The 72,089-nt window shown below is 42.1% G+C and overlaps 1 protein-coding gene across 2 annotated transcripts; it reads left to right on the plus strand.

Annotated features, from left to right (window-relative positions):
- Window positions 1–521: 521 nt before the first annotated feature.
- Window positions 522–40,915, plus strand: LOC134624198 (NACHT, LRR and PYD domains-containing protein 12-like). Of its 2 annotated transcripts, XM_063469185.1 has the most exons (9): window positions 522–951; window positions 1,050–2,853; window positions 5,059–5,232; window positions 17,601–17,774; window positions 19,922–20,098; window positions 30,281–30,454; window positions 33,782–33,955; window positions 40,191–40,237; window positions 40,386–40,915. In XM_063469185.1, the coding sequence occupies exons 1-9, from the start codon at window positions 684–686 to the stop codon at window positions 40,913–40,915; spliced, it is 3,522 nt and encodes a 1,173-aa protein (XP_063325255.1). In that variant the 5' UTR covers window positions 522–683. The 2 variants fall into 2 exon arrangements, with proteins under 2 accessions (XP_063325255.1, XP_063325256.1); XM_063469186.1 differs by lacking the exon at window positions 19,922–20,098 and having other exon boundaries at window positions 523–951.
- The last annotated feature ends 31,174 nt before the right edge of the window (window positions 40,916–72,089 follow it).

Genomic DNA, 72,089 nt, shown 5'->3' on the forward strand with positions numbered 1-72,089 from the left:
TAATAAATAATAATTACTAAAAGACTTTTGGAAATCACAATAATCTGTTTCCTAAAATACTGTTTAACAGTCTTTATTTCTGATCTTGTGTTTTGATCAGCAAAGAAACAAAATGAACTACATAATCTGAAAAGCAGAGATGAGATGAGCTTTCTACTACTTGGCCACGCTTAAAAATTCAGTCAATAAAAATTATGAACATAATATGACCCGCCAGCCAACCCACTGGGGAAAAATCCAAAGTGTTGCTGGTTATGTGGACCAACCTGTTTCAACAGTTGTAAATGAATGGAAAACCCCCAACATACAAGCAGCAAGCCGAGGGGATACTAAAATACCCACCCCAGCTACTGCCTCTTAGCAAGAGTAACTCCAGACTGAGACAGTCCAGTCCCTCTCCAGGAAACTGGTTCTTGTTAGCTGAGCCTGACTATATACCTGAAGGCCTGAAGGTACCTCTCAACCTAGCTCAGGCTCCTTTCCCACGAGAGAGGTGACATTCCATGTCCCACTTGCTAGTCTCAGTAGCCAGGGAACAGTCTGCCAGGATCTCCACTCGTGGCCACCGCCCAGCACACACTTCACCTGACCCCTATGGCACCATCTATTGGTAGGGGGCCTACAGGAGGAAAACTTCTGCACAATCTTGTCAAATTTGAATAGTTTTTAGCAACAGTCAGTTAATGATTTTGGTAATAAAGAAATGTGTTCACAGAGCGAGGAAGAGGAGTGCTGTTTGTGAGGAGGAGCAGCTGTCCTGCTGTGCTTTGTGTCAGGATGTCCTGAAGGATCCAGTCTCTACCAGCTGTGGACACTGGTTCTGCAGACAGTGCATCTCCTCATACTGGGACCAGTCTGCTTCATCAGGAGACTCGTCCTGTCCCCAGTGTGGAGAAAGATCCAGAAGCAGAGCTGGACTGCAGACAGCCAGTCAGAGCAGCTGTGTACAAAGTAAGACTGAACATCTGTCTGCTGATGGACTCATTTCTGAAAACTGGACTTCTTGTTGTTGTTCAGACATTGAAGAGTTTTCTTTCTCTTTCTTTCAGCAGATGTTGGTCTGCAGGAGGTTTTAGATGAACATAAGATCAGTCTGAGGAGGAGATGTGAACGTGTGACTGAAGGAAGTGATGAAACAGGAAGTAGAACCCTCCTCAACAGGATCTACACTGAGCTCTACATCACAGAGGGACAGAGTGAAGAGGTTCATACCCAACATGAGGTGAGGCAGCTGGAGACAGCTTCCAAGATGGACGCCCTCCATGACGCTCCAATCAGGTGCCAGGACATCTTTAAAGCCTTCCCTGACCAACAGAGACCCATCAGAGTGGTTCTGACCAACGGCGTGGCTGGTGTTGGAAAAACCTTCTCAGTGCAGAAGTTCACTCTGGACTGGGCAGAGGGCTTGGAGAACCAACATGTCAGTGTGGTGGTTCTGCTTTCATTCAGGGAGCTGAACCTGATCAGAGATGAGCAGTACAGTCTTCTGGAGCTGCTCCATGTTTTCCATCCAACATTACAGAAGGTCACAGCAGAGAAGCTGGCTGTCTCTCAGCTTTTGTTCATCTTTGACGGCCTGGATGAAAGCAGACTTTCATTGGATTTCACCAACAGGAAGCTGCTGTCTGACGTCACACAGAAGTCATCAGTCAGCCAGCTGCTGACAAACCTCATCCAGGGGAATCTGCTTCCCTCGGCTCTCGTCTGGATAACTTCCCGACCCCCAGCAGCCAATCAGATCCCTCCTACATGTGTCGACAGGCTAACAGAAGCACGAGGCTTCACTGACGCCCAGAAGGAGGAGTACTTCAGGAGGAGATTCAGTGATGAAGAGCTGTCCAGCAGAATCATCTCCCACATGAAGACATCCAGGAGCCTCCACATCATGTGTAGTATCCCAGTCTTCTGCTGGATCACTGCTACAGTTCTGGAGCACATGTTGACTACAGAGCAGAGAGGAGCGCTGCCCAAGACCCTGACTGACATGTACTCACACTTCCTGCTGGTTCAGACAAAGAGGAAGAAGAACAAGTACCATGAGGGACATGAGACGAGTCCACAGGAGCTGACGGAGGCTGACAGGGAAGTTCTTCTGAAGCTGGGGAGGCTGGCGTTTGAACATCTGGAGAAAGGAAACATCATGTTCTACCAAGAAGACCTGGAGCAGTGTGGTCTGGATGTGACAGAGGCCTCGGTGTACTCAGGAGTTTGTACAGAGATCTTCAAAAGAGAGTGTGTGATCTTCCAGAAACCAGTCTACTGCTTTGTTCATCTGAGCATTCAGGAGTTTCTGGCTGCAGTCTACATGTTCCACTGTCACACCAGCAGGAATACAAAGGTGCTGAAGAACTTCCTGGAAAATAAACCACTTGATCCTTACTATTACATTTCATTTTCAGATGATTTGTTGAGGAGAACCATAAACAAATCCCTCCAGAGTAAAAATGGCCACCTGGACCTGTTTGTTCGCTTCCTTCATGGCCTCTGTCTGGAGTCCAACCAGAGACTCTTAGTAGGTCTGCTGGGTCAGACAGAGATCAGTCCAGAAACCATCCAGAGAGTCATCAACAACCTGAAGGACATGAACAGTAATAAAATCTCTCCTGACAGAAGCGTCAACATCTTCCACTGTCTGATGGAGATGAACGACCTCTCAGTACATCAGGAGATCCAAGAGTTCCTGAAGTCCAAGAACAGATCAGAGGAACTCTCTGAGATCCAGTGCTCAGCTCTGGCCTTCATGCTGCAGATGTCAGAGGAGGTTCTGGATGAGTTGGACCTGCAGAAGTACAACACATCACAATGGGGACGACTGAGACTGATTCCAGCTGTGAGGAACTGCAGAAAGGCTCGGTGAGTCCAGATGTGATCATTAACATCATTGATCAGTGTAGGTTAGAAGTTTAGTTCTTCAGATATACACAGTACTAAACGACTCTCATTAGTTTGAGTTCCTCAGATAAAATGATATTTTCTGTCGATCAGGAAATGTGTGTGTGCACTCAGCATGATCCTGCATTGGTAGTCGTACGCTGTGTATTGTAGACTCACATCTACATGTAGTACCTGTGTTGTGTCATTAGGGGGCAGTATTTTAAATCTGCTGCTGCTGTTGTTGGTCATTCAGACGCTGCTGTTAGAGAGAAGACGGAAATAAGAATCTATGAAGAGCTTCTTTGTAGTGAAGTGAACTCTGATGTTACAAACAGAGACAAATATCCAGAGCAGTCACCATCTGAGCTTCTCCTCTGACTACAGACAGAACTACAGACACAGAGTTTGGTGGCATAAACATGGTGAGTGAGGATGAAGGTGCTGAGGAAGACTCTGGTTTAGTGTGATTACAGTGTGATGTCCTGATGAGTGACAGAGCTGTGGGTCAGAGTGAGGCTCAGAGGTGAACCAGTTGTGCTCTCTTACTGCCAACAGTGGGACAAACTGAGAGAGAAGACACATCTGGACTGAACATGTGTCAAATCTGTGAGCTAACGTTGTCCCTGTTTCCTGCTGATGGAATTCACTGCTGTTTTTCTGGCTGCTGTTTACATCCCCGAGCTAACGTCCTGGCAGCCAAACGTCATGATGTCATCAGTGCTTTATAGATGGTAGGAGGTTTAGGTTGTAAGCACAAAGTGTTTGTGTCCGTACACTGCAACCTTCCACACCATCCTTTATTGTACAGACTCAGCAGCAGCTCCATGGATCCCAAATCCAAGAGTGGAGAACAGGTTTGAAGTGTGTCACATCCATGCAGTCACAGCTGTTTCCACCATGTTTCCACTGATATTGATCCTGTTCAATGACACGTTTCATATCAGTGAATATGTTCTTTAGGACGTCCACTGACATGTTTAAGTGTCCTGCTGGAAATCACGCAAATCATCCATGAAATCCATGAAAAATCCTTTTAGTGTTTCTAACTTCACCCTCTGTCCTCTCTCTCTCTCCATCCTCCTCACTGCTTCTTCCACTGATAATCACACAAACATCGTATTCAGCTACAAAATAACACAATAATATCATCTGATGATCATTATTATAAGAGCAGGATCCATATTTGATATCAGAGTAACACACTGCTTGGTTATGTGCAGTCATCATCAGTGACTGTGGGTCAGACAGCAGCTCTCTGATTGGTTGCTGACCTTGGTCACCTGTCCACTCTCACCTGTTTGTGTTTGCTCTCTCTTTGCTGTCTCCATCCTCTCTCTCCTTTCTCTCCCTCTCTGTCTTTGTACCGTCACTCAGGTCCAATGGAAACAGTGACATTTACAAACCAATCAAAGACAAACTGATCCATGTCAGGTTAGAACAATATTCAGAGTGAATACAGGCTGCTGCTGGACACAGACAGGTAACATCATTGTGACTTGCTGTCACCTGGATCTGGACTCATAAACACTGAAGCCCTGAACAGGAATACAAATCATTTTCTGCCAATGAGAGATATACCAGCAGATAATGGCTCAGAAAGCTAAAATGAGCCAATCATTTCTGTGTTTAGTTCCCCTGAAATCAGATCTGATATCAGCAGCTCTGAGTTCATTCATCATTATTGTCCAGTGATGAGATTTCTGCTCCGTTTGGTAACAGTCAGCAGGTTTTTCCTGCGTGTGGACGTGAACAGTCGTACCTGACAGCAGGTAGCAAACAGAGATCATCTTTCCAGCTGGAACTCTTCACTGAGCTGAACTCATTCAAAATGTTCTGGATCAGATTCAACACAGGAAAAAGTCCAAATGTGTGTCTTCACTCTGACTCTGGATCAGATCTCAGGGACAGACTGTGGACATTATGGAAGCCTAAATGTGACACCATCTTCCTCCTTCATCTGCAGATTAAAGCCAAACAAAGATTCTCATTAAAAGTCTGCAGGTCTGAGAGAGACTCAATCGTTGTGTCAAACACAGTAAGAGGAGCTGAAGCACAGATGTGAAGAGCAGATGTTCATCAGATTATGACCTCACTCTGTTTTGTCTTCATATACATTCAGTCTGTGTTTATAACACAGATTTTCTGCTTTTATAATAACACATTTTATATTTGCTATTATCACAGACTGGCTGAGTGTGGACTCTCAGAGTCTCACTGTGAAGTTGTGGCCTCAGCTCTGAAGTCCAACCCCTCCCATCTGACAGAGCTGGACATGAGTGAGAACAAGCTGCAGGATTCAGCAGTGAAGCTTGTGTGTGCTGGACTGGAGAGTCCAAACTGTCGACTGGAGACTCTGAGGTGAGTTCACTGACTGCGGCTGTTGTTGTTTTTGATGTTTGAAACTTTCTTTAGTTCCTAAATGTTCAGGATGTGTCTGAAGAGAAATGTAAAGAAGTTTGAGTGCTTTCAGAAATGTTGTGTCTTTCCAAACGACAACAGTTCGAGCAGGGTTCATTTAAAGGCTGACAGAAGTGGAGTGGTGACGGGGAGATGTTTGACAGGACAGTGTTTCAGCCTCCACAGGTTCATGTTGTGCTCCATCAGCCAGTGAAGATGAAGTCAGTGCTGATGAGGCTGTAGAGTGTGTGAGGGATGTGAATGAGACTGTTGAAGATCTGATGATAGCAGATAAAAACAGACTTCAGAGACTTTGAGCTTGTGTGGAAAGACATGAATGTCAAAGCTAATGAAGGTGAAGTTAGGAGCTGTGATGATGTTCATGTATCAGAAGCTGATCTGGCTGCTACAGAGACGACCCACACAGCTGCTGTGGTGAGGTGTGTGTTAAAGCAGAGGAACACAAAGCAGCCTAACACAGGCCCAAACATGACAACACAGCAGGATTCAGGCTCTGTGAGAGGATTTCAAGCTGGCGAAGAGAAAAGACTCTGTTGGACTGACCACAGAAAGAAGGCAGCTGAGACCAGTCTCAGTGTTTCCATGGAGCCCGGTCTAACATTCATTTATACACTAACGTATAGAAGTGAATGGGAAAATGAATCCATTGTTTCAAATGTAGAAATAGTTCTCAGTTCATTTACAGAGTTTAATACAGTTCATAAGGTAATGAGAAATGTTCAAAACAGCAGCTGGTAGGAAGTCTGCTTCACAAAGTTGGTTCCAATTCCAATAGTTTGTGATGCACTTGAAAGCAGCATGAGCAGTTCACGGCCTAACCCCACAGATACTGTCAGTCTGGACTTTCCTTTTTACCTGTTAGCTGTCAGTGAGATTTCAGAGCAATCAGACTGTGGGTCTGTGTATGAAGTATAATTCACGTGCAGTTGTAGAATGAATGGATTAACCCTAACCTGAGAAACATGGTACGCCCCGGCTCTGCTAGGCGACAGGGGAGGTAATATGAATGAGCCCAGAGACAGGAGGGTCAGATAAAAAAGAAAAACAAAAGGTTTATTACCACAACTGAAAACCGTTACGGAAACAACTCACTAGGCAATGAGGTGATATAAACAAACAAAAAAACTTATCTATAGAGGTTGACAGACCACGTGACTTTCAAGCATTGCTTTGTGGGTACCCGTGGCAACAAAATCAAAACACTGCATCAAGCGCTAGTATTTCCAGCACCGGTAATCATTAATTCTGCGGTTTTAATCCCTACTTGCATTTTATTTGCCCCAAAAACAGTTCTGTACAAAACAACGAAGAACACGACAGCTCCGTACAAAGACAGACTTGACGAAAAGGCAAAAAAAAAGTACGAGGAAAAAATCAAAGGAGTGAAAGGGTCAGACCCATACGAGCATACAGAGTGGAGTAAGGACGTTAGCGTGCTGCCCAACTGTCATCACGCACATATTTATTATTATATGGTCCTAAGTGTGAGTGCATACACTCACAAAATGTTTAGTAACTTCAGATCCCTGCAACAAGCCCAGCTCCAGTTTACTTTGTTGATTTGGACTATTCCATTTCACCGCTGTTGTTTTTTTCCTTTATCTCCTGTACAGGCCAACACATCTGTTTGTTGTTTCAGGTTGTAGTGTTACACAACATTTTCAGATCCAGTAGAAATAAAATGAGTGTTTCCCAATTCATCCAATTTATTGTCTTTATTTATAACTGTCATTATTGTTTCATTCTATTATAGAATCTTACAAGAAAGAGGCAAAATTGTATTCCATCACGCTTTATTAGCTGCTTCGGTGAAAAACAAATCAACAATGCAAAAAAAAAAAACCCAACATTGCAAAACAACATACTGGAAAACAGTTATTCATCACTTGATTGCTTCAATACAACACTTGGGCACATATATGCGGGACTTTTCGTGGCTGCTTTGATATCTCTCTTAATCGATCAAATCTGGCTGTGGTAGCAGCTTTACACTCGGTATGACCCAGGTTGATAGAGGGCGCCCAGTCTGGAGCCATTCCAGCATTTTGTAGGCTGGTTTTCCTACAAAACACAACAAACATTAGCCCGCAAAGCCACAGTGAACAAAGCAGCATAGCGCAACACATTCAATTCAAATCAATATAAGACTTATTTGTAACCTACATCAACAATTATGTTATGATAAATTACGTATTAACTACTACAAAACACTTACCTTGGTGGAAATATTTGGAGCAGACTAACATGTGAGCTGGAGTGTTCTGGGACGTTACATTTGGTCTTCGAATGGCTGCAATCCAGGCCATCCGTCGGCTCTTTGTTTTTTGGGGGGTTTTTTTTGTTTGTTTTTTGTTTTTTGTTTTTTCTGCCTGTCCCGTTTGGATCTTTAGCCATCAGAATTGTTGTCTTAAGGCCAAGAGAGATGCCAAGCGGATTTACTTTACCAAGTGGATCATCATGGCCTCGCCATATTGGTCCATTTGATTGACCTTTATTATAATTATGTATTTATTTTATTTTATTTTCGGTTGTTACAGACGGGACAGACATGGAGAAATGGAGAAAGAATGAAAGAAAGAGAGGGAGAGAAAGAAAAATAGAGGGGAGAAGAGATGGAGAGAAAGGGGGGAAGAAAGAAAGAAAGAAAAACAAACAAAACACCTGGATCACCTGTATGGAGAAAAAACAAAACAGAAGAGAAAACAAACAAAAAAGAGCAACATAATATATACAACACCATTACAATAAACTAGCTAGCAGTAGATAACAGTAGATACTAAATATTAAATGTTATTGTGCAGTACACAAGATTGACAGCGCACCATGTGCTTTGAGGTAGCAGCCAAGAAAGTGTACACCTGTGAGCATGAACGCGCTTGTTTTTAAAAGGTTCCTGCATGTAATGATCTGTTAGAGGGTGTGGCTCCCCACACCCTCTAACAGATCGGCCGTCGGCTCTTTGTTACTTCGGAAACACGGCTTGAACAATTTCTCTTCAACGACGTAATCCGATAACAACCGATCTCTTTACCCGTCGGCTTCCCGTGGCTGTCATGCGACCGGCTATTGCAGTTAGTAATACAACAGCCTCTTGCCATTTTTTGTGTTTCCTTTTTATCGCTGTGTAACCACTCGTTCCCACAATCCTTTGCGGTTTTACCCCTGAATGACATCACATTTTCGATCTCTATTTAAATAACACAAGAACACTAGTAGACCGCTAATCATCTCACAGGCAGCAACTCAAAAACAAAGGTTCAAAAGGCAGCAGTACAAAGGCAGAGGCAGGTGGGACAGTCTACACCAGGGGTCTCAAACTCACGGGCCATTTGCGGCCCACGTCACCTCTACTTGCGGCCCGCATATTGATATGAAGAAATTCTATATCAGCACTTACTCCTTGTAAGGAGTAAGTGCTGATATAGAAGAAGAGTTGTGTTTTAATGAAGCTATTTAGTTAACCAATTATTGTATTGTATGCTGGCATTAAAAAATATTTCATTAGACTGATTTAATTAATTTGTTTGTTTGTTTTTCTTCCAGACTGAGTGGCTGTAACCTCTCAGAGAGAAGCTGTGATGCTCTGTCCTCAGTTCTCAACTCCCAGTCCTCTAGTCTGAAAGAGCTGGACCTGAGTAACAATGACCTACGGGATTCAGGAGTGAAGCTTCTGTCTGCTGCACTGCAGAGTCCACACTGTACACTGGAAACTCTCAGGTCAGGATCCAAACATCCCCACTGCTGATCATTGAATGATATTATTGTATAAACAACCAAGCTTTATAGAATTAGCAGGTGAACTTTTCTTTTTTTTAATTATTATATGAAAAATGATTTAATACGACGGCAGAGTGTTACGGGCATGGGCCTTTAAGACTGTAGCCTCATGGGCGGTGTAGTCCTTGCTGCAAGCAGAACGTGTGGGACCGCCCCTCCTGCTGTGTGTGTGTGAGCATGAGGGAGGGAGAAAAAGGGGAAAAGTACGAGGTGCTACTGAGCAGAAATGGGAGATGGAAGCATGTAAATATAATAATAACCACTGCAGCCCAAAAGAGTGCCTGACGAGCCCAGTAAGCTATTAAGACTCGACTGTATGCTGTGTTCGTGTTTTCCTCCGAAACAATAAAGTTCTGCTGGAGCAGCCTTTCAACGCCTCTTTCTGTCTCTCGCTCGCAAAGTTGACCCAGACAGTAAAGCTAGTTCCCGGCTACGAGCCCGACACAGAACCCAAAGTCTCATTACCACGGTTCGGAGCTGCGGACCTGGCCGAGGTAACAAGAGAGTGCAAACATGTTGAGGAATTAGCTGTGTTAGTTCAGTGACAGATTTATTTGGAAAGAAAACAGTTTTTAACTTGCAGTCAAAAACTAATGTGTACGCTTATGCCTACATTTTTATTTTGTTAAATACAAACAAAATTATAGCAAAAGTGCTGCCACGTGTCTGGCCAGAAAGAGCTGTTTATTTGGTAGTTCAATGAACGGCTTCAGATAGTAAGAGTGAGAAAAGAAATACGTTCTTGTTTGCAGTTTTGTCTTGTTACACAATATTTTTAATAAAACAAACAAAACACTACATTTTAGGAAATATCAGTGGGGGTTTTCGTGTTTGTACTACTTGGACACTAAAGTGGCCTCCAATGAGATGACGGTGCCAGAAGTGGCCCGCGGCTCATTTGAGTTTGAGACCCCTGCTCTAGAGAAAGAAAACTAGTCTCACCCTCTCTCCTAGTATGTAGGGTCAGCAAGAGCAATCACACAAAATGACAAAGGTCACAAGAAGATGCCAAGAAAAAATAAACTTAGCAACACGCACAATGCAAACAATTCCTTGTTTATCTTCTAAAAATGTTTGGGAACTGTAATAAAAAGAACCATGTGTCTTCTGCAGACATTACCAATAAGTTTGATGTGTCACATGGCCCTCTTCCTATTGGAAAAACAAAAGTTGTATCCAAGATGGCCGACTTCTAAATGGCCACCATGGTCACCACCCATCTTGAGGAGTGTGGCCCCTCACATATACTAATGTGCCACAAACAGGACTTTAATATCACCAACGATTCCCATGTTATTACGGTGCATCCATATAAATGGCCCACCCTGTACATTGTGACCTTTGTTTGTGTAAAGTACTAGAAACAAAAATGCATTTCTGGAGGGTTGCTCGCCTTTAAATATACAGATAATATCTTCTTGTAGATGTCAGCTTTTACCACAGCTCTGATCAATGAAAAAAATTATTTCTTTGCGTATTTATTTTAATGAAGCTTTGCATACGGTTTCCCCTGTCTCCAGTATTTGCATTAAGTTGTGATAAATGTAGATCAAGAGTATACAACCCCACAGTGATACCATATCAATTTCGAGTCAGTCTGATTTTGCCTTTCAAATTAATAGCACTTTCAAATTGACCACAATTGACTTACTCTTGGAACGATTTTGAAATGCTCTAAAAAGAAAAAATTATGGTTCCACAGGGTAATTCCACTTTAGATCAACAGTATACAACCCCACAGTGAAACCATATCAATGTCAAGTCAGGCTGATTTCGCTTTCCAAAATAAAAGCCTTTTCAAATTGCCCATATTTGACTTACTCTTGGAACTATTTAGATCAACAGTATACAACCCCAAAGTGATACTATATCAATATCAAGTCGGTCTGATTCTGCCTTCCAAAATGACTTACTCATTTAACAATTTCAAAATGCTCTTAAATTGAAATTTGATGTTTCCACAGGATGTTAGATCAATAGTATCCAATAGTATCCAACCCCACTTCTCCCTCCCTTCCCGCCTTCTCTGTCCTATACCGTGAAGACAAAAGGCCTCAAGTTCTGAAAACTCTTCCCCTTCATCATCTTCCAAATCATCTCTCTCATCTAAAATCACCAGTATTCTCTGAATAGAGAATCTTTTCACAATCTTGAATGATAATGATCCAAGTGGGTAAAGTTTATGTATTTGCTGTGTTCTCCCCAATTTGTAGTTGGGACAGAGTGTGGAAAACTCCCCAAATTACATCCAGTTTAGAAGAAAAACATTGAGTGAAGTGTTTGTTTCATCATTTTTCACAACTCATCAACCAGGTGTCACAAACTGCAGCAGAGCAGTACAAAGCATGTCGTACTGGATGGCTGCAACAAGCAGAGTTTTACCTACCTTTGGTATATCTTGACAGCATGAGCGTAATATTTACTGAACAGAGTCGTCTTCTGTAATCTTTTCAGATTCAGATTCAGAACACTGTATTTATTTTCAAGGGGCAATTAGGATACTGACCTTGCCAACCGTACATACAATACACAAACATCACATTGGGGAGACAGGTCAGGCTAGGTAGCTGGCCGGTCAGTAGCTGAGACGGTGTCCTTCGCCCTGCCAGGTGAAGTAAACAGTCTTCCAGCCGTCCCAGGTGGCCTTGCTTAGGATGGGAAGGAACAGTCTAAACACCGTCTGTTATCAGGGTGAGATTTGTTATGTTCAGCTCCAGCCTTGAGACCACAGCTGTCGCCGGTATGTTAGCCGCATGAAATGATGGTGGTTTTCTTTGGTGTGAACAACTGCATGTCAATTTCACAGCTGATCTAACAGTCCATCACTCGTCTCTCAATCTCCCGTTGGAGAGCCACGAGCTTCTCCGAGAGGTTATCAGTTTTGCGCTCAAAGAGCAAAGTCTGAGAACTCACGACCGCCATGAGCTTCTTCAAGATCTTATCCGTGCTGCGTTCAATGAGCCCATTTTGAGAAGTCACGACCCGTCCCATTGTTTCAGTCACAGCGGGCAGCCTGGTGGGGTTTTGAACAGCTGATTCCGCTTTCTTTAATCTTTGATAAGCCAGGGCCAAGCCAGCTCAGATCAGCAAGTGGCAATGGATCTGAGAAGATTTCCAATCATGTTTGTGCTAGATTTACAGTTTGTTTTCATGTCTTCTGACTCAGAAGGTGGAGCAGGTGGAGCTTACAAGGAGTAAGTGCTGATATAGAAGAAGAGTTGTGTTTTAATGAAGCTATTTAGTTAACCAATAATTGTATTGCATGCTGGCATTAAAAAATGTTTCATTTGACTGATTTAATTAATTTTTTTGTTTGTTTTTCTTCCAGACTGAGTGGCTGTAACCTCTCAGAGAGAAGCTGTGATGCTCTGTCCTCAGTTCTCAACTCCCAGTCCTCTAGTCTGACAGAGCTGGACCTGAGTAACAATGACCTGCAGGATTCAGGAGTGAAGCTTCTGTGTGCTGCACTGCAGACTCCACATTGTACACTGGAAACTCTCAGGTCAGGATCCAAACATCCCCACTGCTGATCATTGAATGATATTATTGTATAAACAACCAAGCTTTATAGAATTGGCAGGTGAACTGTTCTTTATCTTTGGATTGCTTAGGACATTCTTAATTACTGTCTGAAGATTTTTTACAGTCATTTTGTTTTAATGGTAAAACAGAATTATTGTTCAGTTCAATGAGCAGGTAGCTGTGAGATTCATAATAATGAGGTATATTTGTATTAAAGATGACTAAATTTGAACAGTAGCTGTGTGAGTTACTTTGTTTACTCATGTGTGTTGATGTTGTGAGTCATTTAAAGCTGAAGTAAACTTGTGATGAGTTTAATAGAGTTTCTGAAGTAAGTGTACTTGGAGATATTTATGTGTTTACTAAAGTCCAGGAGCAGGAGGCTGTGTGTAGCATAGAGGAACCCAGACCTCAGCTTTGTCTCCTGGTTTCTGTTGCTGCTGTTACAGTTTCCCCTCATCGTTCCCTTCAACAGTCTCCTCACTGTAACAAATCAAAGTGTTACTGTATAGATTCACGTCTGAATGTTGCCATGTGCTATTAAAACTAAAAGCGATGTTTCATAAACCCACGTGGTTCAGTCACACAGTAACTGATGGTAAGTAATGTTTGTGTTGAGCACATCGTACAGGTCAGCTGCTCCACACAGATCTCAGGTTTACATGCTGGAACAGTTTGTGATCATGAAGGATAAACTTCCTCTTTGTTTCATACAGATGTGACATGAACAATAACACGTTCATGAAATCCTTTTAGGAACACAAACACTATTGTAGCTGGAGAATATATTTGAATGTAGGATACTGTAGGGGATCATAAACAACAGTAATAACTAACCACCACCTCACCATTTGGGTGGTAGCTGCATGTTGATTGATGAAGTCATTTTCTTCTTCCTCCATTTCTACCTTATTAACATCAGATTAAAAGCTGCACAGAGACAGACACTGGACATGTTTAGCCTAGCTTAGTACAAGAACTGGACATTGGGGAAACGGCTCTCATCACTGGATCAACACATGAAAACAAATCTGAAGTAAAGTTTTGTTGAAGTGAACTGTGGTGGTGCCCAATGCTCCCTCTAAGCTGCATGCGTGCGCAATTGCGCACTGCTGGCACGATCTCTGCGCACAGAAAATCTGCGTTGTGCACAAAAAAAATCAAATCTCAATTGAAATTAAAATTAATACTTTAACAATTCTGTTTTGCAGTGTTAGTCAGTAAGTGACTGGCTGCTCCCGTATGGGATTAGAACGATGCCACCTTATCCCATAGTCCAGACAATGATGTGATTCACATTCATATATACGCAGCTAATCAACGTGGTTGACAGGCTATGACAGCGTCCTTATGTGCCGACACCGGTGTCTTAGCTAGCAAAGCGGCGTGGCTGATGTCGAGTGAAGCCACGTTAATGTCAACGTGTACAACCATTGGAGATGTGAGCAGGACGGAAAAAGTGTGGACTTTATACCGGTTTTTAAATTGTGTTGATAGGCCACGTAAAACCAGAGTTATGATAAAAATATCTGCAATGTTTGGTTTTCTTCCTGAATACTGTCGTTGTTTATATTTACTGTGGGAAGAAATGGTAAAAACGGCATTTTATAAGTAAAACGCTCGAAAGCCTGTGAGCAAAGATGAAACCAAAAACCCTTTCCTATTGGTGCAAAAATGTACCATGTCGACCAATCAAAAAATGATATGGCGATATGGCCTTTAGTTGTTTAGGAAGGGGGAAGTTTTAGGAGTGACGGCGGTGTTTTGAGATGTGAGAGATTTGTGACGTTCAGCGTGTTTGGAGTGTGTTAGTGTGTTGTCTTGTGTAGTTAGTGTGTAGTGTAGTCAATACTTTTGTTGTGTGTCATAACAATGAGGCAACTGCTGAGTGTTACAGGTGTTACAGCAGTGATACATCTCCTGCTGTCAGGCCTGCAGGTATCAGGCTGTTGTTTTCCTTTATCTCATAGTGGATAGAAATTAGTTTTTTTGAGTGGCACAAATAATTTATGTGGCATCAAATTTGATGCAGAACAGCTGATTGTTCTGTAAGTAGTTTGAAATGTTTATTTAAAAAAACGCCTTGGCTGCATTTTTAGGTAAACAGCTGCAAACGTTTGTTGTTTGCAAAACTCAGTAACTTTTTTGAAGAAGTAACTATATAATTAATTGCCCAACATTGGTCATTATTTACTGTATTTTGCAGACAGAGAGTTACAGGACTCTCTCCCAGACCACAGACTCATAATACAAGTCAGAGCTTTATAAAAAAAAAAAAAGAAAGTTGTGTTTTCAAAATTGGAGTTCAAGTTATTTTTACTTCCAATAGTGTTAACATACTACACAGGTCATGAACAAGATTGTTTTTAATTGTCATTGTAAGTGGGCTAAAGCAGTTAATTAAAAGTAGTCTAACATAAATGCTGTAATTTGATTATTTTAATAAACCATGTAATTTGGATGGATTAGATGCTGGCGTGACCACAGTGCACACGTCTGATGTCGCTCACAGTGGTCCAAGGGACGCTCAGGGAGTTTGTGTGTTCGCTCAGACACATGAAACATTAGAGGGAACATTGGCGGTGACTGACAGAGAAAAGGGGAATGATAAGACTTACTGTAAATATAATTATGGATGTATTGAAAAAGGAACAACTAAAATGTTCCAGCTGAAAAAAATGAAATCAGTTTCAGTTTATGAGCTCTGTTTGTTTTCTTTACAGTTCCAACCTTTTATATTGAAATGAGCTGCTCATTCCTGTTTAGATGACCTGCATAAAACAATACAGAGCACATTGGGCTGAATATGGAAAGAAATCATCACAGTCCAGCTTCACTGAAGCTTTAAAGTCTCTGATATGAGATGAGAAATGAAGCAGCCAGAGCTTTTTCATGAGTGGAAATCCACTGTGACTGTGAGCTGCTGCTACAGCCTCCAGATTAGCCAGCAGCTCATCCTGCTCAACATTTTCTCACCAACTTTAATGGAAGTGTGATGTTTTCAGCTGGAGTGGTCAGGGTGGCCTCCCTCTCCTCTTCTCCTCTTCCTCTTTCATTTGTAAAGCCACTTCTGCTGCTTTCATTCATTTGGAAGTCCTGTAGCTGAGTTTGGGAGAGACTAACAGCCTCGGCTGCAGAGGGGAGAAAGGCTGTAACACCACCACTTTATTCTGTTCTACCTGTCACATCATTTTATCAGGAAACATATGCTCATGTTTTTAGTATGTTTGGCTTGAAAAGCTAAAATATAAGAAGATCACATGGTGCTCTTTATTATTGTGTTGGTTTGTTTCCTGTCTCTTGGATGGAGCCCAGCTGTGCGTGGCCCCTGGGCCTGTGGTCAGAGTGTGTGCTGGATAATCCAGCCCAGGATGAGGCCAAACTGACATGGGATGAAATGTCTGTCACATAATTGAGCTTAGTGTAGTTTCATTTCTGCACAATTCAAAAGCAACCAAAACTTTGTTCTGTCTTTTCTATGTTATACTGTAGACTTTCTTTAATACTGTGTCCAAAAGGAGCAGCTTTTACTTTGAAGGGGAGCCGTCTCTGTTTCCTCTTCAGGTTGGATGGTGGAAGCAAATTTGTAGCTGTGTCCCAAAACGTCGGCTGCATCCTCCGGAGGCCGCATTTGAAGGCCGATCACGTCACAGCCAGGCGATGAAGACTGTCCGTATTCGTCGACTCCTTCAAATGCGGCCGACAAATGTGTCCTTCATTTCCCCGAATTTGAAGGATGGGTCGGGTGTGTCCTTCGTGGCCCACCATATCCCAGAATTCATAGCCAAATTTCAGCTGCCAACAATGGCGGCTGCTACTAAGTTTTAAAATTAGTCTTATTAATGTTTCTGGGTCACAAAATAAGCTTTTAACATATTTTCAGGTGAGAAAGTAGCTGTGTAAACTTCAAATATCTGCTTGGTTTATCGAGACATCGCATATTTGCAAAAGTGTGCCGACGTTTTCGGAGACGTCTGTTACCCACCCGCTCGATAGCAAGCCGGGGGGTTCAATGGTCACTCCAGCCGGCGCGAGCAGCGGACTCCCGGCTTCATGGTTTTCAGACCCCCGCTCTTTCGCTACTCAGGTTAAACATGATATATAAGTCACTCGGATAACTTAAAAATGTAACTGTTTGCCTTGTTTCGGTGTTTTATTTGTTCCGGAGTAAATCGGTTTGGCTGAGATCAAAGTTATTAGATTAAATAAAACTTTATTAATCCATCGGGTGGGTTCCTCCGGGATTTTCAAACAGCTGAATAAACGTTAAACAGAAAACAGATTAAAAAGAAGTGTGAGACGGTCGAGAATTTACTCCAGTGTCCTGTTATATTTTAGATAGCAAGGAGCAGACGGCCGAGTTTATTAAACTCCACCGACACCGCGGTGACGCAAATCTGAAGGCTAGACCGTCCCATTTCACAGCCTCGCACTTCCAACCTTTTCGGTCTTTGAAGGACCCGGCCCGCGAAGACCAGGTCCTCCTAAGGATGCAGCCGACGTTTTGGGACACAGCTAGTGTGTGATGTTCTTTCAGTGTTGCACTTTGTAGACGCTCCCTGAGCACTGGTCTCACAGCCAGCTGCACATAGAGACCAGTGTTGTTAGTCCAGGTCAGAAGATGACTTGTTGGAATGAAAATGAGTTTGTAGTTTGTCTGCTTTAATCATGTGACTGGAAAAAGGTGTTGGACTTCAAATATGTCCGTTTCTTTCACACTTCACCTTTAAAAGTGAAGCCTTGTGGTTCCTGGAAGGAAAAACACGACTTTTTCAAGTCTTTGTCCTGTTTTTATGATAAATGTACGACTTTAATGTGAAACATTCAGAGTTTTTTCTCTTGTTGTGTTTGTTTGAAGCTGCTTCCTGTTGGCTTCAGCTGTTTGGAGTTTCCATTTTCTAAACTTCTACATTCTGAACCTTCTTCAGCTCTGAACAGATGATGAAACACTGAATGATTTCAAGCTCACACTTTGTCTAATAAACTTACATCTTTCATTCTTTATACAGATTGATGGATTGTGGTTTGTCAGAGATCAGCTGTGATTATCTGGCAGCAGCACTGAAGTCCAACCCCTCCCATCTGAGAGAGCTGGACCTGAGTGAGAACAACCTGCAGGATTCAGGAGTGAAGCATCTGTGTGGTTTCCTGGAGAGTCCAGGATGTGGACTTGAAACTCTGAGGTCAGTCACATGTTTTAGTTGTGCTGAGATGAATATGATGTGAAAGTTGTGCTGACACTAAACTGCAGACATCAGGCTGATATTATACTGATCCACACTGAGGATCTTCATGGTGAAGTCTGTTTTCTTCTTCTCTGGTTTAGTCCATTGACTGCAGCAGAACAATGTTCACATTTCAAACAGTGAGACTCAACGTATGGCCCGCGGCCCACACGCGGCCTGCCCAGCTTTCCTGATTCAGAGAGAGGGGACCCTGATTAACTGTGTAGTGTTCTTCCTCACAGTTCTAAGTATCAGACACAACAATGAATAATCCACAGCTGACTGTCTTTAGCAGGTCAAAGGTCACGGCACACAGCAGACAGTGGGAAATATTCTAATTCTGATCATTTATCAGCACATATCCATATGTATAAAAACAAACACTGTGAGACTTGATCAGAGGTGTGATCATCACAGCAGAGGCCTTTGTGTCAAAGTCACTGAGGATCAAACAGAAACACATGAAGCAGATTTTCCTCTTCTGGCTTTTTATCGCAGATAACCTTCAAAATATTCTGCAGTCGATCAAAAACTGAAGCAAACCATGAATCAACATGTGAACATGAGCTGATGCTGCTGAAGTGAAGCAAAGTTACAGAGGTTTGATTACAGACACAGCTGAGAGTTTGTAATCTGTCATCGTTTTAAAAGCTTTCAATTTCTTCAGTATTGAACAGCAGAAATGAGGCTTTGTTTTCGGAGGCCGACAGCAGTGAACACAACAGCAGACTGGTGCGTAATAAGCAGTGAATAATGCAGAAAACAGATTTTTGAAGGTAAACTGTTCTTGAAGTACACTGAGAGAGAGAGAGCTGTGCAGGAAGTAAAGGTCAAAGTCAGAGAGAATTCATGACGATGTTCATCAAACGTAAAGCGTAGTTTGGATCTTCTTTTGCTGCTGGTTCACTCAGTTTTGGTTGGAGACAGATGAAACCTGCAGCTTCAGGATCTGTGAGCTGTCCACTTTCAGCCCCGACGGCGTGTCCGTGTACGTGCCGTCGAGTGAACGATCCACGCTCTGTGTTTCCATCTTTGTGTGTTTAGCTGCTCTCATTTACTGTTTTATCTGTTTGGTTGCTGTTGAAATACTTTTGGGAGCTTTAACCTGAGATTCTGGCAAAATACATTTATATTAAAAATCCATTCAGGATTGAATGAATCAACATCGCTTTATTCAAATTAAAACCATTTAAATAGGAAAATCCATTTTTTTTACAGCCGCCTCTAATGCTGGGTAATGTCAGCTGGTCCATGTGCAGCTGGCTGTGAGGCTCAGGGAGCGTCTACAAAGTGCAACACTGAAAGAACATCATAAATATTGAGGAATAACTGGACTCTCATACAGCGAGACTCAAATGCCTTTAAACATCAGCTTATCCTGCTGATCCAAGTCCAACACTGAGTTTGTAAAAACATGTTTGTCAATCATTTTGTTTGGTTTCTGAGGAAAATGATTCAATAACTTGCTGCTAATACACAACATTTCATCATATTTCCTCATAACCCTCTTTTGTCTGACCATTTGATCCCATTTGAATTTGCAATAAAGGATCCACAGAGTTTGGTGACAATAATGACAGTAGATGTTTGTGTGAAAGTGCTGGAAGCAAATGAGTGTGTGATGTTCTTTCAGTGTTGCACTTTGTAGACGCTCCCTGAGCACTGGTCTCACAGCCAGCTGCACATAGAGACCAGTGTTGTTAGTCCAGGTCAGAAGATGACTTGTTGGAATGAAAATGAGCTTGTAGTTTGTCTGCTTTAATCATGTGACTGGAAAAAGGTGTTGGACTTCAAATATGTCCGTTTCTTTCACACTTCACCTTTAAAAGTGAAGCCTTGTGGTTCCTGGAAGGAAAAACACGACTTTTTCAAGTCTTTGTCCTGTTTTTATGATAAATGTACGACTTTAATGTGAAACATTCAGAGTTTTTTCTCTTGTTGTGTTTGCTTGAAGCTGCTTCCTGTTGGCTTCAGCTGTTTGGAGTTTCCATTTTCTAAACTTCTACATTCTGAACCTTCTTCAGCTCTGAACAGATGATGAAACACTGAATGATTTCAAGAACATACTTTGTCTAATAAACTTACATCTTTCATTCTTTATACAGATTGAGGAGCTGTGGTTTGTCAGAGATCAGCTGTGATTATCTGGCAGCAGCACTGAAGTCCAACCCCTCCCATCTGAGAGAGCTGGACCTGAGCTCCAACTACAAGCTGCAGGATTCAGGAGTGAAGCATCTGTGTGGTTTTCTGGAGAGTCCAGGATGTGGACTTGAAACTCTGAGGTCAGTCAGCATGTTTTAGTTGTGCTGAGATGAATATGATGTGAAAGTTGTGCTGACACTAAACTGCAGACATCAGGCTGATATTATACTGATCCACACTGAGGATCTTCATGGTAAAGTCTGTTTTCTTCTTCTCTGGTTTAGTCCATTGACTGCAGCAGAACAATGTTCACATTTCAAACAGTGGGACTCAACATATGGCCCGCGGCCCACACGCGGCCTGCCCACCTTTCCTGATTCAGAGAGAGGGGACCCTGAATAACTGTGTAGTGTTCTTCCTCACAGTTCTAAGTATAAGACACAACAATGAATAATCCACAGCTGACTGTCTTTAGCAGGTCAAAGGTCACGGCACACAGCAGACAGTGGGAAATATTCTAATTCTGATCATTTATCAGCACATATCCACATGTATAAAAACAAACACTGTGAGACTTGATCAGAGGTGTGATCATCACAGCAGAGGCCTTTGTGTCAAAGTCACTGAGGATCAAACAGAAACACATGAAGCAGATTTTCCTCTTCTGGCTTTTTATCGCAGATAACCTTCAAAATATTCTGCAGTCGATCAAAAACTGAAGCAAACCATGAATCAACATGTGAACATGAGCTGATGCTGCTGAAGTGAAGCAAAGTTACAGAGGTTTGATTACAGACACAGCTGAGAGTTTGTAATCTGTCATCATTTTAAAAGGTTTCAATTTCTTCAGTATTGAACAGCAGAAATGAGGCTTTGTTTTCGGAGGCCGACAGCAGTGAACACAACAGCAGACTGGTGCGTAATAAGCAGTGAATAATGCAGAAAACAGATTTTTGAAGGTAAACTGTTCTTGAAGTACACTGAGAGAGAGAGAGCTGTGCAGGAAGTAAAGGTCAAAGTCAGAGAGAATTCATGACGATGTTCATCAAACGTAAAGCGTAGTTTGGATCTTCTTCTGCTGCTGGTTCACTCAGTTTTGGTTGGAGACAGATGAAACCTGCAGCTTCAGGATCTGTGAGCTGTCCACTTTCAGCCCCGACGGCGTGTCCGTGTCCGTGCCGTCGAGTGAACGATCCACGCTCTGTGTTTCCATCTTTGTGTGTTTAGCTGCTCTCATTTATTTTTCATTGAGACCTTTGGGTGGCGCTGTCACTTGGTGTTTCGCTCGCTTTGTGGTAGAGTATCACTTCCTGTTCCTGCTCAAACACAGTGGTGTTTCTGAGTAGCTTTTCTGCTTAGCAATTTAATTGAAATCTTTTGATACATCCCTTTTTTATAGTATAATCTTAACGTGCTTCATCTGAATCACCCTTTCTGTGTACTCACTACCTAATTTATAGCCAAAGTATTCACTCACTGTCTCTTTACTGTTTCGCTAGCTTAGCTTAGCTCGTAGCCGACTCGTTAGCACCATGGCTACTTCACCTGTCCCTGTTGCACTTTCCTGCTCATTGTGTCAGATGTTTAGTTACTCCTCGGCCTCCTTTAGCAGTAATGATACCTGTAACAAATGTAGCATATTTGCAGCTCTGGAGGCCAGGATTACTGAATTGGAGACTCGGCTTCGCACCCTTCATTCACCCGTAGCTAGCCAGGCCCCTGTAGCTGGTGCAGCCGAAGATAGCGTAGGCCCCGCTAGCTGTTCCCCGGCAGACCCCAAGCAGCTGGGGAACGAGGGCGGTTGGGTGACGGTGAGGAGGAAGCATAGTCTTAAACAGAAGCCCCAGGTACACCACCAACCTGTTCATGTGTCTAACCGTTTTTCCCCACTCGGCGACACACCCGCCGGGGGTCAAACTCTGGTAATTGGCGATTCTGTTCTCAGACATGTGAAGCTAGAGACACCGGCAACCATAGTCAATTGCCTTCCAGGGGCCAGAGCAGGCGACATTGAAGGAAATTTAAAACTGCTGGCTAAGGGTAAACGTAAATACAGTAAGATCATAATTCACGTCGGCAGTAATGACACCCGGTTACGCCAATCGGAGGTCACTAAAATCAATATTGAATCGGTGTGTAACTTTGCCAAAACAATGTCGGACTCTGTAGTTTTCTCTGGTCCCCTCCCCAATCAGACCAGGAGTGACATGTTTAGCCGCATGTTCTCCTTAAATTGCTGGCTGTCTGAGTGGTGTCCCAGAAACGATGTGGGCTTCATAGATAATTGGCAAACCTTCTGGAGGAAACCTGGTCTTGTTAGGAGAGACGGCATCCATCCCACTTTGGATGGAGCAGCTCTCATTTCTAGAAATATGGACCAATTTATTAAACCCCCCAAAATCTGACTATCCAGAGTTGGGACCAGGAAGCAGAGTTGCAGTCTTACACGCCTCTCTGCAGCTTCTCTCCTCCTGCTACCCCCCCAAAAACCCATCTCCATTGAGACTGTGTCAGCTCCCAAACAGACAAAAAACAAACCAAAAACCAGCAATAAAAAACTTAAACATAAAAAATCAAAAAGAAAGAACAATACAGAATCCACATCTGAACCAAAGAGTAAAACAGTGAAATGTGGATTATTAAATATTAGGTCTCTCTCCTCCAAGTCTCTGTTAGTACATGACTTAATAATCGACCAACAAATCGATTTACTCTGCCTTACAGAAACCTGGTTGCAGCAGGATGATTATGTTAGTTTAAATGAATCAACACCCCCGAGTCATTCTAACTACCAGAAACCTCGAAGCACAGGCCGAGGGGGCGGTGTGGCAGCAATTTTTCACACCAGTCTATTAATTAACGAAAGACCAAGACAGACTTTTAATTCATTTGAAAGCCTGATGCTTAGCCTTGTCCACCCCAGCTGTAAAACTCAGAAACCAGTCTTATTTGTTATCATCTACCGTCCACCTGGGCCTTACACAGAGTTTCTCTCTGATTTCTCAGACTTTTTATCTGATTTAGTGCTCAGCTCAGATAAAATAATTATTGTGGGTGATTTTAACATCCATGTAGATGCTAAAAATGACAGCCTCAACATTGCATTTAATCTGTTATTAGACTCAATTGGCTTCTCTCAAAATGTAAAAGAACCCACCCACCACTTTAATCACACTCTAGATCTTGTTTTAACATATGGCTTAGAAACTGAACATTTAACAGTGTTTCCTGAAAACCCTCTGCTGTCTGATCATTTCCTGATAACATTTACATTTACAATAATTGATTACACAGCAGTGGAGAGTAGACTTTATCAAAGTAGATGTCTTTCTGAACGTGCTGTAACTAAGTTTAAGAATATAATCCACCCACTGTTATCATCTTCAATGCCCTGTACCAACATAGAGCAGAGCAGCTACCTGAACGCTACTCCAACAGAGGTCGATTATCTTGTTAATAATTTTACCTCCTCACTACGTACGACTCTGGATACTGTAGCTCCTGTGAAAACTAAAGTCTCAAATCAGAAGTACCTGACTCCGTGGTATAATTCTCAAACACGTAGCCTAAAGCAGATAACTCGTAAGCTGGAGAGGAAATGGCGTGTCACAAATTTAGAGGATCATCATTTAGCCTGGAGAAATAGTTTGTTGCTTTATAAGAAAGCCCTCCGCAAAGCCAGAACATCTTACTATTCGTCACTGATTGAAGAAAATAAGAACAACCCCAGGTTTCTCTTCAGCACTGTAGCCAGGCTGACAAAAAGTCAGAGCTCTACTGAGCCAACAATCCCTTTAACGTTAACTAGTAATGACTTCATGAACTTCTTCAGAAATAAAATTTTTATCATTAGAGAAAAAATTACCAATAATCATCCCACAGATGTAATATCGTCTACAGCTACTTTTAGTACCATTGATGTTAAGTTAGACTCTTTTTCTCCAATTGATCTTTCTGAGTTAACTTCAATAATTACTTCCTCTAAACCATCAACGTGTCTTTTAGACCCCATTCCTACAAAACTGCTCAAAGAAGTCCTGCCATTAATTAATTCTTCAATCTTAAATATGATCAACCTATCTCTAATAATCGGCTATGTACCACAGGCCTTCAAGGTGGCTGTAGTTAAACGTTTACTCAAAAAGCCATCTCTAGACCCAGCTGTCTTAGCTAATTATAGGCCAATATCCAACCTTCCTTTCATATCAAAAATCCTTGAAAGAGTAGTTGTCAAACAGCTAACAGATCATCTGCAGAGGAATGGCTTATTTGAAGAGTTTCAGTCAGGTTTCAGAGCTCATCACAGCACAGAAACAGCTTTAGTGAAGGTTACAAATGATCTTCTTATGGCCTCTGACAGTGGACTCATCTCTGTGCTTGTCCTGCTAGACCTTAGTGCTGCGTTTGATACTGTTGACCATAATATCTTATTAGAGCGATTAGAACATGCTGTAGGTATTACAGGTACTGCACTGCAGTGGTTTGTATCATATCTATCTAATAGACTCCAATTTGTTCAAGTAAATGGAGAGTCCTCTTCACCCACTAAGGTCAATTATGGAGTTCCACAGGGTTCAGTGCTAGGACCAATTCTATTTACATTATACATGCTTCCCCTAGGCAGCATCATTAGAAGACATAGCATAAATTTTCACTGCTATGCAGATGATACGCAGCTCTATCTATCCATGAAGCCAGGTAACACACACCAATTAGTTAAACTGCAGGAATGTCTTAAAGACATAAAGACCTGGATGGCCGCTAACTTCCTGCTTCTTAATTCAGATAAAACTGAGGTTATTGTACTCGGCCCTGAAAATCTTAGAAATATGGTATCTAAGCAGATCCTTACTATGGATGGCATTACCTTGGCCTCCAGTAATGCTGTGAGGAACCTTGGAGTCATTTTTGACCAGGACATGTCCTTCAAGGCGCATATTAAACAAATATGTAAGACCGCTTTCTTCCATTTGCGCAACATCTCTAAAATTAGAAATATCCTGTCTCAGAGTGATGCTGAAAAACTAGTTCATGCCTTCATTACTTCCAGGCTGGACTACTGTAATTCGTTATTATCAGGATGTCCTAAAAACTCGCTGAAAAGTCTTCAGTTAATCCAAAATGCTGCAGCAAGAGTACTGACAGGGACTAGAAAGAGAGAGCATATTTCTCCTGTTTTGGCTTCCCTTCATTGGCTTCCTGTTAAATCCAGAATTGAATTCAAAATCCTGCTCCTCACTTACAAGGTCTTAAATAATCAGGCCCCATCTTATCTTAATGACCTTGTAGTACCATATCACCCTATTAGAGCACTTCGCTCTCGCTCTGCAGGCTTACTTGCTGTTCCTAGAGTATTTAAAAGTAGAATGGGAGGGAGAGCCTTCAGTTTTCAGGCCCCTCTTCTGTGGAACCAGCTTCCAGTTTGGATTCGGGAGACAGACACTATCTCTACTTTTAAGATTAGGCTTAAAACTTTCCTTTTTGCTAAAGCATATAGTTAGGGCTGGACCAGGTGACCCTGAATCCTCCCTTAGTTATGCTGCAATAGACGTAGGCTGCCGGGGATTCCCATGATGCATTGAGTTTTTCCTTTCCAGTCACCTTCTCACTCACTATGTGTTAATAGACCTCTCTGCATCGAATCATATCTGTTATTAATCTCTGTCTCTCGTCCACAGCATGTCTTTCATCCTGTTTTCCTTCTTTCACCCCAACCGGTCGCAGCAGATGGCCGCCCCTCCCTGAGCCTGGTTCTGCCGGAGGTTTCTTCCTGTTAAAAGGGAGTTTTTCCTTCCCACTGTCGCCAAAGTGCTTGCTCATAGGGGGTCATATGATATGATTGTTGGGTTTTTCTCTGTATTTATTATTGTGCGATCTACTGTACAATATAAAGCGCCTTGAGGCGACTTTTGTTGTGATTTGGCGCTGTATAAATAAAATTGAATTGAATTGAATTGAATTGAAATTGAATTTACTGTTTTATCTGTTTGGTTGCTGTTGAAATACTTTTGGGAGCTTTAACCTGAGATTCTGGCAAAATACATTTATATTAAAAATCCATTCAGGATTGAATGAATCAACATCGCTTTATTCAAATTCAAACCATTTAAATAGGAAAATCCATTTTTTTACAAAAGCCTCTAATGCTGGTTAATGTCAGCTGGTCCATGTGCAGCTGGCTGTGAGGCTCAGGGAGCGTCTACAAAGTGCAACACTGAAAGAACATCATCCATAAATATTGAGGAATAACTGGACTCTCATACAGCGAGACTCAAATGCCTTTAAACATCAGCTTATCCTGCTGATCCAAGTCCAACACTGAGTTTGTAAAAACATGTTTGTCAATCATTTTGTTTGGTTTCTGAGGAAAATGATTCAATAACTTGCTGCTAATACACAACATTTCATCATATTTCCTCATAACCCTCTTTTGGTGTCCTGGATAATCCGGCCCAGGATGAGGCCAAACTGAAATGGGATTAAATGTCTGTCACATATTTGAGCCTAATGTAAAAACATCCTCCATAAATATTGAATAATAACAATAATAATAAAGGGTCAGAAGATGACTTGTTGGAATGAAAATGAGCTTGTAGTTTGTCTGCTTTAATAATGTGACTGGAAAAAGGTGTTGGACTTCAAATATGTCCGTTTCTTTCACACTTCACCTTTAAAAGTGAAGCCATGTGGTTCCTTGAAGGAAAAACACGACTTTTTCATGTTTTTTATGATAAATGTACAACTTTAATGTGAAATATTCAGAGTTTTTTCTCGTTTGTTTGAAGCTGCTTCCTGTTGGCTTCAGCTGTTTGGAGTTTCCATTTTCTAAACTTCTACATTCTGAACCTTCTTCAGCTCTGAACAGATGATGAAACACTGAATGATTTCAAGCTCACACTTTGTCTAATAAACTTACAAATTATGGAACAGTCTAACAGAAGAAATAAAGGAAAGTAAAAACATAAATCAGTTTAAAATAAAATATAAAAACCTAATTTTAAATAACTATAAGAATGAAGAAAACGGGGTTAACCCAGGACGGTAATGTCGCTGGTAATGGTGTTGTGGTTCTTTTTGGGTTTTTTGTTTGTTTTTTTTGGTTTGTTTGTTTTTCCATAACTTGTGTATCTGCAAATATACACATTCTGTATTTTTCATATGAAAGAAACTATACTGTGGTGGGGCTTGCTTATTTCTTGTTTTTGATTTATTTACGTTTTGCTTTTTTTTTAACTTTTGTTTCATATGTTGATTGTTTAATTTAAGACTAAAAGAAAATTAAATGAATGAGAGGTAAAACTTGAGGGGGTAGGGACAAATAAGTAAATACTTCTGCCTACTCCTTTTCAAACAAATAATGAAATGATATTTTATAATGATTGCGAAGACACATGTTTGAAATGTTTGAAATAAAAATGAACTGAACTGAACTGAACTGAACTTTCATTCTTTATACAGATTGGAGCGCTGTGGTTTGTCAGAGATCAGCTGTGATTATCTGGCAGCAGCACTGAAGTCCAACCCCTCGTATCCCAGAATACTGGACCTGAGTGGAGACTACAACAACCTGCAGGATTCAGGAGTGAAGCAGCTGTGTGTTCTTCTGGAGAGTCCACGATGTCGATTTGAAACTCTGAGGTCAGTCACAATGTTTTAGTTGTGCTGAGATGAATATGATGTGACAGTCGTGCTGACACTGTGGATCAGTAGGCCCACACAAAATCCTTACGTCCTTTACGTCCACTGTGAGCGACCATCTTTGAACAGAGGCGGTGGTTTACGACACCAACTGTCTGCCATCTATAATCCAGTTCTGAGTTCCCTCCCCAGACGCCTTAATGCCCACTCACATCCTGGGCCATCTGACCTCAGGAAATCACATGATAGGGTGGGGCCAGGTTTCACAATGAGCTCACCCGAAACCCTGGCTGATTGGGACCCACACCCGCTTTCACACCTTGGCTCATGTGATTAGAGGATCATCAGGGGGTCCTTTGTCCCTCTTTGGGGGGAAACTCCCATTGGGTTTAAATCTGGGACTCTCCACCATTTGACCTTTGAACTGAAGAAGCTTCTTGGATGAGAGTTCGCACTGACGTCTACTCCAACGTAGGAAGATATGTCTGTGAAGGTTCTCAGTCATCCAGGTCATCGTAGTCTAAGGAGCTTGGAAAGAAAAGCGTCTGGACTTCTTTGAGTTGCTTGAAGACGTTTCAACTATCGCATGTCTGCCATTACCTGCCCAAAACCAGAAGTGATGTCAATTTTGTGGAAAATGTAGGGGTTTTTTTGTTGTTGTTTTTTTGTTTTTTTTTTACCTCCAGGGCCGTATAAGCCTATACTGGTGTTTTTAAAGTTATTTTTTACTTTATGACTTTCTGTGTCGTTTCTGGGATGCTTAGGACTCATATTGCACTGCTGGAAATAGTTTATTTTGATGCATGTGCTGTTTTTTTTGCAAATTTGGATTATAATATTTATTTCCATTTTTTCTGCAGTATATAAAAATTGGTGTATTTCAAAAATAAAACTATGAAGACACTCAAAATAAATTTCCTGTTGTTGGAAACTATTTTGTGCAACTTTTTTGTATTTACAGTTTTGAGGGATAAACCTCTTAAATTTCTCTAACTAGAAATATATGTTAAAAAAACAAAAACTATTTTCATTTTTTGTAGTTTATTGCACTTTTTTGCAATTTATGTAGTTACTATGCACTTAAGGCATACATATTATTAAAATTTGGGCTATAATGGTTGTGTTGATGTATATCAACTTGAAATGCTCCAAAAAATGGCACTACAACATGTAAAAATATAAAGATAAGCTCTAGTGGACTTGGTTCTATGGTAGGTCTTAAAGGGTTAATCCAAACACCTTTCTCTTTAAACTCTGTCAGTCACAGTATATCCAGTACAATCCTCTTCTTCACTGAGTCACACACATTCAGAGATCAGCGTGTCCTGTGTGTGCTCTCATTCACTCACACTCACTCTCATATGGCTGAAGACTGTTTGTACAGAGGCTAACCTCAAGAAATCACATGATAGGGTGGGGCTAAGTTTCACAATGAGCTCTCCGTAACCTTGGCTGATTGTGACCTACACCCATTTTCACACCTTGGCTCGTGTGATTAGGTAGAGGATCAACAGGGGGTTCATGACCCCCTTGGCGGACTCTCCCACACGGCTTAAATCTGGGACTCTCCACCATTTGACCCTAGAAAGAAAGAAGCTTCTTGGATGAGAGGTGAAACGTCTTCAAGAAACTTAAAGAGGCCCAGATGCCTTTTTTCTAAGCTCTTTAGATGACTGCGAACCTTCACAGACACCTCATCAGTGTCACTCTCAGAGCTACCAGCCCTTTCCTAAAATCACAAAGCTCTGCATTGAAATCAATGATATCAAAGCTGGAATTAAATGAGTCCAAGTCTTCTGCTGATTCAGCATCACATTCATCTTTGGTCCTTGTTCTGCATCCCCACCATGGACTTCATTCCTTTCCAAGCCAGCCTTGAGTGTCCTTTATTCAACTTATGCTCTGCTTTACTTTTAGATCTGATTTTAGCTGTTTTATCTCTCTTTGAACAAGTTTATGTGCCTCGATCTTTTTCTTCTCTCCCTCATAACAAGACAGTTTCTTCTGACTGAGATGCTTGAGTGATTTACTAATCCAGGGCTGCTTATTGGAGAAAATAGTTCCTGTTTTCAAAGTAATCCCCATTTTTCCCAGAAAGAAATGTAAGTAGAAATAGATGATCTAAGTGAGAACATGAGCCTTTAAAAAGGCTCTTCTGAGGCTGCTGCCAGTGGCCAAACCCTCCAACAAAGCTCTGTAAATAAATATGTGATCATAGCTTTAGTTTTTAAATGTTTAGTCTAGTTAACACAAATCAGGTGGGAACAACTCAAATAAAATATCAAAAATATTAAGTGGTCATCGGTACTCAGTTTGTTCAATACTGAATACATTGGAGCACAAATTGTCCACATTTCTGAAATATTTCTGGGTGTAACTGTTACCAAAGTGCCATTTAGACCTGGCCTGTGGTTGTTATCTAAGTGATAATCATCAATTCTACTAAAACAAATAAAAAATAAAGACATTTGACACATTTTGTTGATATCAAAAGCACACTGAACAATTCAGTGTTTTTTTACTGCTGTTCTCTCTTCACTTCTTCTCCTCTGATTCTCTCCACATGTTGCTCTGCATCAGTTTCCTGACAAAAACAAGATTAAATATTGCTAAATATAATAGTATCTCATTACACTTCAACATAAGTGTTTTATTTTTGTAATTGTTTATCTGTTATTTTTCAGACTGAGTCACTGTGACCTGTCAGAGAGAAGCTGTGAAGCTCTGGCCTCAGGTCTCAGCTCTCAGACCTCTAATCTGAGACAGCTGGACCTGAGTAACATTAACCTGAAGGATTCAGGCGTGAAGCTTCTGTCTGAAGGACTGAAGAGTCCACGCTGTACACTGGAAACTCTCAGGTGAGATCAAGCATTTTTCTTTCATCAGCTGACAGAATTAGCAAATTAATAATGAGGCAGTCCTCTAATAAGAGGAGAAGTGGAGGTGTTTTGAAGGGCAACATACTCTTATGTTAACAAGACAGGAAGTAGTTCCTGGGAACTGCTTCCTTTGTTATTGTCTAAGTAGAAACATGAAGGAGAAACATGATGGTGGATCTTGTACAATCATTTGTTGTGCTGGGCAACCATGAACACTTTGAATCACCATTAATGGCATTGCTACAGCAACATGCAATCATGAATTCAAAAGTAACATATTGTGTACTTATTTTAATAGTATTGCAGTATGAGAAGTGCGACATTCAGTGTGCAGAAACAAATCAGTTGCTTTCTAACAGCAGTGTTCCCTTTAACACAGCAGCAGTTCAAATATTTCTGTCAATCTGAGCTGAAACATGAATCTAATCCAATCAAATATCAAATCAAAGTTCTTTGCCTCTGCCAGGACGTTAACATTTGATCTAGTTTTTTACAAAGTTCCCCTCAGAGTCCAGAGCCACCAACAGCAAGTGAACATTTATAAATGTGTGTTTTCAGAACAGGAAGCAGCAGAACTATTTTTCTGTTATCAGGTAGCAGCACAAACGCTCATCAGCTCATTTACTGTGCAGGACTTTGAGTGTGTGAAGTGAGTGTTTGTGCTGGATTTCCTTTGGAGAATCTCAGTCAGAAACAAGACAAAGAAAAACACTTTCAGTCGTCCAGGTTGAGTTGACAACATGAACTGCATTTATCTGTCTCTGACTTGACATTTTCTTCCTCCTCTGCACCGAGCCAGCTGCTAAGACACAAGCTCACTGACATTTTCTGATGACAAAGAAACTCTCTTCTTCTGTACAATATGAGCAGCAACAGAGAACAAGCTTTCACAGGTACAGATGTTGCAGCTGTGGCCAAGTACATGTGCTGCATGTTTGAAGCTGCACTCTAATGGACAGACCTCTGTACTGATGGTGGGCTCTGCTCTGTATCCACCACACTGTTCTCAGCTGAGTCTTCCTCCTGTTCACAATCACACTCTGATGAAGCAGCCAATAGGGCCAACTTCTTTTCTGGTGGCTTGGATGTTGTTGCTTCCACAGGTTTTCCTCCAACAACCCTCTATTCCTTCAGTAAGTTGGTGACTAAGGCCCAAACTTCAGCCTCTCAGATCTGGGTAAACACTTGAGCTCCTTGAATCTGGCTCCAGTGCAGCAGCAGTTTTTACATATACAATGTTGGCATTTTGCTTGCGTGTCTCTAGGTCTGTTCTGAATGTAGACTTGACTAGACTGAATGATGACCATGTAGGCGGGGGTCATCATCTGAGCTCTCCATCACCTGAGAGAGATGACAAAACACAGAATCACAGAGCATGAAAACCAACTTTTCTCCTCCCAGAAGTTGTCACAGACCTGCAACAGAAACAAGAATCAAAGATTCAAATGAGAATGTAGAGCATTCATTTAGTTATATACACAAACATGTCCTCTACATATTCATGCTGTATTTACACACACATACAGAGGCTGTTTGTCTCTCACACACAGACAGGACACTGAGAAATACGTCATGTTAAATATACCTGCAGGGTTCCAGCTGTGCACTTTGTCCCTGTTAGCTGTGATTGCCATGGCAACCTTGGTGTTGTGCGCGATGCAGGGACGTGTTCAATGGCAGACGTCTGGCAGCAGCATCATATATGATGCACTATCTGTACTGAGTGTGCTGATTTTATTTCAAATGTCCCACTGCTGTGCAACATGAATCACATGTTCTGCACGTTTCTGTAACTCCCAGGTAACCATGGTTACCCAGCTATGCCCAGTAGTCTCCAGAGAGACCAACAGCTGGTTCATGTTGTAACGCTGTGGCTTTCGTAGTCTCTCCTTTTTCTACAGCTCATGTGTTCTTCTTGTGATGCTGCGTCTTGAGGCTCATACATGCCGTCATTTGTTGAACCTAAGAACGTTCCTCAGACCGACTTCTTCAACAACACTAATCAGCCTGCAGTTTGTAGCTACTCACTTCATACTTCATACTCACTTCACTGTGGCGTTTGTTAGCTTGTCTTTCTTTGGTTTATCTAGACTCGTCCCACAAACTGAATCTACGTAGTCTGCCCAAGCCTCCCACCACTGTTTGTTTGGGTTTGTTTGCTGCCATCAACAGCGTGTAATGCATTTAAGTGATACTTCAGACTTGAAGAACTCCAACGATAAAAAACTCAACTTTGCTTCCAGATAACTTTAGTTGTATCAACACTGCCCTCTGGAACAGTTTAAAATGAACATGTCAAAGACCTGTACGTGTCTCCATGTTTCTGTCCCCGCCCCTTTCTTTCTGTCCTGGGTCATGTGAGCGCTGCAGTAGTATTAGGCCCACCCTCAATGCTCTCATTGGCTGAGACGCATAATGACGCCCATTTCAAGCCAGCACTGGTCACCATCCCTCCTGTGACCCATGGCTTTTCAGAGCCAGTGAGCACTTTCACAATAATCATGATTTTTAAAACTGTGATTAAAATAATTGCTGACGTTAATCAATTAATGAGTTAACGTGATAATAACAGGTTAACTTGCCCTAATAATTAGACTTTGGTGACAAACTGATGTGATCTCCATGTTTCCTTTGTTGGACTGTGGGCGAGTGTCAGAACTGAATGTACTGAGTAACATGTAGAGTTTAAATATGTGTCAGTTCCAGTTTTAGAGCTCTAAAGTGCAGCTATCATGTTAGGAATATGTTAGGAATAGACAGAAACACTGAGGTCAAATCTTTATTTTACCACTCGCTGCATTCTTGATGTTCATGAATTCAGCAGGTTCATTATTGTCTGCAGCATTAATCTCATATTTCCATCTAAAGTGTTGAATTTGACTGTTTGATGTTCTTTATGATCTCTGGCACCAGTTCATCTGTAGGCTGAGCTCAGTCCATCCATTTAGTGAAATGATGTTTAAAGATCTCCTTGTTCTGTGAGCGTGCACAGATCCTGAAGCAGAAAGCCTGGGTTAACAGAGAAATGATCATCACTGTGATGATGCTCATCATCTCTGACTGGGATTTGAGGTTTTGTCAAACCAGCAAACACAAAGAAAGCCTGGTTATGTTGGACTTGGTGTGGAAGCAGCTCCCAGTTTGAGTTCAGGAGACAGACACCCTCTCTACTTTGAAGATCAGCTTCAAACTTTCCTTTTTGATAAAGCTTATAGTTAGAGCTGGATCAGGTGACCCTGAACCATCCCTTAGTTATGCTGCCATAGAGATGGATAACAGACGGATTGTTGTTTTGTGTGTCTGCAGTCTGTCAGGCTGTCTTATAACAGAGGAAGGCTGTACTTCTCTGGCCTCAGCTCTGAGCTCCAACCCCTCCCATCTGAGAGAGCTGGACCTGAGCTACAATCATCCAGGAAACTCAGGAATGCAGCTGCTGTCGGCTGGACTGAAGGATCCAGGCTGGAGACTGGACACTCTCAGGTATGGAGAGAATGGGCGTTTATCAATATGCGTACTTGTGCATACTTGCGTTCTCGTGTACTCGTGAAACGTCATCAGTCGGAGACCAAGTACTGTTCCAATTCGAAGTACGCATCAAGCCGAGAACGCGAAAAAGTCCCGGATGTGTTCTCGGTCCGCCCATTTTATCGAGCATGCATCGGTGTAGACTTGGGACAGCTAAATATCCCAGAATGCATTTCGTCCAAAACTCAACAGCGGACTCCCGGCACATCGTCCGTCCCCCCGCTCGCGGACTTCTCACTACTCAGGTTAAAGAAACCCCAGCAGCTGTCTATAGTATTGAGTGTACACTAGAATAGAAATAAAAGCGTTCTAACATCTCACCTGCTTGTTTTTATTAAGGTATGTACACGTATGTACATATACACTATTTTTATTAATAGAGGTTTCACTACTGAGGTTAAAAATGATATATAAGTCACTTAGATCACTTCTAAATGTTAATGTTTGGTTTATTTCAGTGTTTTATTTGTTCCTGAGTAAACCGGTTTGGCTGTGATTAAAGTTAAGCTTCATAACATGTTACTCACAGTTAAATTAGGAGGGGACGGCAGTAAAAACTCCGGACCTGTGACATCATCACGTACGCAGGTGTTCCGACTGTACAAATCACAGGTCCGTGCTCCCGTACTTGAGAATTGAGAAACATCCCACGAGTCCGTGCTCGCGTTCTCGGCGGGTACGTACTCCCGTGCGTTCTCGGCGAGTACGTACTCACCGAGCACGCGAGTACGTACTCGCGTACTTGGGCATTGATAAACGGCCAATGTCTGATAGAGGAGGAAGAGCTGGAAACATTTCCTGTGTCCTTCACTCACTTCCTGTTTGTTTCCTGTAGATGAGACATGAACAATCACACATGCAGGAATATTTTCAGGGACAGACATACTAGTCTAGCTGGATAGTACATGGATATTTATGTAGGGGGTCTCCAAGGAGTCTGTTTGCAGGAACATCTAGGTCACAGGTGTACCTGAGATAGATGCCAGTGTACCTAATAAAGTGCCAGCTAACATTTGGAAATGGAAGCTTAATGACAAACTTCACAGCTGAATTCACAATAAATTTGTTCTCAAGTGCACATTTTTCTGTTATTGTTCTCAAACAACAGAATGAGAATGAAATATTGATTCTAACAGGGCCCATAAACAGCATTAGCTTAGCAGCATTAGCTTATCAGAGTTTCCATCATGGTCACACAAATCCTTAGCAGAGTAAAGTGGCCTACTTAGCAATACAGTGGGGCAAAAAAGTATTTAGTCAGCCACCGACTGTGCAAGTGCCCCCACCTAAAATGATGACAGAGGTCAGTAATTTGCACCAGAGGTACACGTCAACTGTGAGAGACAGAATGTGAAAAAAAAATCCATGAATACACATGGTAGGATTTGTAAAGAATTTATTCGTAAATCAGGGTGGCAAATAAGTATTTGGTCAATAACAAAAATACAACTCAATACTTTGTAACATAACCTTTGTTGGCAATAACAGAGGCCAAACGTTTACTAAAGGTCTTTACCAGGTTTGCACACACAGTAGCTGGTATTTTGGCCCATTCCTCCATGCAGATCTTCTCCAGAGCAGTGATGTTTTGGGGCTGTCGCCGAGCAACACGGACTTTCAACTCCCGCCACAGATTTTCTATGGGGTTGAGGTCTGGAGACTGGCTAGGCCACTCCAGGACTTTCAAATGCTTCTTACGGAGCCACTCCTTTGTTGCCCGGGCGGTGTGTTTTGGATCATTGTCATGTTGGAAGACCCAGCCGCGTTTCATCTTCAAAGTTCTCACTGATGGAAGGAGGTTTTGGCTCAAAATCTCACGATACATGGCCCCATTCATTCTGTCCTTAACACGGATCAGTCGTCCTGTCCCCTTGGCAGAAAAACAGCCCCATAGCATGATGTTTCCACCCCCATGCTTCACAGTAGGTATGGTGTTCTTGGGATGCAACTCAGTATTCTTCGTCCTCCAAACACGACGAGTTGAGTTTATACCAAAAAGTTCTACTTTGGTTTCATCTGACCACATGACATTCTCCCAATCCTCTGCTGTATCATCCATGTGCTCTCTGGCAAACTTCAGACGGGCCTGGACATGCACTGGCTTCAGCAGCGGAACACGTCTGGCACTGCGGGATCTGATTCCCTGCCGTTTTAGTGTGTTACTGATGGTGACCTTTGTTACTTTGGTCCCAGCTCTCTGCAGGTCATTCACCAGGTCCCCCCGTGTGGTTCTGGGATCTTTGCTCACCGTTCTCATGATCATTTTGACCCCACGGGATGAGATCTTGCGTGGAGCCCCAGATCGTGGGAGATTATCAGTGGTCTTGTAAGTCTTCCATTTCCTGATGATTGCTCCCACAGTTGATTTTTTCACACCAAGCTGCTTGCCTATTGTAGATTCACTCTTCCCAGCCTGGTGCAGGTCTACAATACTTTTCCTGGTGTCCTTCGAGAGCTCTTTGGTCTTGGCCATGGCGGAGTTTGGAGTCTGACTGTTTGAGGCTGTGGACAGGTGTCTTTTTGACAGATGATGAGTTCGCACAGGTGCCATTCATACAGGTAACGAGTGGGGGACAGAAAAGCGTCTTACAGGAGACGTTACAGGTCTGTGGGAGCCAGGGATTGTCCATGTTTGAGGTGACCAAATACTTATTTGCCACCCTGATTTACGAATAAATTCTTTACAAATCCTACCATGTGTATTCATGGATTTTTTTTTCACATTCTGTCTCTCACAGTTGACGTGTACCTCTGGTGCAAATTACTGGCCTCTGTCATCATTTTAGGTGGGGGCACTTGCACAATCGGTGGCTGACTAAATACTTTTTTGCCCCACTGTAGCTGCTCAAGTTGTAGAAAGCAAGGGAAAACAGTATTAGCATTAGCTGCTAATGGCAGCCTACTTAGCATAAACGCTTCACATCGTTATAACGCAAGGGAAAGGAGTCACTCATGGCAGCCTATTTAGTATTAACGTCTCACATCATTATAACACTAGAGAGAAGGGTATTAGCATTAGCTACTAATGCTTATTCACCTCAAATTGGCTACTTAGCTGCTAATGGTAGCCTACTTAGCATAAACCCTTCACATCTTTATAACGCAAGGGAAAGGAGTCACTCGTGGAAGCCTATTTAGCATTAACGTCTCACATCATTATAACACTAGAGAGAAGGGTATTAGCATTAGCTACTAATGCTTATTCACCTCAAAATGGCTACTTAGCTGCTAATGGTAGCCTACTTAGCATAAACCCTTCACATCTTTATAACGCAAGGGAAAGGAGTCACTCATGGAAGCCTATTTAGCATTAACGTCTCACATCATTATAACACTAGAGAGAAGGGTATTAGCGTTAGCTACTAATGCCTATTCACCTCAAATTAGCTTTAGCTGCTAATGGTAGCCTACTTAGCATTAACTCCTCACATCGTTGTTACCCAACGGAAAAGAGTATTAGTATTAGCTACTATCATTTATAATAAGTAAGAGAAAACAGTGTTAGCATTATTGAATAATGCTAATTCACATTAAATTAGCATTAGCTATTTACAACAACGTACTTAGACTTAGCCGCTCACATTGTTAAATTGTTGTAAGGGAAAACAGTATTAGCATTAGCACATAATGCTAATTCACGTCAAAGTAGCGTTAGTTAATAACGGCAGCCTACTTAGCATTAACTGCTCACTAATATAATGCTAATTCACATCAAATTAGCATTAGCTGCTCACATTGTTAAAAGGGAAGGGAAAACGATATTAGAATTAGCTGCTAATAATTATTCACCTAATTAGAGTTAGCCCCTAATGGCAGCCTACTTAGCATTAACTCCTGACATCATTATAATGCAGGGGAAAAGGGTTACCATTATCGGATAATGCTAATTCACATCCAATTAGCAATAGTTAATAACAGTAGACTTCGTATCATTAGCTGCTGTCATTCTTACAAAGCAAAGGAAAACGGTATGAGCGTTAGCTGCTAATGCTTTTTCATCTAAAATTAGAATTAGCCACTAATGGCGTCCTATTTAGCATTAACTCTTCACATCGCAGGGGAAAAGTTAAAATTGAATGAAAAAAGGTGTTCACATTAGCTACTCATATTGTTAAAAAGTAAGAAAAAACATTGTTAGCATAAGCAGAAAATGGCAATTCACCTCAAATTAGTATTAGCTAATAACGGCAAGAATAAAGCAAGAAAATATGGTATTAGCATTAGATGCCAATTCCTATTCACCTAAAATTAGCATTAGCCACTAATGGCAGTCTACTTAGCATTAACTCCTCACTAATATTGTATCTACTCTGGTCGAAAGAATCCACGCTTCGTACTGATGTCCACAATTCTTTTATTCCTCTTCCAATCATGGAGCACCGTGAAAACTAGAAACAAGTAAAATAATATCAATAGCACATATGATAGTCATCTCAGCCACTTATTTCCTTTCACAAAGTGCACAAGTGTTAAAAAAATAACAGCATAATGTTTTTTACCGTGTACGCCTTGTAAAACCAGCAGTAGAAAAGATGTATATTCCGAAAAGTCCGCCGTGTTACCGTTCTGTCTTGTCTCTCCCGCGCACAACTTCCGGTTCCCGCGACTCACAGGAAGTGACCACTTCACAATAATTTTTAACAGACACATTTCTTATAAAAAATAATGGCCAGATCACTGGATTCACAGATTATCTTTTTCCTACTACAAATGTACACAAACATGAGTACCAAATGAAGAAAACAAATAGAAAACAATATAACAATCTCAGACGCGCTTCTGGTGTTGTCATGGCAACCCACAAAAACATTACAGCGACAGCTACAAATATAATGCTAATCCACATCATATTAGCATTAGCTGCTAGCATCAGCCTACCTAGCACTAGCTGCTCACATTGTTAAAAGGGAAGAGAAAATGATATTAGCATTAGCTGGTAATAATTATTCACCCCTAATTAGAATTAGCCGCTAATGGCAGTATACTTAGCATTAACTCCTCACATCGTTGTAATGCAAGTGAAAAGAATTAGCATTATCTAATAATGTTGACCTTGGCCCACTGGAAAAGTTCAGAACTAAAGATTTAGGAGGGTTTCTTGATAGCTCTTTCTCATTTGAGAAACAAATTCTGTAATTAAACCAGCTGTCAGGTTTATATTGTTGATTGTCATTTATGCTTAGAAATATTTACTCATATATGCTTAGAGTTTTATAATCGATTGCACAATGATAGAGGTTTGATCCATAGTAGTGTGTAAAGACTCTGTGTGCCTTCCAGAGTGCTCTGGCATGCACACACAACTTGGGGCCATGAGAGAGGTCGAACCTTCTCTTACTGATTTATGGTATAGGAGCCCTTTGTTAGGGGGACCGCTGGACTCTTAGCACCAGCTTTGGGAGTCTTCACAGGGTCACAAATGGAACACACACACACACACACACACACACAAACACAGACTGGTACTCTGTGTTCATACCTGTATAAGGCATCATATGTTAATGAACTTATGCATATTCATGCAAGCTCAATAAAGAGCAGTGTTACGAGGGAGCAGACGAGAGCGACTGAGGTCAAGCGAAGGAACGGCGCCGTCACAGTTCTCTCCCTCATGAATTGTCTGGTTCCAGCGGGGGGTCTGTGCTAGACGACCCATCACCAGCTTTTTCCAGCTTTTTCCACTGGTTACCAGTACGTCGTAGAATCCACTTCCAGATCTTGTTGTCTTTAAATCTCTGAGTGGATTGGCTCCATCTTATCTCTCTTTAACAAAAATAATCCAAGCAGAGCCCTCAGGTCTGCAGATAAGCAGCTTCTGACCAGAACTAGATGTAAAAACAGAGGTGAGCTTTATCGATGGCTGCAGCCAAACTCTGGAACAGTCGCCCTTCACATCAGGTCGTCACCAACACTCGACATGTTTAAAACCCGGTTGGAAACACATTTGTACTCTGTAGCTTTCAATTCTGACGAGTCTTTATAGTAATTACTGTGTATGTTTCCTATTTTATCTCTACTCTGTGCAGCAATTTGGCTCAAGCTGTTTTTAAATGTGCTGATAAATAAATGTAGATTTCTTTGAATCAAACAGTGGAGCCGAGCTTTGAGCTCAGTGTGTAACAGTGTGTGTATGAGAGCCATGTAATGTCCATGTGTGCATGCTGACTGCTCTGACCCCTCCTCCTTTCAGGGTGGAGCCTGCTGGAGTCCGATGGTTGACACCAGGTCTGAGGAAGTGTAAGTGTGTTTTTAATGGGATTCATGAAAACAAAGCAGCACACATTCAACCATCTTCATCATGTCAGGAGTCATCATCAAAGTGTCAATCAATGAACAGATGATGGATCAGTAACTGCAGCTGGATTGTGTTTGTTCTCTCCATCAGATTCCTGTCAACTCACAATCGACACAAACACAGTGAACACAAACCTCCAACTGTCTGACAACAACAGGAAGGTGACACATGTGGAGGAGGTTCAGTCATATCCTGATCATCCAGACAGATTTGATGTTCCTCAGCTGCTGTGTAGAAATGGTCTGACTGGTCGCTGTTACTGGGAGGTCGAGTGGAGAGGATACGTTTATATATCAGTGAGTTACAGAAGAATCAGAAGGAAAGGAGGCAGAGACTGTTGGTTTGGATACAATGATCAGTCCTGGAGTTTGTTCTGCTCTGATGATGGTCCTCGTACTGTCTGGAACAATAACAGACCAATATCCATCTCCTCCTCCTCCTCCTCCTCTGTCTCTAACAGAGCAGCAGTGTATGTGGACTGTCCTGCTGGCACTCTGTCCTTCTACAGAGTCTCCTCTGACACTCTGATCCACCTCCACACCTTCAACACCACATTCACTCAAACTCTTTATCCTGGGTTTATGGTCTGGTCTCGTGGTTGCTCAGTGTCCCTGTGCTGAGTGTAAAGAGTGTCTCCTGTTAGAGAAACACTCTGACTGTTGAACAGATAGTTCAGTCTGTACATGTCGGTCTCTTTCACTCACAAACACGTTTTCACATTCATGGATTCAATCAGTTGATGTTTGAAACTCTTCTAAATGATTCCTTGTAAACTTCTTCCTCTTCAGTCACAAACAAACAGGAAGTGATGTCACATGTGTTCCTGTCCACACAGCAGAATGAGTCTATTGCTGACAGTGATGTACAAACAGAGTGAGCATTTCTGAGGCCAAAATAAACTGAGTAGTTCACTGAATGAACACTGTGAGCTCAGTTCCTTCATCATTAGTATGGATTATATATGTATATGTATTATATTAGTGTCATATATATCAGGTGCTGCTGGTTTCAGTCATTGTGCAAATGTGCTGTTTGTAAGGTTGTAAAGCTGCAGTCAGCTGAGACTGAAGAAGTCACCTGATCAGTGAGCAAACGTGAAAACGTCCAGATGAACAGAATCAAGCTTTTGGGATCAGCCAGCAATGCAGCATCATTGTTGTTCAGGTTCAGAGGTTTGCAGGAATGAACTGATGACCAGAAACAGCTGCAGAGTCCAATCAAATACCAGCTGGAGTCCAGCTGCATTTGAAGAAGTCAAAGAAAAGTAAGGATGGCAAAGGGCGATGTTTTCAGTCTGACTGACAGAGAAACCTGTAGCTGCATCTACATGTGAGGCAGAGGCCACACAAGCAGCTTTCTATGTTTCACAGTGACTGAGATCTTCAGTGGGGGTGGACATGCTCCTGTACAGACCTCTGAGGAGAACCAAGGTGCAGTCAAAGAGTCCAGTCTGTCCTCACACATGTCAACATGTGGTTTCATCAGGTCTGCTGTCAGCTAGCAGGCTCACATCAGAATCACTGTTCCTGAAAACACAGTCTGTGTGACATCATCAGTCAGCTGATCGTCCCAGATCTGAATGGTTTCTGTCTCTACTGAGGAAGTCAGAGAATCTCACTGAGGTGTGGATCAGGTCTGAGTGACCTGTGGAGGGACAGCTTTAAACAGTCCACAGGTCTCACGTCCTGCTCAGTCTGGTAGCAGATACCTCGTATTGTTCCAGATGTGCTGACATCACCAGCAGCAGCAGCAGCACAGCTGTGTGATACGATGAATCTCAGTTATTGATCCAACACACAGGAAATACAAAGATCAGGATTTATGAGAGTAATCATTATGAGTCTGAACACATGATCACTGAATGTTAGTCTCCACAATAATAAGCTAACACAAGCAAACACAGCTTTCAGCTCTTATTTTGAAACTTCTTTAGAGAGCTGTGATGTGAGCGTGCCTGGCTCTGAGGCACTTGGGTCAGCCTCTGTTGTTTAGAAGTGTTACAGACTGTGAATGACACAGACCTGTCAGTTTCATGTTTGTCTGTAACACAGCTCAGGGGCTGAACTCATCCATCCAGTGTTATTGATCCAGGACTAATACCAGCATTGGGATCAATACTACACAATCACATGTGTCCACGTGATGGATTTGACCAGCTTTATTCATTAATGATCAATCAACTTATTTACTGCATCTGAGTCCAGCTTCATTTAAATGATCCAACCATGAAAATGACATCAGTCCTACAGAAGCACTTAATGCTAACAGGAAGTCATTGATTAAGGTGGAATAACACAGAGACACAACCACTCACAGTTAACCTGACCCCACTAACTGCATGTGTTTGGACTGTGGGAGGAAGCCGGAGTACCGGAGAGGACGCACACAAACACGGGAGAACATGAAGCACTGAAACAAAGATGGTGGATTTGACCTCAGGACCAGGCACGTAATTTCCAGGGGGGTTACGGGGGTCATGACCCCCCAATAATCAGATCCAGCTACACTGAAACTGTCAATTTCATTTCCTTTTACTGTTTTTAAAGCTATCAGGCTGCTTTGCGGCTCACTTATACTAAACTAAGATACTTTCAGTGTGAATCATTTGCAGGAACACAGGCAGGATATAAAGTGCAGAACTTTACAGTCTCTGTCTCAAAGTTGGTCTAAACATGCTAACAGCTCTTTGTTTTTTTTCAGTTTGCACTGGTTTGATGTAATAAAAGAAATGTTAAAGAAGCAAACAATTGTTGTTATTTTAGTTCTATAATTTCATAAATCGTGGTGTGGATCTAAGTCAGGTTGGTTCTCGGCTACATTTACATACAGATGTTAATGTGTTCAGCAGCTGGACACATCTGAGGAAGGAACATTGGAAAGGTGCTCAGTGCACAACTGCATCACTAACTTTATGTAAGAGCCTGTATTTTATTGTATTTATATATTTTTAACATTTGACTTAAACACTTTTGGGAAGCATGAAAATATTTTCAGGAGGAAGTTTTTCCTTCTGTCCAACTGTAGTACACACAACACTGGGTCTCCCCCATTATCACTGCACACTGCCTCAGGCTGGTGATGAGCGCCCCCTGGTGTCACAGTGTTGATGACATCATGCAAAGTGAAAAATAAACAGCGTCTGTTAATAAAAAATCATGTGTCCATTCTCATGTTTGCATCATGTTTCTGTAAAATCATCAGCTGTTTTCTGAACCTTCTTCATTGTTTGACTCGTTCCAACAGCTGTGAGCTGTGATGGAGTCAGAGCAGCTTCATCACTGATGTTCAGGTGAAGCTCAACTTAAAAAACTGTAGAAATGATCAGGATGTTTTCAGGTTGGATGTGTAAAACAGTTCTGTGTGAGGTCACAGAGCTTCATATGTGTGTGTGGGCTGAAGCACACACGTGTGAGTCCTCAGAGGTTTCACACACATCACTGCACACATTTATAATCCTAGTTTAAGCTTGTGGATCATATCGGACACATCAGCAGCTCTTTGGAGACAAAGATTTGAGATTTAAGATGAGTCGTTGTTTTTCTATCCATGGTAGCTTCCACTGCTGAGGCTCGGGAAACATGAAGAGGATAATTAAGAGGAAGCATCAGCTCTGTCTCATCTAACTACACAGTATTATAATCATGCACTTATGTCTCAAACTAAGACAAAATGAGACAAAATGAGTTATGTGAGTCTTTAGATTATCAGTAAATTCTGGTGATAGTTTGAGGCTCAGTGGAGCCATTTTTGGTTTGCGATGAGTGTTTTGTGATGGTCAGCTTCTGTTTTGTGAATCGCTCTTTGTAATTTAGAAGATGATGCAGAAATGTGCGTGTCCTTATCTGAGAGTACATGGAGAGAGTGTCGCAGACTCGAGGTGAGAAGATAAATCTCGGAGCTGGATGGCCTGCACGTTACCTATGTGCATCTTTTCAATGACATCAGGTGAACCCATAATAAGCATTTCTATGTCTTAGACATCTTCGGTCCCGCGAAGGCTGAAGATGCGATGATGAATTAATTTCTTACTCTGGCACGGAAACTGGAACTAGTGTTCTAGTTTGTGTTCAACACGGACTCTTTAGTGCGCTGCACACTCGCTCTCTCAGCCCGCGAGTTTGGGAACAAGAAGAAAGGAGAAAAAAGAGCACGAAAGTTTTTGTCCTCATGTGAACAAAGTGACTGTGTGTGCTGAAAGCAGCTGCTGTGTGTGTGTGTTTCACTTCTTATTGCACACTAAAACACACACACACTCTCTTTCAGCTCAGTTTAGTGTGTGCAGCCAAACATCACGGCAGACTGCCACAGAGTTCAGCTTCCTCATAGTTTCACACGTCATAAGCCTTCACATCACTTCCTGTCCTCACAGGAAGCTAAACTCTGGCTGTGTCCGAATTCAGGGGAAGGATGCTCATAAGGACACTAACTACCTACGTCACAAGGTAGTGTCCTTAGACGGACGGGTAGTCAGGAAGTTAGCGGCTTGGACAGCCCCCTTTTTTTCTCCATAGAAACTTTATTGAACAAACAATGAGTATCCAACATAACAGACGGGCTGTGGACAGCCTCCTAGCCTTCAACTCCGCCCTTGTGTGTTTTCCCGGTCGCTAGCGCCACAGCGCGAAAACTTTAAAATGGACCCAGAAATGTCGCTCCGTTGTTTGGACAATTTTATTTCTCGAGGAGCTAGAAAAACCTTATCGTCGCCGCCCGCACGTTTTGTACCTTAGGCTCATCAGAGACAATCATATCCAGGTAAAATAATTTCCTTTAATCTACACACATTTAGGAATTACTTAGCTAATTACACGGATAAATGAAATATTGCCGGCGTTGTGCCAAAAAAGTGTTCGCCTGCCAAAACTGATTTCCAATGTTTCCGTGTGTAATATGTGTAATATCTTCATGTATGTTGGTAAATAGACTTCGGTGAACATGGTTTACTAAGGGGTTTTATATATACAATAATTACCTGTTGTTCAAGTATCTTTATAACTCTGGTTATAATGTAGGTACAATTGATATATTTGTTGCGCTGTCTGCTGTCCTCTTGGCCAGATTACTCTTAAAAAATAAATTTCTAATGTCAACATGACTGTTTGTGACCTGGATAAATAAAGGATATATAAAAGTCTCTGCCAAAATTTGAATTTGATTGCAGCTTCTACCTTGTTACAGGAATGTTGCTGGTGGCAGGTGACTTGATATCACTTATGAGGGACACATTTGACATGTTTCACGTATTATAGACCAACAAGTTATTCATAGCAGGATAAATACGAGCAATCAGTTTAGGGCAAAAACCGGAAATCAGTTTTTGGCAGACGATCATTTTTTGCCACAACATCAGTCATTCTCACACATGTACTGTATCATATAAAATATATAAACTAAATATCTTTGAAACGTATAGAATCTAATCTTTTGTTTGTTTGTTTGTTTTTTTACATAGCACTTTATCAAACTGTTGTCTGCTACAGAGTTACAAGTATTATACTAATAATATAGCATCCACCATCTCCTGCTTGCATATCTCTGTAGACATCTTAGTGGTGTGGCAGCCATGAGTGAGCCCTGCAAACCCTGTGGATGGACGATGCAGTGGACAGTGGGAGGAAGCATCCTGAAGCTCTCTTTGCAGACCACCCTGTGTGATTCTCCACTCACAGACCAGAAAAGACAAACCGCAGGTCTCAGTTGCAGCAGCTCATCCACGTCTGATCTTGCTCGGGCAGATTCAGCAACACTGCCAGAGACTTCCTGTAATCTATTACAGTTGTTCAAGAAACGGTCCAGGAACAGGTCACTCAGGTTAATCCTGTGTGAACAACTGAAAATATTGTTTTTCATCTTTACATACTGTGTATTTGAAATATTCTTATTGTTATTGTTATTTACTTTATTGCTATCAAATAAATATCCAAGTAATATTGTTCAAAGTTAGCGTCATGTTCATACATGTTAAAAATGCCTGTAAATCAAATTGAGTTCAGTGACAATTACTGTTTGTTTGAATCAATTTATTAATAACATAAAACATTTAAACTAATGCAACACATAACAATGTAACAAATTTATTCAAATAAATAAATTTCTCAATACACAACTCATTTGGGAACTACTCTTTCAAGAAGTGAAAACAGTCTGTCCGTCCTCTCCCTGCTCTCCTCTCCTCAGCCTCTCTTTGCTGCCTCATGTCCTCTCTGATGAGGTCTAGCAGCTCATCATCTCTTTTCCTCTTTCTCCCTGTCATAGGTGGCTGAGCTGTTTCGTCATCGCTGTCGTTTTGGTCACCCACTGCTGCGCTTGGCCCTGGAGTGTCCTCAGGGAGAGGGGACATTAGGACAGGAGGCTTAATGGAAGGCATCTGTCCTATCACCTCATCCATGAGGGCAAACCAGGGCCAAGTATCAGCAGTGGGCTTCCCACTGACCCCCTCTCCTGAGCCTGGATACTTGTAATCCTAAAGGCAGAGGAAATAAAAATGACAGCAGGCAAATAAAAACACCACAACAACTCTTAGTAACTGCACATTTATTAACTTGTGTTCTTGGGAATTATCTTCTTGATAACACACATACGTACTTTGTATTCTTTAAAGTTATCTCATGTCTTCTGGCCTGCAAGTTAAGGCTCCGGTGTGAAATTTATGGTTTTCAGGGGTTTTATTGTTAACTCGGTTTCCCTGAGTCTTTCCCTTGTTGTAGTTGTTTGTCTTATTTTGAAAGAAATATTTACACGTTACCATAGCGACCAGAGAGCATTAAGCGGCAGAGAGGAGGATGTTACTGTCAATATTGGCGCATTTTCAGGACGACACTGCTAATAAAGTTACACAATTACACAGCACATTCACGTTTATTATTATATTTACAAAATACCACAGTTTTTGTCTTGGTCGGATCATTTTATGTGGTTGTATTTATCCGCGATACCTTAAAGGCTCCGTGTCTGACATAAACCGGTCTGTGGCGCAAAAAAGGTTGGGGACCGCTGCTGTACAGCATGAGGGCTAATAGAACCGTACTCATATGAATATGATGTGTAAATTGATTTATTCTTGTACATCCACGCCGTAGCGGCCCAATTCTTCACCCCAGTGAAGAGGTGATCGTTTTCTCCTCGTTTTAATAAATTAAGCCGTTTGGTCTTTGTTCCCCACAACATATCACCAATTCGAAAAAATTAAAATTAGCTGTATGTAAGCGGCAATACATGAAAAACTGCGGGACCCCCGATACAAGCTGGTTTATGGTTATTTTAAATAAAAGAAACATGTCTATGCAGATGCCCAAAGCTTAACAACACGACCGCTATAACAATTTAACTTTTGTACAACCAGATTTTCATATACTTACATTTGAAAGTGTTTTCCTCTCCTGCTTCGACCACCATCGTTATCAGAAACAAATCTCCTCTATGACCCGCAATGAATCCTGGGATATAGTAGGACATGAAGGATACATCAGACCATCCTTAGAATTCAGGGCAAAGTAGGACGCATTTGTCGCCACATTTTGAGTGCTCTTTGAATTCGGACAGTCCTCGTCGTGTAGCTATGACGTCATTGCATCCAAATATGGCATTTTAAGCATCCTTCCCCTGAATTCGGACACAGCCTCTGTCTCTCACAGCAAAGAACGGAGCGTTTGTCAGAGCAACACATATTCTTAAGGACAAAATCAGTGTTTCACAATAAAAGCCTTGTTAATACAAAACTGTCCAGCAGCTATTAGGAGGACCTTTAATTTGAAATAGATGGAAAAGGAAGCAGAAAAGGTCAGCCAGCTTCAGCGGTCAGAGGTTAAAGGTCATGTGAATGAAGAAATGCTGTTCATACTTTGGTTATGTTTTCTGTCTGAACTGGCAGGAAGTCCTCTGTGAGAAGCAGGAAGTGCTCTGTGAGGAGCAGGAAGTCCTCTGTGAGAAGCACGAAGTCCCACTTTTGTTGTTTTTGGTGACTTTCAGAAATCTTCCAGCCGCTATAAAATAAAGTGATGCTGGAAACATGGCTGTGGCAGATGGAGGGCTCAGCCGCCTCCAACCGAGTAAAGAGGCTCAGCAGCTCTGATGGTTCATTGGAGGCAGCACAGAGTGTGGAGACATCTAGTGGTGGTGGAGAGAAGTGCAATCAAAGCTCTGCTGGTGGATGTAGTTACTGTAAGGTCCCTGATGGAGCTCTGTGATTGGTGGATTGTCCAAACTAAACTCAGTGATAAAGTTTCCTCTGATAAACAATGAAAGGACCGATCAGCTGATCAGCATCGTGACACGAGCACTGGATCCAAATTTGAAGTTCTTTTCTCTGACCAATGAAATCTGACCTGGAATTTGGGGAAAGTCCTGGAAAGTTGTTTTCCTGCATTAAGGATTCTGCTCACAGCCTGGGTGACCTTTGACCTTAAGCTGAAGATTCAGCTCCACATTAATCATTAATAATAACTGACATATGAAAGTGTATCAGGGCCTGATGTGGCCCGCTGGCCGTATGTTGGACACCCCTGCTTTAGCTGCTGAGTCACGGCTGAACGAGCACAAACAGCTCAGACTTGTTTCTCACTACTTTCTGTGGAGAAAGAAAGAAAACAAACCCACTCATGATCTTCAGAGTGTGCATTTGATTCTGTGTCACAGTGTGACTGTGGGGATGAAGGAGCTCTCAGGGCCTCCACAGCCTCCTGCAGGGGGTGGAGGTGCTGTCCATCATGGGGACAACTAAAGCTGTAGAAGTGACTACATGCTTGTTTTTGCAATATGTGACACCTGCTTCCTTTAAGAAGTCAGTGAGTGTTTGTTGTACCTGCAGCAGGTGAAAGTCGTATCATACAGCTGCAGCTACTGTGTGTGTGTCAGGTTTAGGCTTCAGTTTGGAGAATAAGTGGCGAGAAAAAGCATCATCTTAATTAGATGTCCTCCCTAAAACATGAGAACAAGTGTATTTGTGTGAAAAGCCAGCGGGCTGAGTGGGTAAATGTAGCGGTGCATCCATTAAAACAGTGATCTGCCACAGTCACAGGGTCATGTTCTCTATCTCATGTGGAAACATGTTTATGTTTGTTACATGGAGCTGCTGCTGTTCCTGATGTCCTCTGTTTGATCATGGACCAGAGGAGACACACACACACACACACGCACGCACGCACGCACACACACACACACACACACACACACACACACACACACACACACTTAGCCGCTGCTCTGAGTTTGTTCCAGACTCAAACAAAAATAATCCATTTAAAGAATAAAAACATTGTTTTTCATCATAAGGTGAAGATGACCCTGTTGCCATGGTGAATTCCTGTTTTAATGGCTGCACCGATGTGCTGGGAGAAGTTGTTTCTAACTTTCCCAGAATTCCTCCAACTCTGATTTGCTTTGTTTCTAAAAGCAGCAGCAGCAGCTTCAATGACAGGAGGGGGAATAATTATGTGTTTAGTTACAAACAACAATGTCTCTGATTTGATGCTGTTTCATTTTAATGCAGACAGAATATCAACAGCATCACAAAGGCTGCAGATAAAGTGTTTTCATGTCCCTGAGTGAGGAAAGTATTAGATGCTACAACACACACTCCTGATCTCAGCTCATGTGTGGATGAAGCACAGCTGTGCACAGAGTCACTTTCTTCTTCTCCACCCTCTCCACCACCACAGGACCAAAGAGCTAAACCACGCCCCCTCACCCCCATCACTGCTAACCTCTTACAATAACACACTTATTGACTCAGGCTGTGGAAACTCTTTGCTCGTCACTCCTGCCTGGATTTTGCACTCAGCTCATAATCATCCATAGTTCATATTTTCTAATCTATATCTGTGGGCAGGTCTGGAACAGGTGAGTGATCAGCAGGTGTGACCAGCCCACCTACTGACCAATCAGCTGTCATGAGGGTGTGTCAGAGCTGTGTGGGGAGAGCACAGTTGTTCACAGAGTCTTTGTTCCTCTGATGAGCATCAGTGTTGATTATGGAAGCTCAGACACAACTTTACTCTCTGATTCTTCCTCCATCAGCTGCTCTGTGAGCAGTAATATAGGATCCTGTCTCTGACAGACACATGATGACCTTTGATGACCTTTGTGAACTCTGTTTTTAAGTTTACTCTGAGCGTGAAACAGCATGAAAACTCAAATTTAAACATTCATTTATGAAACACGATTCTTCCTCACATTCTCCTCGTCTTCATATTGATGCTACGCTCACTAAACATCATTAATACTTCACACACACCAGCTTTGTCTCAAATGTCCAACATAATAAATCCCTGTGTGATGTGTGATAAGCTTTAACATCACTGTCACTGCTGTGGGCGGAGCTGAACTCTCAGAAGGAGACAAACTAGCGTAAAACTGCGAGTAGAAGAGAAACTGACTGAGATTGAATGAGATCCAAACATCTGGAGCTGATTTTACCTTCATCTGTTTAAACTGTAACACACCTGGATCGCTGTGATTTTATTATTACGACCCTCACGTGTGATATGTGAGGAGTCCAGCACACACCTGCTTCCTGCTCTCTGCTGACATCGTGACCCTGAGCAGTCGTGTAACAGAAGGTCGAGCAGCTGCTTCCTGCTGCGTCTGAGATTTATTCAGGAGGAAGAGGAGATGTGTTTGTCTCTTCTTCTCTGGAGCCAACCACAGTCCAGCTGCAGCCCTGATACGCTGCCTTCAGCTGCAGATACTGAGTGTGTGTGAAGCTGCTGTGTGACTGTGTTTGTTGAGCTGTAGTTTCAGACTGTTGTTAGTGTAACTGTGCTGCTGCCTTAACTCGGCTACATTACAGGACGTGGCCACGATCCTACAGGTCCAATGAAAACTCTGCAACACTAAATGTTTTTAAAGTGTCAGCCTCCTCTAGAGCAGAGCTGTCCAACATAAGGCCCGGGGACCAGAATCGGCCAAAGACTTCAGCCCATTGGACAGCTTTGGAAAACATGAAGCAGGGCATCAGTTTCTGTAACTTTAAATATATGAAATAAGTCTCACAGTGCCCTGCGACAGACTGAGGAGCTGTCCAGGGGAAGCCCACCTCTCCCCCCGTGGTGACCGGGAGAGGCCGTCCTGTCCTGTAGAAACACTGAGACGTGCTGCTGAAGCTGCTCCTTTATATTAACATGTCTCAGGAATCAACAGTGACTTAAAGATCTTTGCACTGACACAAAGAGGAGCTTCACTCGTCCACTGACCATCAACATGTGTGTAAAATCAGTGTGACGCTGCGCTCTACAGGAAGAGGACGACACTCCACACACAGAATCCAGAAACTAGAAAAGCTGAGGACAGAAACCCGAGAGGGGCACGAGCAGAACCAAGGCGTCACCGACAAAGACGAGAGCACGATCAGATATCTGCTGCACCGAGACACCGAGCCAACAGCTGGATGTGAAGAACGTGAGAAGATAGCGCGTCCCAGAGGCCAACGAGGGAACAAGATGTTCCCACAGGAGCTGAAACAAACACGTCTTTTTTTTTTTTTTTTTTTTTTTTTTTTTTCTTAACCTGTCCCGTTTGGTTCTTTTGCCATCAGAATTATTGTCTAAAGGTGAAGAAAGATGCCCAACGGATTTACTTTACCAAATGGACCATCCCAGCCTTGCCGTAATGGTCCATCTGATTCACCTTTTATTGTTTATTTTATTTTCACTTGCTGAATACGGGACAGACTTGACTGGTGGAAAGAAAGGGGAGAAAGAAAGAGAGAAAGAAAAAAAAAAAACCTGAGAAGAGGGACGGGGAAAAAGGGCAAAAAACAAAAACCAACAGAATAAGCAGACAAAAAAAAAATACATATCGATCACCTGGATCACCTGTTGAGAAAGAAAGAAGAAAGCAAGCAGAAGAAGACAAGAGTAATAAACAAGATCACAATGATATATGGGAATATGACAGTAAATACTAAATATTAAACATTATTGTGCAGCACGTGAGATCGACAGCGCACAGTGTGCTTTGAGGTAGGAGCTCAAAAGGGTGTAGTTTGTGTGTGTGATCACCCGTGTGTACACCTGTGAGCATGAACGCGCTTGTTTTTAAAAGGTTCCTTCATGTAATGATCTGCTAGAGGGTGTGGGGGGCCACAGCCCCGACCTCCAGGGCATGAAGCAGGTATGGAGGAGATCAAAACTCCAGACATCCAGAGGCCCCCAGAACACAAGAGACCAAGGAAGACCAACAGAGGGGCAGCCGCGCCACTATCCCAGAAAGAACTGAGGAGAGTCCCAGATGAGGGGTCACTCAGCAGCCGCGGAGCAGAAGCCAGGGGGGGTTGCAGTGACGTGCCCGTGAGCTCCGCCGGCAGCCAGCTGCGCCTGAGTGACCGAGCCCCGGGCCGAGAGGCCGAGGGCACCCCATCCCTGAAGTGGCCCGAGCGAGCCCCGGGCTCCAGGCCCCGATAAGCAGCCGCCAAGGAGTGAGCCGGTGGGTACCTGGGCGCCCACCCCCGGACACAAAGAACCACCAACGCACCGATGTCTGAGGGCGTCTGCCACCGGCAGGGGAAGTGGTGGGGGGAGATGGGCCTCCAAACCTTGGAGGGCCTGAGATGTCCCCAGAGAGGTGGGGTCTGATACCCAACCTGACATATAGACACAGACAAACATCTATTCCCACCCTCATGCTCTCAACACTCACCCAACGTGGAGACAGACATAGAGAGACACTGTACACACAATCACTCTCCCCAAGCGTACTCTAAGCCCCGGGTCTAGGTACCCTTGCCCTTGGAGGGGGAAACTGCGCCCAGACCCAGGTGGTGTTACCCTTTTCCCTGCGGTGGGGAGAAGCAGACCGCCCCGACTCCGCAGCAGTAGGGAGGCCCCACATTCCAGACCCCAGTTGGACGGCCAACTCCTCCTCCTAGCCCCCCCGCTCCAGCAGGCCGCAGAGAACGGGGGTGTAGGAAGACTCCAAACCTCCCTCCACCCGCTCATATGTAGTGTTGATGTATGTGTGTTCTAAGGTGCATTTAAAACCCAGGAGGGCATGGAGCTACCTGCCAGAGCAGCAGGTAAGCGTATAGCCCCTCCTGCTAGCCCTCAATGTCTACGTGTATTTAAAATTGAGAGGTGGGCAACGATGCCAGGGGTGAGGTGTACACCCTGATGGTGATTGGAATCCGTGTAGCGTGCCCACCCCCAAGATCCTATATGTATGTGTAATGAAAGTGTGAGTAATGTGAATGTCTAAGTTGTGGGATAAAATTGAGGCACAGGCAGCCAGAAGGGGACAGAGGGGGGGGGGGATGTCTCCTCTGCACCCTGGTGACACACCCCTACCCCAAGGCCCTGCATGTGTGGGTGATTGTGGTGGAGCGGGAAGAGGGAGGCAGCTGGAGATGGGGAGGGAAGGAAGGGAGGGGCAAGTGACCCCTCCCTGGGGTCAGCTCCCCCGCTGATCCCAGTAGGCACCCCCATACTCTGCAACCCGCCAGGGAAAGGGGGGCCCAGGGCCATCCAGACCGGGGCCCAGTGGAGCAGCGCCTCCCGGCCCCACAGAGCCCGGGACAGTCCACCTGACCCCACCACAGAGAAAACTGCGCCCACCCCATCATCCACTCATCTTCCAGACTACACAAGACAATAGACGCCCAGGCTGAGATCTTCCTCCACCTCTCCTGTATCTCCCCCTCCTGCAGAGAGAGTTCCTGAAGAGAGGAAGGCTCCTGCAGGATGTGACAACCTCCCCCACCAGTTGAAGAGCCCCCCAGGTGGTTCGATGCACAGGTGGCAACCTGCGCCAGGACTGGGCCCCCATACACCCACCCGCCCACAACCCCGGCAACACACCAACCAGGACCCAAGCCCCTGAGGCTTGGCCAGGGCCCCAGCCCAGAGACGGAGTGCCCCCAGAACCTCACGCCCATCCCGGACCCACCCAGGGGCAGCCAGGCTACCAGGTCAGTAACCCACGTCCGTCAGCACAGACCCTCCCCTAGCCCTGCTGCACGCAGCCACGAGGAAACCGTCACCTAAGAGCCAACAGAGCCCCTAATTGGCCATGACCGCTACCCCGGGTTGAGCCCCCCAAGGAAGATGCTCCTGGGGAACCCCCCGATGCCCTAAGCCTGTCCCTACCCCCACACCAATCACAACAGTGAAGGTGGGACCAAACTAAGACCCCCCACCCCCACTAGGTGATGGAGCTGATCAAAGGAGCCCAGAGCAATTGACCTGATGTGGTGGCAGAGGCTGTGTCAAGACTAATGTAATAATCTAATAGATAATTTCTATATTGGTTAGAATTAAGATTATTTTTATTTTTCCAGTTCATGAGGACTGTTTTCTTGGCTATGCAGAGGGCAGTGAAAACCATATGGGCTATATTCTTTTCTGAAGTGACATTATCTAAGCTGCCCAACAAACATACTAAAGGGGAAGTTGGAATGTTACATTTCAGACACTTTGATAAGTCTTCACATATCTCACGCCAAAACTTCTGAACTGGTGGACAGAACCAAAGTGCGTGGATATAATTGTCCGGTGAATTGGTTTGGCAGTGTGAGCAGTTGTTGGTAGACGTAAAGCCCATCTTGAACATCCGATGACCTGTATAGTGCACTCTATGTAGTATTTTGTATTGAATTAATTGAAGACTGGGATTTCTAATTAGATGAAAAGTTTTTAAGCAAATCTGAGACCAGAAGTTTTGGTCAAAGTTAACTGATAAATCCGCTTCCCATTTTGCAATAGGAAGTGATATTGATTCATCTGTTTTAGAAAGCATTCCGTATATTTTGGATAGTAATTTGGGGGTTTTAAGAGTAAGAAATTGAACCACACTTGGTGGTGTTTGTAGTTCAACTTGACCCGGTTGAAATCTCTTTTTTACTATGGATTTAATTTGTTGATATTCTAAAAATCTTTTCTTGTTGATCCCATATTGTGTAACTAGTCTGTCAAATGAAATAAATTCTGTTCCTTCTAGTATATGTTCTAAATATTTGATTCCTTTACCATTCAAATCTGAAAAGTTTATCATATTATTGTTTTGTTATATGTCAGGGTTGTTCCAGATAGGTGTACGTTTGCATGGGATTAGTGAAGACTCAGTCAGCTTCAGAAACTCCCACCATGCTGTCAGAGAGGAGCTGATGTTGATGCTTTTGAAGCATTCATGTCGTTGGATGTTTAAGCTGATAAATGGTAGATCTGAAATCTCTAGATTATTGCAAAGTGCTTGTTCTACATCTAGCCAAGGTTCATCTAAGAGGGTATGTTTTTGCCATCCTGAGATAAACTGAAGCCTGTTGGCTAAGAAGGTAGTTCTAATCCTCCTGTATCCTTGGTCTTTTGTAGTGTTTTTAAGCTTATACATGGGGGCTTATTTTTCCAAAGGAATTTGGACATATATGAATCTAGAGATCTGAACCAATCTTGCGGCGGTTTAGTTGGGATCATTGAGAATAAATAATTTATTTTTGGTAATACCATCATTTTTATAGCGGCAACCCTTCCCATGAGTGATATGGGTAGACATTTCCACCTAGCCAGGTCACCTTCTACTTTCTTTAAAAGTGGGATATGGTTTAATTTAGTTAGATCTGCAAGCTTGGGAGAAACATTAATACCTAAATATTTTATATTTCCCGATTGCAGTGGAGTAGAAGAGGAATTATGGAAGGAGCAATTAATCGGAAGGACTGTGGATTTTGACCAGTTAATTGAGTAATCTGATATTCTTGCAAAAGAGTTTATCAGTTCAATCACTCCAGAGATATTGTCTCCAAAAGTTGAATCTGTTCATCTGGACGTAGCGTTTTGTGGGAGAAACGTTTCGTCACTCATCCAAGTGACTTCTTCAGTCTCAGCTGACTGCAGGTTTCCCCAAACCTTATAAACAGTACATTATCCACAAACCAATATCCAGAGATATTGGTTTGTGAATTTTGGAGAAAGAGTAACACATCATCCGCATAAAGGCTGATTTTATGTTCCACATTCTTGCATTTTATGCCCTTAATTACTGAATTCTGTCTAATTGCTGCTGCTAGTGGTTCAATAAAAATTGCAAACAGTGAAGGGGAGAGTGGGCATCCCTGCCTGGTGCCCCTCAGGAGACAGAAGCTGGAGGATGTCTGGTCATTTGTTCTGACACAAGCTGTTGGGGAATTATATAATATTTTTAACCAGTTGATGAAAGAAGATCCAAAACCAAATTTGTGTAAAGTTGCAAATAGAAATTTCCAGTTAACTCTGTCAAATGCTTTTTCTGCATCTAAAGATAATATTGTAGTTTCAAGATTTTTACTGTATGAGTACTCTATCAAATTAAGTAATCTACGTGTGTTAGTTGATGAGTGCCTACCTTTTATGAAACCAGTTTGGTCAGGATGAATTAAGAGGGGGGTTATTTTCTCTAGTCTCTTCGAGAGAGCTTTGCAGATTATTTTAAGGTCTACATTTATAAGGGATATTGGACGATAGCTTGAGGGATATACAGGGTCTTTGCCTGGTTTTAGCAGGAGATTAATGTTTGCAAAATTCATATTTGATGGAAGTCTGCCGTTTTCTTTGATTTCCAACAACGTTCTGTAAAAAACTGGTGCTAGAATCGTCCAGAATTCTTTGTAGAATTCTGCAGGAAAGCCGTCTGGACCTGCAGCCTTATTATTGGGCATACTTATCAGGGCTTCCTGGAGTTCACCTGGTGTCAGTGGTGAATCCAGTGCCATTGCTTGAGTGTCTAATAATTTTGGGAGAGTTATGTTGTCTAAAAACTGATCAATTTCCTTTTTAGATGGGTTTATTTGTGGTGAATACAACGTTTTATAGAAATCCCTGAAAATGTTGTTTATTTGTTTCGGGTCATATATTGTGTTCCCAGATGAATCTTGAACAGCACATATAGTTGTTTTTTCTTTATTTATTTTTAGCTGGTTTGCTAGAAATTGACCTGATTTATTACTATGTTCATAATTTTGTAAGCGTAGTCTTTGTATTAAGAATTTTGTTTTTTTATCAATTATCTCATTTAATTCTAGTTTTGTTTTGCGTATTTTGTTCAATGTTTCCTGATCTTGGTGGGACGCGTAGGCTTCTTCTAGTGATTTGATGTTTTTTTCTAATTCCTGAATATTTTTGTTTTCTTTTTTCTTTTTATGTGATGAGAAAGAAATTATTTTACCTCTCATCACAGCTTTCCCTGCTTCCCATAAAACAGAAGCTGATGTTCCGGGAGTGTCATTAAAGTCTAAATATGAAGTCCACTCTTTTTTAAAATATTTAATAAAGTCTTCATCTTTGGGCAGTGATGTATTAAATCTCCAGTTTTTACTTGGCGTAGTATTATTCTTGTGCATTAGTGTTAAAGATACAGGAGCATGATCGCTGACAGCTATAGGGTGAATCTCAGTGTCTGAAATGTCCCTCAGCAGTGAGCTGCTGACCAAAAAATAATCCAGACGAGAATAGGAGTGATGAACATGTGAAAAGAAAGTATATTCTTTACTGGTGGGGTGAAGGGAGCGCCATGCATCGCAAAGACCAAAGTCGCTCATATACTGTTTGATTATATTTGTGGACTGCCAATTACGCTGAGTTCCTGCTGTATTGAGCCTATCCATTTCTTCATTTAGCCCAAGGTTGAGGTCGCCTCCAAGAACAAGTGTGCCATCTAAGTGTTCAGAGAGTGCACTGAAAAAACCGTGAAAGAATGAGGGATCATCAACATTTGGACCATATACACTTACAATACATAGCTTTTTATCACATATAGATAGTTTAATGATTAAGAATCTGCCCTCTGGATCTATAACTGTATCGAGTACTGTGAACTTAATATTTTTATGGATTAAAATTGCTACTCCCCTTTGTCTAGAATTATAACAAGCTGAGAACACATTAGGAAACTCAGGTGTTTTAAGTTCATTCGAAGCTTTAAGAGGTCTGTGGGTCTCTTGTAAAAGGACAACATCTGCCTGTAGTTTTTTGAGTTGGTTAAATATTTTTAACCTCTTTTCTCTGGAGCCAGCTCCATTTACATTCCATGTAACGAATCTTAGTTCACCCATAGATATGTTTGTATAACTAGGGGTGTACGCTGTGTGTGTGGCTTAGACAGGTGGAGAGAGTACATCACTTGTTCATAAATAAAGAGAAGGAGAGAGAGAAAAAATGCGTGGCGAGATGTTCCCTGAGTCTGACTATGTGTGTGCATATTTACTAATATGAGTAGTACGCTTGACTCAATTGTGTGTATCCTATACTGTGTGCGCTGTCTGTCTGATGTAAATGTGCTGCCGTTGAGCGCATGATTGTGCGTGATCGTGCTGTGCGTATGCGTCGAAATAAAGGATGTTGTTTGTGGATGAGTCTGGAAGCAGGTGATCGAAGCAGTGAAAGAAATAAAGAAAGAAACCAAGGACAAGTGTGAGCAGCATAAAAACAGGAGGGGGGAAAAGAGAGAAAAAAAACGAGAAGGAGAGAAAAACAACAACAACAACAACAACAACAAAAAAACCCGGAAACATTCCAATCATACCGTTGACGGAGAGTGACGGTGTTAATTCTGCTATGAAATCACACTTCAGATGCGATTTGATACTGGTAAGTTAAACAGATGTTAATGTTAAGTTAATGCAAGTTAGTGTGAGTGGATAGGGAAAGGGTGTAGCGGATTCTTATCTGGTGTGAAGTTAATACAGCCACGGAGTGATGTCGGGGTCGCGGTGGAGCTGTCCGTCCACGTACAGCCGGTCCACAGCGATGACGGCGCGGGAGCCCTTCTGGATGAAGCTGCGTCGGATTGGGAAGAGGACCCTGCGTCGTTCCAGGATCTCTTTGGGGAACTGGTCGTTCACGCTGAAGTCCGTTCCTTTTAATTCCCTCCCGCGGCTTTTCACCTGCTCCTTCTGTTTGAAGTGGCCGAATTTGGCCACAATAGGACGTGGTCTCCCGGCCGGCGTCCTCACGGCCCCCAAGCGATGCACTCTATCGAAGGCAATGTTCTTTACGGTGTCCTCCGGCAGCTTCAGGTGGATTTTAATGAAGCTTTTCACCGTTGGCTCCGCATCCTCTCCGGCAGATTCTGGAATACCAGAAAATACAAGGTTGTCACGCATGCTACGGGCTTGTAGATCGATAATGGACTCTTTTATTTTTTTATTTTCAGTGTTTAGCTGGGTCACGTTATCGGTGAGAGATTTGACCGATTCCCGTAGCGTGGCATTTTCAGCGGCAAGCGTTTCCACTTGCTGCTGGCTGAACTCCAGGGATTCTCGCAGAGATTTAAATTCCCGGTGTAAAATCTCCACCAGGGACAGCCTCGCATCGAAACTGGACAATCGTTGGTCGATTGACTCCAGGATGTCTGCAATGTCTTTGCCGGCAGGTGATGTTGTGCCGGGGGAGTCTGCCGGGCGATATCTCTTCGATGACGGTGTCTCACTTTTGGCCGGGGAAGATGCACTCTGGGCCTTCTTCATGACTAAATCTTGGAAACAGTGGTCGATGTAATCTTGGAGAGCGTCTAAACTCTCCCCGTTGTCCTCCAGGGTGTTTAGAGATGATAGGACAGATGTTGTTAGTTATATGACAATTGATTAGTATATTTGGTAATACTAAAGCATAAAGAAACTTTGTTCAGTTCTAAACTACCATTCGCTTAAATTTTCCGCCAAAATCTCCGGCGTCTGACGTCAGTCACAACATGTGTCGCTTACCTTGTCCGTCACTTCCGTCACTTACCTCTCTCTCCGTCCCTCCGTCCCAAAACTTTCTATTGCTAAACTACCCTTCTTTTGGAAGCTCTGGTTTCAGAGAGGTATAACAGTTTTGGGGGATCTTTACGAAAACAGTACATTTAAATCATTTGAAAAACTTGCAGAAGAATTTGATTTACGCAGGCAGGAATTTTGGAAATACCTGCAACTAAGACACTTGATGGCCAATACATTTAGTCCATCCGCAAAGTTCCCTTTAAGCTGCGACTTTCTGGAGGAAATAAAAAAAACCTTTGGGCGTGGACAAGAGGCATCAGCTTATTACAAAATGCTTTTATTAGCCTCTGATCCTAACACACTGTCCCTCAAAAGAACGTGTGAAATGGACTTAAGTCTCAGCTTTACAGTGGAGGAATGGAATGGCATTCTGAGGAATTTGAAAAAAATGTCACGCGAATTGCGTTCAAGATTGGTCCAATTTAAGATTTTAAATAGAGTATACTGGACACCCTCACGGTTGCACAGGGTGGGTCTAGCGACTGACGACGCATGCTGGAAGTGCCAGCAGGGGAGTGGCACACTTTTACATTTGCTTTCGGGGTGCTCCAAAGTCCAAGATTATTGGACCCATATTCACACGGTAGTAGAGAAGGTGGTAGGTCAAAGGGTCCCATTTATGAACAGCCTTTATGTATTAGGAGACCCTTCAGCTTTAAGTCACTTACCCACTCCTCTTGCTCACTGGGTACAAACGGCTATTATGCTAGGGAGGAAGCTGCTGGTGAAAGAGTGGAAGGCCTCATTGACTCGTACCTTCTCTCAGTGGTATACCTGTTTTGGACAAGTGGCAGCTTACGAAAAATTATCATATAGACTGCTGAATAGACTGGACGATTATAATGACAAGTGGGCTAACTACTTTTTACATACAGGTCAGTGATGTATCCGGCTAAAGTAGTTAAGGTCGGACTAAATAGGATAGCTGTAATTGGGTCTATGTGAAATATTGGCATCAGTGTGTATTTAGGTTGTGTTTTGTGTTGTTGGGTTTTTTTTTTCTTTGTTTGTTTTTTTGTTTTTTTTGATGGAAATATGCATTGATTATCAATTTGTTGTGTTGTTGTTACTGGGAATGTCCATCTTGTTATCTTTTGTTTTTGTTGTTGTTGTTTTTTTCTATTAAAATCTAGTAAAGTTTGAGTCATAAAAAAAGGGATAAAATACGGTTTCAAAGCAAATGAATTCATTTTCAAAATATAAAATTCAATTTCAATCTAGTGATGATCATTTTCAAACCAATAAATTGAATTTCAAATTAGGCTAATTCATATTCAGTTTTTAAAAGCATTTATTCAAGTTACAATTCAGATTCAATCCGAGCAATTCAAATTCAAATTTAACTTATTCAAATTCAGTTTCTGGTGGCACAGATTTCTGCCCACAAGATGGATCGTTTGAAAGAAAGATGGCTAAGTTTTTCTGGGTTAGGGGTGCCGGGAGCTTGCATAAAGATGGATGTTTTTTTCAGGGGATTTCCCTGTTAACTTATTCTAAGGTTTTGGGGATAGAGGGGAGACAAGGGTTTTTTGGGGTTTTTTTGGGATCGTGAGAGTTTGTTACTCGGACTTTGATTCTAAATCTCCTTGTTCAGATTAAACAAACGCAAATAAATTTAAATAAAGTTTTGCACCGGAACATTACAAGGCACAGGTTTAACTAAGCACATTAGTAAGGTTTAACAGATTTTACACACACACACTTCTTTTAACTTACAATGAGATGATGATAAAATTGTATATTTTTAATAATCAAATATCTTTTTTAATTATTGAAAATTAATGAGAGATGAAATATGATAATTTAATTAATATAATAACTTTATTAATATGATAATTCTATGGCTACCATTTGTTTTATTACTTCCTTTATTTCTTTCTAGGGGCATAAATCATTTACTGGGGTCATAAGACACTCTGTTTGACATAAGGGGTATAATATCCCTCCTATCTTCAACCTTTCACATCACTCAGTCACATCTCTGATAACAGGAGTGATCATCAAAGTGTCAATCAATGAACAGATGATGGATCAATAACTGCAGCTGGATTGTGTTTGTTCTCTCCATCAGATTCCTGTCAACTCACAATCGACACAAACACAGTGAACACAAAGCTCCAACTGTCTGACAACAACAGGAAGGTGACACATGTGGAGGAGGTTCAGTCATATCCTGATCATCCAGACAGATTTGATCATTGGCCTCAGCTGCTGTGTAGAAATGGTCTGACTGGTCGCTGTTACTGGGAGGTCGAGTGGAGAGGAAGAGTTTATATATCAGTGAGTTACAGAACAATCAGAAGGACAGGACGCAGTGATGAGTGTGCTTTTGGATGGAACGATCAGTCTTGGTGCTTGACCTGCTGCTCTTACGAGGGTCCTCGTTCTGTCTGGCACAATAACAAACAAACGTCCATCTCCTCCTCATCCTCCTCCTCCTCTGTCTCTAACAGAGCAGCAGTGTATGTGGACTGTCCTGCTGGTACTCTGTCCTTCTACAGAGTCTCCTCTGACACTCTGATCCACCTCCACACCTTCAACACCACATTCACTCAAACTCTCTATCCTGGATTCTATATAGAATCTGGTTCGTCAGTGTGTCTGTGCTGAGTGGAGTGTAAAGAGTGTCTCCTGTTAGAGAAACACTCTGACTGTTGAACAGATAGTTCAGTCTGTACATGTCTGTCTCTTTCACTCACAAACACTTTTTCAGATTCATGGATTAAGTCAGTTGATGTTTTAAACTGTTCTAAATGATTCCTTGTAAACTTCTTCCTCTTCAGTCCTTTAAAGATGGATGTAATAGTAAAATCAATTTAATTCAATTCAATTTTCAATTCAATTTTATTTATATAGCGCCAAATCACAACAAAAGTCGCCTCAAGGCGCTTTATATTGTACAGTAGACACAGAGAAAAACCCAACAATCATATGACCCCCTATGAGCAAGCACTTTGGTGACAGTGGGAAGGAAAAACTCCCTTTTAACAGGAAGAAACCTCCAGCAGAACCAGGCTCAGGGAGGGGCGGGGCCATCTGCTGCGACCGGTTGGGGTGAGAGAAGGAAAACAGGATGAAAGACATGCTGTGGAAGAGAGACAGAGATTAATAACAGATATAATTTGATGCAGAGAGGTCTATTAACACATAGTGGGTGAGAAAGGTGACTGGAAAGGAAAAACTCAATGCATCATGGGAATCCCCGGCAGCCTACGTCTATTGCAGCATAACTAAGGGAGGATTCAGGGTCACCTGGTCCAGCCCTAACTATATGCTTTAGCAAAAAGGAAAGTTTTAAGCCTAATCTTGAAAGTAGAGATAGTGTCTGTCTCCTATGGGCTCAAAATGTGGTCATAAATATTTTGTACTTGTAAATCAGTTTTGTATGTGTAAAAATAATTTGTATGTGTGTAAAAAAGATTTGTGTGTGGACTTAGCCAAAAAAACCCTGCAAGTTACAAGTACGAATTTTGACCCAATTTTTCTTCCTTTCATCTGATTGGTCAATGTCATGTCAATCACAAATGTAACAATCCAATCAGAGAACAGATGGGTTTGGCTGTCGGAGGGGCAGCCAGGTTCAAAAAAAGTGCCCCTCCGACACAGACCCTTTAACAAAAGACAAATAAACACAGTGAAGCTGAACACGTTACATGAAATCCATCATTAGGTTTGAACACTGGTGTGTTTGTTTATGAAACACTGAGACACAACCACGTTTTTATGCAATAACTGCCAACCAGCAGAGGGCGTCTGTGAGCCAGTCCTGTCTGAGGAGTCACTGTTTCCAGCTTTGTTCTCCTGTCAGCAGCTTTCTTTGGTTCAGGGCTGCCAGTGGGCACATTATAGGGCCGGCCCGGGCCGTCGTCATTTACCCAAAAAAGTCTTTTATAAGTCATTTTATCGACCGCGACGTCACCTTAGTTGATTTTATTAAAGACTGATGAAGAGGTCAGATTAGCTAAAAGACATGTTCACAAAGAGGGACGTTTCTTATGTGTGTGTGTGTGTGTGTGTGTGTGTGTGTGTGCGTGTGTGTGTGTGTGTGTGTGTGTGAGGGCAACACTGCACACAGTCAGAGTTAACAATGGACATGTTTTGTATGTGTGTAATAACAATAATAATAATAGTTTGATTTCACTGCCTTGCTACATATTTGTTCCTTAGGATTATCGGAGGGCCGGTCAACATTTTCTCCACCAGATTGTTGTGTAATCTTTATGTTAGTCAGTCCTGTTGTAGTACAGCTGGTGTGTATCACTCACTTTGTGAGGCTGCCCTGTGCCAGTCATGATGTGCCTTTCATTCATTCTTCACATCTGTAGGTTTACTGTATGCTGTTGTTTTGTGTTGCTGCTGACGTCCACCTGGAGAATCATAAAGCCTGCTACCTGTCCAGAGTGGCTGTAATGAATGCAACCATCCATTATTGCTTTATTTTAAAGACATTATTTAAACTACATGCTAACTGATCCCTGCTCTTCCTTTATCTGCTGTCTCTGCATCTCTGCTCTCACACTGTAAGCTTTGATGACGAGCTCTGTTCTCTATATGTCGCCTTACTCATGTGAATAAACAGTACATTTCATAAAACACTGAACAGACATCTCTAGCAGTGTTTCTGTGACACCCACTTTCACCTCAGGGTGGGAACTGTGACACTGTGGCCATCTCATGATGAATTCCTGAGTAGTGACAGATCAGTTTTTAACATGGTTCCTCTCTTTATCGTAGGCTGTTGCGCTTTGTGTTTTGAAATCACACAATGTGCACGTACTGTATATCCTCTGCACAGCAAAAATTGGAGTGTTAAAATGTGCTGGGGTAAATGTCTAAGAGTTGATGTTAACCCTCAAAGTGGGATTTAAACACTTCGTGATTTAAATCTCAATGTTGGAGTTATTTGACAAAATGTATTCCATCAGTGTTGATTTAACTCTTAATGGAGAAAATTCTAAATACTGTAACTCTGCACAGAGGCTGGTTAAAATGTTAACTCTGTCATCAGTTAATTTAATAACTTTAACTCTGTATAGAGTTCAATTGTAACTCCAGTTAAGCCCAGCCCTGCCAGACACCCCCAATGCGGGCATTTTACTTCGTCGGTTGAAGCTTCATGGAAGAACGACACTGATTTTGCACATGCATGCACTTCTTCAGGGTAACTGGAATTAAGTCAAACTTACTAAGATAGTTAGAGACCGGTGCTATAAAATGTATATCGTGCATGTAAACAATTTAAACGAAGAAAATATGCTAGCCTTTGTTGCTAGCAAGAAAGAGTTAATGTTAGCTAGCGGTCCATGCAAAGTGTTAATAGCCGCTTACTATATCAATGTTACAGATCACATTCAAGCTGTTAGTGATGAAAAAAACAAAGTAAACTGCTGAGGCTGGCATTAATGCTCCTCTATTGTTTCAGTTTTTGCAGAATTTGACATCAAAAGAACTGCGAAACAAGTCTTCAAACATGCGGTGTTTCATACATAGTCTGAATGACTCAGGGTAGGTTTATTTAGTCCTCTTCAAATTTTAATCAGAAAAATGTTGGTCCGGGTTAAATATAATCAACAACAGAAGTATGTGAATATTGTAGGAGCATCTTATATTGATGTAGATTCAGATTTGTGTTTTTAGCTAAGGTGTTGTTTGTATTAACAAACTGTTAAACACCATATAAAGTAAGTAAGAAGCAGTGCCGACACCAGAAGCACACTGAGTCTCTTTGTACCATCTTTCCCACTCATTGAGAGATTTTGCTTGCCGCCTGATGCAAACATTACTTACAAGGATGCGACAGGGACAGAGGTTGATGCGGAAATATTCAGTGACCTTGTTGGACAAGGCAACGTGCTGTTAACAGTATTTTCCAATGATGGCAATGACACTAAAAAGTATAATCAAGCACTTTACATTCAGTTGAACAAATTATTTGACGTTTTCTCTTTCTTTAGTATTTTCTGACCTGTCTTCTGCTTCTGAGTTGTCTGACTCCAACTCAAGCTTCAGCTCACGTGCCTCAACTAGAATCTTAGATGAGGTCCCACGCAGGAGACGAAGAACTGACAATACTGCTGCAGTAGCTGGTAAACAGGTTGCTACAAAGCTTGACTCTTGTCCTTTGTTTTTTCCTCTCAAGTTTCTGGAAAGGTCCCTTATTCTCAGTGTTCATTTTCTCTTTTTGTTTGCGTTTTCATTTTTAATAGTTAATTGAAACTGTCTTAAGAAGCAAGTCTGGTGGTGACTAAGTAATACAGGAATACCAAGCAACAAACACCATGAAGGACGCCACAAGACGACAAATGGTTAACATACCTGTGGCTCACATGATTAATAGTCATGGGTATTATTCAGTGTATGTTGTGTTATAGGACTGGGCGATATGGCCCAAAATTCATATCTCGATATTCTTTAGCTGGATGGCGATATACGACATATATCTCGATATTTTTAAGTAAGAACAAAAAGAGAGTTCTTAGTCACACTGTGTCCCAGCACTTTTATTAACATACAGCGTAGATGTACAAGAACAAATTACTCAGAAATAAATTATCACCATTTATTAAATAATAATTGTCCATAAATAAAATAAAACAATGTTGTTTTGGTGCATAACAAAACTCTCACAATTGTGCAGTCAAAATGTAAACTAACAGATGCTGAGCATAATAACAAAGACAGATTTCACAGCTGCTCTGTTCCCAACTTCTACTGCGTGACTGACAGCCTGGAGTTTGAAATCCGCTTTGTAACCATGTCTCTTACAGGTGCCATTTGTGGTCCTTATACACACAAAGTAATATTACGTTGAAGCAAAGTATGCATTAGTTGCGAGGCTACTGACTACGGCAGCCATAATGCTCTGACAATCCTTTAAGCGGTGCGGCTTTGTACCTTACCAAAGTCGTACTAAAGCATTTTTGACAGATTGCTGAGCGCCGTGTACCACATTAAATCGGTTCGCAGTCAGTAAGCACAACCTGAACTCATACATAAGGCACACTGTCGATTTTTGAGAAAATGAAAGGATTTTAGTGTAAGGTTATAGCCAGAAAAATATGGTACATGAGTTTTGTAAGGTGGTTTGTTTCGGTGCAGGAGGCTGGGAGACTTCGCGGTCTGGGATACAGCACACAGTTTCACACACTCTTCATTTTGCACTTTATGGCGCTGTTGTAAATGGTGAAAATAGTAGAAATGCTAGCTGTACGGCGTCAATCCGTTACCGAGCTAACTGCTAATGCTAACCGCAGCGCTAACGTGTTGACGCTGTGCAGCCCCACACATGGGGCAATCCCGGCAACTCGTTAACAGAGATTTGCCACGTTAATACAGTTATGGCGTTAAAGTCATTTTAACGAGAGTAACGCTGCAGCACTAAAATAGTAATCTCCAAATGTTTTCTTTTTACCGACCAGCTCCTTTTTGATAGCTGCCATGTCTATCTTGTTGCCTGCAGGTGAAGCGATGGGGGAGGGGGAGTTGTGTTCAGTGAAAGAGAGAGGCGAGGCAGAGTAACGCAGTGTAGACAAAAACGTGGACGAAAGAGAGGCAAACTTGCGGCTCCACAAGTATACTGACAACATAACATAGACTATATCGACATAAACAATATTGTCACATCTCATATCTCGTATAAAAATATATCGATATATTTAAAAACTCGATATATCGCCCAGTCCTATTGTGTTCTTTATGCTTGTGCCAAATAAATGCATACTAATTGTCTAAATGTAAAAAACTGAGGATCTCCTGTCAGGCACCTTCCCCCAAAAGCAATCAGAGAGGAGTATGCTTTGGGCATTGTGATGCTGTTCCCCTCGCTCAAAGATCCATATGTAGACAAAAGTTATGTAATAGTCAATATTTATTTATACAACACAAAATTGTTTAATGATGGACATGGAAATGATCTGATATTTTGTTATGAGCTAAATCTGACAAAATATTTTGTTTTCACTTATCCAGGAGCACTTCTATGATGCAGCAAGTGGCACAGGATTCATTTCTTGGCGTCTGACCTGTCCAAGGAAAGTTGTGTCATGGATCTCCAACACCACCTAATAGGTTGACAGACAGTTCTCCAGGTGGCCCAAATCTCCAAAAGACTGTGAATGTTATACACCAGCTTGATGGGGATGCTTGCAAGGAGGCCATGTCTTTGCTCAACCATACTACAGACAACTCTGTGATTCTCCAGAAGATGAAAGAGACCTTTCAGCACCGTCAGAGGCTTGTTAATCACCCAAGCAGAAGTGCTGATATCCTATCCACTTTTCCAAGGTTCCTGCATACAAAAGGACTAGTAAGTTAGAATTCAGTTGTTTCAAATACAATTTTCTTTCTTAAAGGTGGAGCAAGACTTCACTCTCCTGTTCGATGACGACACGTCCTCCAGGTTGCTTCAGAAATGGAAAACATTCTTCAGGCCAAATGTCATAAAAGAGAAGCTTACCTCAACACCAGAGTTGCTTCGCTTGGTGCAGTCAGCAGAAGAAAATCATCAAGGTGATTCTGCAAGGCAGTTGTATTTTTTGTATATTAAAGCTGCATTCAGGGGCAAATATTAACTTGTTTCTGTGTTTTTTAACATTTAAATTCATACAATTAAGACAAATTTAATCTTTGTCCACTTTTTCTTTTTTTTTAGTTTTGATCTTAGAATGAAAAGTAAAGTAAAACTAAACATTATTTGTTTTGTTTATATGATGATCCTGAACTAATAATCCTATCAATTTTTTTTCTTCTTGTCTAAAACTGGATCTACTTTTTGATAACTTTCAACTATAGACTCAGTCTTTGAGCAATCTCTTCTACATTTCTACATTTGTTCAGTTGTTTTTGTAGCTGCACATCATTTCTGTGAATAATTTTCAGTTTCCTTATGTCAACCCAGTCATGCTGCAGTCTGGAAGAGCATCTCTGCAATCAACAAGGTCTGCAACCATACCTCTTCGCTGTCGGGCATCAGAAGAGCAAGATTGCGTATCACTGGGAAAGATTCGCCCTCAAACAAAGGGAGTATGGGCCAATTAAATCCTTTTCACTCTGAGATGGGAATGTGGTCCATAATGAAATGCTTGAAAGAATATTGTCAAAAGAGGTTTTCTCAAGTATCTGGATTAAAGTTGATGGTGTAGAGTATAAAGCTGGAGTTGTTATTTGCAGTGGAAGAAGACATGCCCGTCTTTTGCCAAATAAGTGATTTACTTTTAGTTGAAGACGACATTTTGTTAATGGGAAACAAGTTGTTTGCAGAGAGTTTTGATAACCATCTACATGCATTCAGAGTCGTACATACCGAGAAGAGATTTATAGTGAAAATGTCAGACCTAAGGTTTTATGAACCTTTTGATATTCAAAGGCCATACAATGTTTCACATGAGACAGTGTACATTGTACCTTCATTCACAATGTTTTGAAGACAAAATAAATGCTGTTTTTGGGGAAAATTCTTTTGTGCAATGTAATTCTTTCTCAGAATTAAACGTTAACACTTTTTAGTGTAGAAAACCTGACAGGGAGTGAAGCCAACACTAACCAGAAGGTTAAAAAGTGTATCTCAGCAGAGTCACTTGTTCAGTCTCTAAAGTGTTATTTTAACTCTGTTTTGTGAGTTAAAACATGAACTCTGGCACAGTGTTAAATATTTTAAGCATTTCAAAAATGTTGATTTAACTCTAGAGAGTGTGGAGCTACATAAACCCTGAAAAAGTGTTGAAAACGACTCTGTGGGAGGTAACACTGGTCTTTTTGCTGTGGTGTGTCACATACTTTCACATATCACATTCAAACTCACGGGGACGGCCATTTTGTCCCCATAAGGGCTGTTGGTCCCACAAGTATGGTGATGCCAACTTTCTGTCCTCACAAAGATGTCTAAACATGTACACACACACACACACACACACACACACACACAGCAACACTCAGGACCCGGTCCGGAGTTTGGACTGAAAGGTTTAACATTAGAATTATTTCATTGTATTGATTCTATTCTTCTTCTTTCACTTTATTGATTCCTGATTCTATTTTGATTAATTACAGTATTAATAACTGAGCAGAAGCATAAACGCTGTCACTCTGCGTACGTTACACCCACAATGCAGGATTTTATTTTATGTAGCTGAGCTGAGTGATCACAGTCTCCTGGACATAGTCTAATTGATGAAAGATGACTTCAGCTTCCCCTTTAGATCATCTGCTGTCTTCTTTAATGAAACGCCCTCGTTAAGCTGAACTGAACCATCGATCACATCCTGCAAACACACCATTACACGGCCTGATGAGAGAGGATCATCTCTGCGTCTCTGGAACTTCTTTGTTAGTTTGTAGTTTGGACAGTTTCATCTGTCTTTTAATCTTCAAAGAAAAACTATTAAAATTCACACAGCACTTCTGACACTGGGGCTTTGGATCAATACATCAACCAGCAGGTCAAATCGGGGGGGGGGTGTAATCGTGTGAAGGCACTAGAAGTAGGTGAGAAGACATAAGATTAACACTTATGATTAAAGATCATCTAAACCAAGTGTTCAGGTGTAAAATGTAGAAAATGAAATATTTGGAAACATCAGATAATGAGTTGTTTTTTAATCATATTAAAGTTAAGTAATGTGAAAGCAACGTTATCCATCTGTCAGTCAGTCTGCATCTCCAGCCCCACCTGTGGTCTCCACCTCCACCTGTGGTCCTGAGCCAATGAGAGGTGCTAAACAGCTGCACTCCAACTCCATCACCAGTGTTCAGCTGAACCAGGTCTGTCTTAAAAATGAGACACTGAGTCTCTACGGGAATACCTGTAGAAATAAAGGTTAAATAATTAAAGCTAACGGCTCTCCTTCAGTCTGCAAAGGCTCATGGGAGTTCTACCTCTGCTTCTTCTCTATAGCACAGCTACATGCTAACCACACAGCTTTCTGAGAGACTTCCTGTTTCCTGCGCTGTAACTTGAGGTGAACGTCCCTTCAAGTGTTGTGATTGGTCCGTTCTATACAGTCGACTCCTTTTTAATGGATCAGTGAGAGAATAACTTCAAGGATGAGGAATAATAATCAGATTATGAATATAAAGACTCACAGATGTCAGGAACTTCCAGGAGGCTGAAAGTGTTGGAATGAATGTGAGCAGCTGTACAGAGAAGTGGAAGAAGCAGAGGGACGAGTGTGTTTCAGGCTCTACAGAGACACAGAGTCCATCAGACACTGAAGTCTTTATGAACCGTTGCCTTCATCATGAAGGCAGACGATGAACTTCCTGTAGTCAGTGATACCATTACTCCTTCATCAGTGAATCCATCCTCAGCTCCACCCTCACCACCTGCAGTCTGCTCTCCCTCCATGTGTGCTTCCCTGATACAGGTAGGAAACCTGCCTCAAAGAGAAACTTCCTGAGCTGCTCCCCTCAGGCTGTGCTCCATCAGGGTCAGAACCTCTCGGCACCAGAGCAGTTTCTGTCAACGTGAAGTTGAACTCCTGGACACGAGCTTTATTGCTCCAGCCCGTCCGCTGGTCACTTTACAGTTAATGAATTACAATAACACACTCTTACTATGAACACACTGGACTCCCTGGCAGGGCCACATTTCTCCTAATCTGTGCATGGATCAATAAATAAATGTCAGAAGGTTGCCACCCGTCTGTGTGCAGCACTAAAATCTCCCACTCCCTACCTTTTTACATGCATCATGTTTCAGTTTATACCATGAAAACTCATCTGCCCCCTCACTGATTCCTCAGTTTGGTGCATGTTTGACACACTTATTGTTTCTGATTATTAAACAAATGTAGACTTCCGCTTCCGGACGATGGAGTAAGTAGCAACGAAAGGCAGCTCCGCCAAGATTTTCCATTATCCAAACCTCCTGGGACACATATTGACTTTGATTTTGACCAAGATTCAGCTGTACAAACTCCTCCTGAACAAAGCGAGTCATGAAGAGTAGTCGGAAATACACGCAAAAAACTTTGTCGTCAATTTCTGCTACATCTGGCGGCGAAGAGCTACAACACGACATGGCGGACGAGAACTCACCAATCTCCGTGAGGATCCTTTGGAGCGAACTGCAAGCCTACCGA

Source organism: Pelmatolapia mariae, linkage group LG3_W (assembly GCF_036321145.2).
Source record: "Pelmatolapia mariae isolate MD_Pm_ZW linkage group LG3_W, Pm_UMD_F_2, whole genome shotgun sequence".
In the NCBI taxonomy this organism is placed as follows: domain Eukaryota; kingdom Metazoa; phylum Chordata; class Actinopteri; order Cichliformes; family Cichlidae; genus Pelmatolapia; species Pelmatolapia mariae.

Excerpts from the sequence above, each read along its gene's own strand:
- LOC134624198 (XM_063469185.1), top strand. The coding sequence starts at position 684 with ATGATTTTGGTAATAAAGAAATGTGTTCACAGAGCGAGGAAGAGGAGT. Across the intron at positions 2,854-5,058 it reads AGGAACTGCAGAAAGGCTCG|ACTGGCTGAGTGTGGACTCT; the intron begins GTGAGTCCAGAT and ends CTATTATCACAG. Across the intron at positions 20,099-30,280 it reads TGTGGACTTGAAACTCTGAG|ACTGAGTCACTGTGACCTGT; the intron begins GTCAGTCAGCAT and ends GTTATTTTTCAG.